This window comes from Lampetra planeri, chromosome 4, assembly GCF_965212315.1.
Source record: "Lampetra planeri chromosome 4, kcLamPlan1.2.h2, whole genome shotgun sequence".
Lineage (NCBI taxonomy): Eukaryota > Metazoa > Chordata > Hyperoartia > Petromyzontiformes > Petromyzontidae > Lampetra > Lampetra planeri.
In genome coordinates this window covers 20,603,548-20,675,636 of record NC_136110.1, presented here as the reverse complement: position 1 = coordinate 20,675,636, position 72,089 = coordinate 20,603,548, and the positions used below count along the sequence as shown (strand labels likewise).

Genomic DNA, 72,089 nt, shown 5'->3' with positions numbered 1-72,089 from the left:
TCATGAAAGTCACAAAACTCCGGGCCAGGGGGCACGCTGTTGTACTTTGATTCCGTGATTGCAGAGTCCCCCAAAGCGTGCCATCTTACCCCCGATTTTATTTTCTGTGCTAAACTGTTCAAAGTCAGTCAGTGCCTGAGTCGATTGGTTTTATATGGCTCTAGCGGTTAAACATGAGTGGCTGAAAACCTAGACTCGAACACAGGTTCTTAGCGGTGTCGGGGGTCAGTGTTCTGACATGGTGTTAGCCCTCTCAGCTAGCTCGACGTACGTTTGGTAATCAGATCGCAGTAACTCATTATATAATTTAAGAATAGTGTTGCCCCTTTCTGGCAATTAAACGGGAGGTGGTAAGATGTTCAAACACCAAATGTATACCTTCTACAAGGGATCAAGTCTGCATTAACCACACATGCTTGTGGCAAAACATGCAAACAAACATGCTCTGATAATATAAACAAACACGCTCTGATAATTTGATGCCTTCCAAAAAGTATATAATTGGTGTGTTGTGAGCATTGTAACACCTGTTTTATTGCAAGAAAGGGCAAAAAGATACCATTGACAAATGATGGATTCAGCCCAGCAGAGGGCGATGTGATGAAGTGAAATTGTGAACAGCATTTGAAGGAGAGGCGCAGGGTGGCTCAGTGGGTTCACCACGGCCAAGTGGGAGGCACGCTGAGCCAGCACTGCTTCAAGTCTGAATTTCAGTCGGCTGTGATTAAACTGGGTTCAGTGTCACTCACCAATAATTTGCATAGAAACAACCAAATTTGCTTTTTTTTGTTCATTTGAATTTAATTGGATCCAGCTGATCTTTGGGAGCTTGTTCAGTAAATAGGCGCGTAAATCAATGACCTTTTTGGAGGCGGCAATTAAAGTCTTGGAGCTGTGCAAGGCGAGCGTCTGAATGGTATTTTGTTGGCTGAAAGAAAAAGGGTCGTGCGTGTTGAATGAGTCATTCTGCAGCGTCACAGGGGCCGTCCATAAATGACGTCACGCACCTAGGGGGGGGGGGGTAAGACATTTGTGACGATGTGTGACGAGGGGGAGGGAGTTTGAGAAATGTGGCGTCACATCAAAATGTACAACTTTAAATAAATATAGACAACACATTCTACTTCATTAAATAGACTTTTAAATAAATGTTTTCTCCTACAACATCAGAGTGCAGCGCCACATTAAATACGCACTACTATGACAATAGTTTAAAGCGATTTGAAGCATGTTTTATTTTTTGGGGGGGGGCAGGGCTTTGTGACGTCATATTTGAGGGCGTTCTGACTTTCTGTGACGCCGTGTGACGAGGGGGCGGGGGGGGGTAAAAAAATCGTCCAAAATAGCGTGACGTCATTTATGGACGGCCCCACACGCAAATGCCAGATTCAATTATGGGGTGGCCAAAACCATGATTTAAACCCCTGTTGTTTATAGTCGCTGGCTCCGTGCTCTGACACGGCCATCATGAGCCCCAATCGAAACACCGGGCCGCTGTACATTGTTGGCGAAGGTAAAAACAAAACAACAACCGTGATGATTTGGTTCTTGGCATGCCCTCCCGACGTGCAAACAGGTGCAACAGCCATCGCCAGAAGTTACTTTCTCATGAATATTGCGTGTATTTCTGCGCGAAGATGAGGGATGAAAAGGATTAAGGCGCAGCCCTGCAATTGCTTGCTTCAGGCGGATGCTGCTGGCAGGAGAGCCTCCCAATAGAATGACGAGCTCCAGAAAGTCCCTCTAGACGAAACGTTGGAACTCCTCTTCCACGCTGTCCATGTGTATTGGAAGAAGTGGGATCACCCACATTTAACCGCACCACGCATGACCTGGCGATCGACTGTTAGTGTACCTAGAATCGCACTGCTGGGTGGACGGAGGAGAGGTGGAGGGGCCATTGAAGAAGCTTCCTCCATTATTTCAACTGCCCATAGGACGAGATCCAACCGGCGACCTCTGGACTGGCACACTAACAATCGCACTAAGGCAGCATCCCCGGATAAAGAATAACGCGGAGAAAATCCCCGGACTATGGGCGCAGGAAGATGCGCTGGAATCCGGGCTTGTTTTAATAGGCGGAGAAGGAGAGAAAAACCTGCCTAGTCTCATTTCATAAACACCGTGAGATGAACCTCCCGTCGTAGGCGGTCATTCTGATGCATCGCTCTTGTGTTTTTTCATGCCCTAATTACATTCCTGGGAATGTGAACTGAAGAGCTCTCCTGGCACCCTCCCCTCCTGCACCGCGAGTGGAGGAGTGCGAGCGTGGATAGGGCGCGTGGCTGTCAGCGATTCTCACGCTGGTCTGCAAATCCCACAGCTGGGTTCAATTCTTGGGACGAGGCCCACGGTGATACCGCTGGCAATGGGACAGAGTCTGAACCTTGGCTTGGGGCCTCGCCAATGGTAAATTGCTTTGCGTCTGCCACTGCTGGCCTCTGCGAGAGATTACCTCTGCGGCAGCGGTTCTCAACCCCGGGGGGTATGCGGACCCCCTTGGGGGTAACGTGGCAACGACCCAGGGGGGTAAGTGAGACGATTTATGAATGAGCCAAATTAGACTGTACATGACAGTCATTGGTAAATAATCATGTATGGATCTGCCAATATAAAATATGTACGCTAAAATGTAACTACATATGGTAACCTAGAACAATATAAACGACCTTTGTAAACTCATTGTAACGTAAAATAAATAAGTGGTCCCAGCGAGCGCGAACAAATTAAGTCGCGCGTGCAGAGCGTCCGTTGAATTTTGTTTTACTCACTCGCGGTTACCTAACATACTCGACAATTGGTTAATATATTGATGTTCATTTTCCATACATTATATCTCAGAACCATGCCGGGCCAGGCAAGGGGGGAGAAACTCGGTTGAAACCAAATTCAACAAGGGGTAGAGTAGCAGCTAAACAAAGGTTGAGAGCTACTGCTCGAGAGAGGCCCTCTCTAGCCCTCTCTAGAGGACATTTGGCCTACCCTTTCACGTTAGCCAGACATTTTGTAAGAGGGGAGGGGGGTACCCACGGTTTACCCCACCACACGCTACCTGCCGATCAACAACTGTGCTGTACACATTTATACTGCTGGGTGGTGGACAGAGGCTGTGGGGGGATGTTGTGAAACTCGCAAACGTCGCAAACCAGGGGATTGAACCTGCGGCCTCTAGATTGCAGGTTCAGAGCGCCGCGGTGGCGAGATGTTAGCGTGGGTTCGATCCTGACGTCTGTATATTTAAAGTGTGCGTGCATGTTTCTCTCTCCCCGTGGTCGAATTGATGTTTTTTCCGGGTCCTCCGGGTTTTCCCTCCACATTTAGAAACACGCGTTTCCAGTATTTGGCTTCTATATTCTAGATTTAAAGTTTTCGTGACTGCAAGGATCCATACTCTTTGGTTCTTTCGGTAAAGTCACGTAGATGAAAAATAATAATAAAAAATAATAAAATGAAAATAACTAAATTAAATCACGATGTATTGGAGGCAACACAGGCCTCCGTCATCAGGTGGAACAGTAATTTTGCTGTGGCTGTTCCACCTGATGACGGAGGCTTGTGTTGCCTCCGAAACGTCGTGATTTAATTTAGTTATTTAAATTTTTTTCCTTTCTATTTTGATCTACGTGACTTTACCGAAAGAACCAAAGAGTATGGCTTCTATATATTTAAGCCACCTCGTTTGGCTATCGTATGTGGTCAGGTCGCTTCTGAAAAAGAGCTACATAGCTCAGTGAGCCTTAGCTGGTAAAATCAAAAGTTTAGTTTTGGTTAAGTCCGGTGTGGTGAACATTGCACTGCGGCAGCACAACGTTCCGATTCAACATTAACCTTCGTTGATTAAGTAGCCTTGTGTGTAGATATCAGGTAGACAAAGGTGGCTGGTTGTGCTTTTGGTCTCCCACTAACATGTGTGCCACATTGCTCTTAACAGGAGCTTGCTTGCTCACGCAACTTTAACGCCTACACCAGCGTTTAAGACTATCCGTGATACACTTGTCTTTGGCTATTCGTACAAACTAATCGGCAATGTAGGGATGTTTCCTGTGGAAATTCCCAGGCACCTGTAGTGGGAGTCGAACCGTTACTTCTGTACTAAACTGGCTCAGGGTTGAGTGATGTACTGTAACCACTGGGGCAGGTGATCACTCACGCACCACGTTCTCCATCACGCTTGTGGAACACGGTGACAGTTGAGTGCCTTGTTAAACAGCAAACAGTTAATAATTACCTTGATTTGTAAACATACGTTGCTCCTCCGTTATCTGTGGGTGTTGTGTTTATAATGTACGTGAAACAACAAAGCGTGTCCCGCATATGAGCGTCTCTTTTGGCTGCCCTAAGCAACATTTCACATTCAAGAGATGAAAGCCTTTCGATTCATCTCCAACATCAGCCACAATTGATCCACTGCCGGATAAGGCCTCCCAAAGTCATCACATATTCTATCCATATATGGTACTATATAAGCCCATGACCTCATCACCCGAAATGTGTCTGATGTCACCAGATCTCATAAAGCAAAGCACTCACAGCTTTTCAGTATCCTTGGCCCTCTACATCGGTTTAAATACCCCTTGACGTGTTCCCAATGCGTTTTTTTACAAATCCAGACACGCCGCCTGGCTGTTCGCTAAAATGTGCATAAATTAATGAATGTAAAACGGTACATGCGGAGTCGAAACACATTTAGACACGCAAAGCATCGTGGGAGAACCCACAATACTTTGCTCGTACTATGCTGGTGTGCATCTGCAAAGCAGCCGAATACTAAATATTAAAAGCGATGTGTTTTTCTATTTCCAATGTTGCAACTTATTCGTTTCCTGCTCCCACGTATGTACGTATGCTGAACTTATTTCGTAACGCAACGTAGCCAGCCGTGCTGATCGGAGGTGCGATTAGCACGGAGCGAGAGGCATCGCTCGTCATGCTTGCAGCCCTGAGTCAGAAGTGCAATACGCATCTTGCTATGGCAGGGGGGGAGTTTTGCCATCCCCTAGGACAGGGGTCGGCAACCAAAATAACAAGAAGAGCCATTTCTTTCCAATTCGGTACAAAATTCAGTATTTCAAGAGCCGCAATGCATCTGAGTACATACTGTACATACGTACATATCGTCAAGAAGCAGCCCGTAAAGAGCCGCATGCGGCTCCGGAGCCGTAGGTTGCCGACCCCTGCCCTAGGACAACTAACGGCTGACTATCCAGAGTGGAGCTCATTTGATCGACCCTGAATGGACAAAGAGCTGCTTAGACGACCCTCGACTGGGATTTGAACTCACGACCCTGCGAGTCGCGCGTTGGCGTGACTTCTTCTCCCGGTCGATTTCGTGTTTGTACTGCTACAATGCTGCATTCTAAGCCGCTAACCCGCGCAGTACTTTCCAATCCTTTGTAACTCGCGTCGACATCACACCTTTACCAAGCTCACTCTTGCAAATGAGACCTATCCTGGCCTCTTGAGTTCTCGCCTGATGAAATTAAATACACTTCACTTGAATCCTGAGATTGGGGCTGGCGACCTTCTGTTTGCGAGCCGCTGTGCCAGTCCCCTAGGCTATTCGATTTTGGGAACATGGGAATGTGTACGGGTCTCAAATGTATGAGGAACCATTAATAGAGAACTTACTTCCGATTTACCGAACCTCCGATGAACACGGTTGGCTACTGTAGCCGGTCCGTCCTTGTCCCTCTCATCCCGTGAATTCTAACGAGGGGGGGGGTCGCCTAAATAGACAACAGCAATAAATAATAATAATAATAAAGTTCGGAGACAATGGGTATAGACATTTCCGCGTTGTGTTGTGTCCTCCGGTGAAGTGGGCGACTCCACAACACGCAACTTTATTCAAATTGTTCTTCTGAAGGGCATTCGCGTACAGGCAGGGGTGTGTGTCTTTGTGTGTGTGCCTGTGTGTGCAATAGAATAATATATATAACATTCAATAGAGGTGGGGTCTTACCATCAGTCCCACCAAAATTAAGCACCTGCCATGGGTATTTGGTGCCATCAAACTCTCCACCCCTTCAGCTCCCCATTGGTGATAGAGCAGTTGTGGAGAGAGTGGAGAGTTTCCCATACCTGAGCAGTGTGCTTATGACCGGCTCCGGTTTGACAGCAGAGGTCTCACTCCGAATCAGTCGGGCGGCATAAACTTTTCGTCGACTGCGCAATGATGTGTGGAAGCTACCTGGTCTGTCGCTCCGTAAAAAGCTTCGGGTCTTCTCGGCTACATTCATGCCCCCCCTTCTCTATGCTTGTGAAACGTGGACCCCTCTAAGGGAAAACCTGCGCCGGTTAGAAACATTCAGGCTGGCATGCCTACGATCCATCCTGGGTTTAACCAGGTTGGATTGTGTGAGGAGCTCACAAATCCTTGAAAGATCTGCACACATTCCCATCAGTGAGCTCCGCTGGCAGGCAAGGCTGGGTTAGTTGGGTCATTTAGCCCGCATACCTAGCCACCACATGCCCAAGCAGCTTCTGTTTGGCCGGATAGAGGGGGCTAAACGGGCACGACATGGGCTGGAGAAGAGATGGACTGATGCGGAGCTGAGTGGACTTGCCGACGACTGGTACCAGCGGTGTCAAGATCGGCCTCTATGGAGGAGGCTCATGAAGGACGCTACTGGGCCGATAGAGGCAGTCGCCCTCCAACAACAACGGAGGACAGAGGAGCGACGCTCACAACAATGAGCGGAGCGCCGGGTGGCTAGAATGCAGCAAGTTGCCACAGCAGGGGGTACAGCTGGTGCATCTACCAGTCATCTCAGTAAGCCAACCCATGGCACCACCTGGGTCTGTCTCGAGACCTCCTGTCAGCGAGCCTTCGACACTTCACGTGCATCGGGCCTGGCACAGTCGCCGTGGTGACGCCACCGTCACTGAGTGGCGAATGGCGGGTATTGGTATTGGTCTGTGTGTGCGCGCGAGCCCCGTGTGTGTGTGCAATTGTGGCGACTCATTACCCCCCCCCCCTTCTGACTTCAAGCTAGCATAAGGACTCAAGCTAAGTGGAAACGGATTTTTTTAAAATATGTGTTACTTTTTTTATGTTGTATTTACTATACAGTATTTTTTTTTTAATTATGAGTGTAACAATGCGTCCCTTTTGTGTTGAACCGTAACACATTTCATAACAATGGCCGTATGGACATTTAAATGCGGTGCATTGTCGTGTGCCGATGAACAGGCCTGAATGAACTAATTAGAATTCAAAATAATTAAATACAATGTTTATTGCAGTGAGACGATCACCTCGCTGTACATGAGAAGGCCGTTTTAATCACAGGCGACTGAAACCTGGATTTGAAGCCTGGATTTTAGTGGTGCTGGCTTAGACGCCTGATCCAGTATCAGCCCCGGGAGTTAATTGTACATATTGGGAAGGATGCTAAACATCCAGCTGTGTCAGAGGTCAGATAACTGAGCCGGCACCACAGAAATACTGGGCTTGAATATGGGCAGCTCCACTTGATGACAATGGTTTCTCAAGTGTAGTCCGGTCACCAATAACACAACAGAAGTAAACAATTACGTACAATATTGGTATTTTTTTTCAGTTCATCTAATTTATTTGCAAATGTGAAAATCATTTCAGCTTCACACGCGAAGCAGAGTAAAATATCTTCGATGTTGGTGTCTTCAAGAGCTATCTCTGCCGCCGCGCGTAAAAGCCACGCTCTCCCAAAACGGCTCTCTGTGCCAAACGGTTCGTTTCTCTCAGACTCACACGAGGGTATTATAAATGACCTTTGAAAATATTAAATATAACAGTCCCTGGCCGACAAGTTTGGTAATAATCATCTGACAGCTCAGATATTAAAAAGGCAAAATGATAAGCAAACACATTTAAGGCTTCATCTAAAGTCTTTGCCTCTCAAATTATTCACACTGAGCTCCTTCCTCCGGCTGATGTACAGCTATAGAATAATAAATGATTATTACACAACAATAATAACAATATAAATATACATCCCTTTGTAAATCCTCTGTTGGATTGCAGGCCTCCCCCATGCTGTGCTAGTCACGGGGTTTATTGTACCATACTTGTTAATTTCCTGCTCATACGTATTGCATGTATGTTAAGTATTTGCCTGCTGCTATAAATTTCCCCGTGATAAGCCACTTCGTTGAGCTATCATTTGTGATAACCAGGTCGCTTCTGAAAAACAGAGCTGTATAACTCAATGGGCTTTACCTGGTAACATAACATTTGTTTTAATTTTATGTGTATAATTAATAATTCACCATTGTGATTGGCACGGGTTGGTTGCAAGGTTTGGAGGCCGGTGACCGATTCACATGCTTCTGATGTCAGATGTGGCACAAACCGCCGCAGAAACACCACCACCTCCACCCCCACCAGAGCCCCAAGCCGCCCCCATCAGGGCTGTAAATCTCCCGTTGCTGTTTTTCTTAATAACTCCACTTGCATTGGGGTTGAATGGTGCCCGAATTTATTAAGTGATCTAATCCCTTGCACATTACTCATCCCAAGCTCATTTATTTTGGAATGTAAAGGCAGTGTCTCTATGAGCGGAGGCATACTGTTAATGCGTGGTGTGGACACAGGCGACAAAATATGTGAAAGTTTAGGTTACCGACTCACACTACTGCTGTGTTTGTATATGGGCACGAATGTGTACATATGTGTACATGTACGGTAGGTGTACACGTCTGTGTACATGCAGAGTGTGTGCACATGTTGCACTGCTGACTCGACCACACCACAAGTGGTTGGAGAGCGCAGCTCGTGGTCGGAAGGTTGTGAGTTCAAATCCCGGTGAGGGGTCGTTGGAGCCGTTCGTCCTTCCAGGGTCAATACAAATATGTACCGCTTTGTGGAAAGTCGAGAGTAATGGTGCTGTGGATAAACTCAACCCTGCCATAGGAATGTGGAATTTCCACCACTGGTTTTGGGCTGTAAACTGGAAACAATGTTAATGTATTGATAGTGATTTTTTTCGGTTTTGCCCACTGATAATTATTTGCTCAGTCTTTCGACGAACAGGCCTTCAAAAAAGGCAGTCCGTAGTAACAGGGCCCTGTCGTTCAGATGGAGTGCCCTTCCTAATGATATCTGGTGATGCAGTAGCATTTGTTAAACACGCCTGTCGACTGATAATACCTCGGAGGTTGATTGATACCGGTACAGAATTTGCTTGCTTAAACAAATGCCAATCAGTGGACCTTACCTGGTAAGCTATATAGCTTTTCCCGAAGCGATCTGCCCACAAATGACAGCTCAACAAAGTGACTTATATTATGGAAATCGAAAGCCACCAAATACTCTAAGCACTTGTTTCTAAGTGTGGAGCGAAACACCGGAGGACCTGGAGAAAATCCACGCGACCACGGGGGGAACATACACATTCCAAATATACACGCATCAGGGTCGGGATCGAACCCACGGCCTCCTGCAAACCAGGCGATGTAGTTAACATCTCGTCACCGCGGCGCCCATTTTGCAATGAACACATTCCTGCGGAGGGAGCTGGTAGGAACGTTTGGTTGCTCGGTCAATGGCCAGGGCGGGCACAAGCCGGCGTGAGTAGTTTAAACGTTGAGTTTTATAAGGGCACCACGGGGTGACCAGCCCCTCCCCACCCAGCCCCTCCCTCCCCACCCAGCCCCTCCCTGCACGACGGACGGACACAATAATCCCCTGTGGGCTGGTGGAACCAGTGGGTTCCTAGCAGTATAAGCGGTTCATGTCCCTGCTATACATTTCCAAGGGAAGGCTGAAATGCTATGATGGGTCCTCATGCTGCAAGGACTGCCAAGGAGGGTGAGCAGCATAATTTGCCGAGCTCACCACAGCTACAACATCGGGCTCCTGAAAGTTGCATCCACAGTTATTGTAATGCGCAGTTTCTCTGCAGCTCGTGACCCTCGGCGTCACATGCTGGTGTAACACGAGTCTGCAGAATTTCTGAACTGGATGTCGTCTCTGAAAAGTGATCAGGATGTTGATAGGCATTGTTGATCAGTAATTGTTGATCAGGCATTGCTGATCCAGCATTGTTGACCAGGCATTGTTGGTGTCGGTGTTGGCTGCCTTCCCGCTTGTCTGTGGTCACCAGCAATCGCTGAGTCGTGAGCAAAGCGGTGTGGTGTGTTCCAGATGGTCCACTGTGATAGTTACATTGAGAGGGGATTGTCTGGATCATGCGTTCAGGATGGAGCAGGTCCGGTTACCGAGATGCACATTGGAGTGGCACCCAGTGGTCGAGCAGAAGGCCCAAAGCCAGAGAGATGTTTTGACATCCATATTCTTGGTTCTTTCGGTAAAGTCACGTAGAAGGGAAATAATAAAATAATAAAAATTAAACATAATAAAATAAAATTATCACGACGTTTCGGCCACAACGCAAGCAGCCGTCCTCAGGTGAAGAAACAGAGCTGTCGGAAAGACAGCGTCCGGCAGCTCTGTTTCTTCACCTGAGGACGGCTGCTTGCGCTGTGGCCGAAACGTCGTGAGAATTGTTTTTTCTTATTATATTTTCTTTTTATTATTGTATTATACGTGACATTACCGAAAGAACCAAGAATATGAATCCCTGCAGTCACGAAAGCTTTAAATCGAAATGTTTTGAGATGTTGTAGTTTGTCCGATTATTAAGCTGGTGGTGGTGGGTGGGTGGAGTGCATTATTATGTTTGCAGCAATATCTTACAAGCCAGAAGTATTTTCGTAAAATATGTTCCTCCCCTGCTGATTACAGATTAATTAAGGATCTTCGTTTAATTGAAATACAATGGGAATTCCATAATTATGCATGCACTCGCATTGAAATACAATGGGGGTCTGAACACGTAATGTGCTATTAATGCTTTATGAGATGGCTGCTTTTGTGTGTTTTTATATACTTCAAAAACACTTAACTCGAAATATATTTGTATTTATTTTGATAATTAAATTTCGATGTGTATTACATTAGCTGGTTTTACTGGGAAATATCAGGCGTGATGTTAAGAAACAGATGGGGGAGGGGAATTATGGAAAATGTATTGAAGATGAATTACACTCCCACGTTGATTAATTAAATAATTTGCATAAATAAGTCCACATCATTTAACTTAATGGCTTATTTTTTTAAATCGGTGCTCATGCATGCTGGAGTCGGTCCAGCTTTATTGTAGAGATCGGCAAGGGCTGAACTGTCATCTGGAATCCCAATGCGAAGATCCGACGGCGTTCGTCCAGTCCTCGCTGAGTTCCATTGGCTTCCGGTTGCCGAACGAATACATTTGAAGGTCGCACTCATTTACACCCAAATCGCTCACCACAAATGAACCACAATACATTGCTGATCTCGTTAAGGAACATAAACCATCATCACGCGAACTCACCCTCGCAGCAGTTTCTGGATAGTCATAGAACAAAGACGGTCATCGCATCGGGCGCTTTCAGATGCGCTTCTGCGGCCATCTGGTACGCTCTTCCTTTCGATATTAGGAAGCCACTGGAGCTATGCACTTTTAAACCTCCGTTTTGTGTTAAATTTGTTGTCCTTCCCCCCGCACCTTCCATTAGCTACGTACGGTGCGAAAGAAGTTCAACATACATGCTTAGAACACAGTGGTTTCTCCTCTGGTTGGAGTTCCCCCCCCTCAAGGAATGTGGAATTTCCTCTGTTGCGCTCAGGACTCAACAACGGAGGTGTGAGCAATGCCCCCGTGCTCCGCTGAGTAGGGGACACGCAGGTTGAGTCAGACGGCACTCAAACGGCGCTTTTATTTAAACCAGATAAGAGTTCACTGAGAGATCGTGGGGGCTAAGTCGAGTGTTGGACGAAAGGCAGAATCCACGAGGTAAGTAATGATCACCAGGAGTTTTCCCCTTGGCTAGATTGCAGCAGGAGCGTTGGATTGATTGAGTACGACATGTGATATCTCTGCTCGTCCCCGAGATATAAATGCTCTGAGACTCGCATTGTTTTCGTACTGTTTGCCTTTTGGCGTTCTCTGACCTGACACTGGCGGTGAGACAAGGCCATGAAGGAGACCGTCACTAGTGTAGACCAATCAATTTCAAGGACAATGCATATATCATCAGAGCATGTTTGTCTGGATGTTTTGCCACATGTATGTGTGGTTAATTCAGACTTGATGCCTTGCAAAATATTTATATTTTGGTGTTTGAACATCTACCTATTCTTATTTTTCATCATAAGAGATGTGATGTCAAGTGATTTGAGCTTCAAGGTCGTTTAAGTGAGCGCTCCGTAAATGCAAATCCCGATCCTGAACAAAGCTGCAATTCTCATGTCCATAATGCACGAATGGAATTGTGGATGTGACTATCGTTTATGATTCATTACAATTATTGTACGTGAATATGACATGATAATGTTATGATAATTATACATTTAGGCTAACAAAAATGTGCAAAAACCTCCAAACGAAACATAAATATAATTGGACACATTACAATAACACATTACCCAGTAAACGTAAGACAAAAATACGTATTGTTTTGATTGAATAACAACCCCAAATCATGCCAAGCCATCATATCCTTTGGGGCGAATCGGTGATCTCATTAATTTTGGCTAAAATGGCTCAAATGCCTCTACTGAACCCAGAAAGGAAAGTGTGTAAAATTAAACAGCCAAAGATTAGTGTAAACCCAGAGGGGGGAGCGTCTGTATGAGTTTCAATCCACCAATGAGTGCCCATATATGAAACACCGCGTCTATGGGCACCGCGGCACTCATTCTGACTCCCCACCCAACCCATGCCCTCGCTTCGATACAGCTGTCTGATGATCCCTCCCCACGTGCCGTGCGTGCTATCCTCCATCCCAGAAAGTCGCGATTCAACCAGGCTGAGATGCGCCGCGCCCTCACGTCTCTCCCCTGTTTAGAGCGGCGTCTAAACAGAGGAGAGACGGCTCACGAGGCACCGGCTCTGCGTTTACGGCATCGGCACGGACGGCAAACAGAATCTTGGCGCTTCAATTCCCGGGGCGGCGGAATGTAAATGAGCAAAACGCTCCTCCGCTCGCTGCCCCCCCCCCACCATTGCCCCCCCTCCTAAAACGTGGAGCGGAATTCTGCATTTCGCATCGCGAATTCCCGCGGGCGAGCGCGTGGGACTGCCGGCGAATTAATGCGGCCGGTGATGCATTTGCATTGCCGGGCTCGAGCAAAGTCAGCGGGTTTATATTTTTTTGTGGTTCTCTTCCCGGAGAACCGTGCCCATGGAAATCCCACGCTTGAAGTGAAGCCATTGGGTGGGCGAACGCTTCAACACGTTCGGGACGGCGGCGCGAGCCCCGCGATTGCTGCACGCGGTGGGTGCCTGGGGGTGGCTGGAGGAACGTCACAAAGCGTGGCAAAGCAACGCTGGAGCTTCGGGTTTCGCGCAGCTCTCAACTCCACTCGGGAGGGCCCATTCGTGGTCGCCGTCGTTGAAGAGTATCTGGTGTCGAGCCGGGGGGATTTGTGGGGAGATTTTTTGAGCCACAACGTCTCGGCTGAATGCCATCATTGCTTCACGTGGGCCGATTTTGCTGCCGTTCGGGATGATGCCATCCCCCCCACCTCCACGTGTGTGGCGTAGGAGCCGGTCAATGAACTTCACTCGTTCAGTCCTTCGCCCACGCTGAGGAGTCGCTCGTGCCAGGCCGACTGAGTTGTCTCAATCCACATCGCCCGCGTTCAACCACCGCACCGCACGGCATAAACACTTCGCTCTCTGTTTCTATCCTCACTGTGCTCGACTTTGGAATTCCCTCCCAATGTGTGTTGTTGTTGTTCTATCAAACTCTTACGATAACCTTGCTCATTTTAAGAGCGTGTTAACTCTGATCTATTCACACCGTAATGGTGCTGTCCGTTGCTGTGGTCGCTTGGCTTTTTTGGACAATTGGGCTGTGCTCAGCAACTGTGATTTTAAAAGAACAACAAACTCGATTAAATCCCACAGTCTTGAGATTTCACCAAATCCCACACTCGGCGTGCGTCGCTGGGAGCTCACAGCGCGGCCGGTACAGCTGCACTCCCATCACTCGCCAAAATATTGTCCGTCCGGTAGCGCTGCGTCGAGCAAAGTGGCGCTATCCCCTGCCAGCTGTAATCTCTCCGTGAACTTGTAACATCGTACGGGATGCAGTGGGGGTTTGCTGGTGGTGGCGGTGTTGGTTCGCTTCCCATGCTTGGCAATGGCGATGGCCGTAGACTTGGGCCAGATCCTGAGGAATGTGTGTGTTGGAGGAAAAAAGTGGTGCTAAGGCAGTTCCGTGGCTGGGTCCTGTGGCTTTGCCTGCGTTTATTAATGAGAGGCCCCGTGTTTAATCTTGTCAACAGTGGATCTCGTTAAGTGGCTGACATCACCGCATCGCGTGCTTTTTAAGGTGCGCTTCTACGTCCGTCTGGAACGCTCTTCCCTCCGATATTAAGGACGCCGTTGGAGCTATGCACGTTTAAATCGTCTCGATTGAAAACTAATTTCGTTAGAACTGCTTTTTTTTTGTTTAGTTTGTTGTCCTTCCCCCGCACCTCCGATTAGCGCGGTTGGCTACGTACGGCGCGAAAGAAGTCCAACATACATACCAGACGAGGTACTTAATATCTCGCCACAGTGGTGCAGCCGCCATAGAACATGACCGCTGCTGCTGATGAACACGATGATACGCTGCACATACTAACATTTGTGAGCAAGCTTAGGCAGGACGATAAAGCAAAGGCAACAACAGTGGCTGGTCTGTGAAGACACTGGCACCTGTCAGAGGAATGTGGTATTCCCACTATTGACTCAAGACTAGGAGTTGAGTACAGCAACTGCTAAAATCTCGTTGTGTACAAAACTCGTGTTGCGTGTAAAATTGAGCGAAACCATATACAGCATAACCAGAACCCTCCTGTTTTGTGTCTCCACATATATGCATACAAATAATGCTTTGAGGTCATTGGCCGAATCGCTTTCCAAGCCAATATTATTAATCATAATCTGTTTAGGCCAGCATACTTAAGGTTGAAACCGGTCCAGAGTTGGCTTACTTAAACGAATGCCGCTGGATAAATATTGTCCTGGGAAGCCAATAGGCTGATGGACTTTCAAAAACAAATTCTCATTTGATCAGCAAGACACTTGTACCGTTGAGACATTTTTTTAGGGTTAACCTGATCGAGGTCCCCCTTGTCTGCTGGGTGTAAACAGTGGCAGCAATTCAGAATCAGTGTTTATCCTGGAGGAATCCGATGAGCTATGAAGCTTTTTTCACAGATGTCCATTAGGAGCAGCTCAGACGCGAATAGCTTAGTGGGCTTTACCTGCTTAGATAACAAAAACCTTGTTTAGTTGTATTTGTATATTGTTCAAGTGATTTGTTTACCTCTTCGTATACTTTGCACTCCTATCGTGTTTTTTTTTGTGTTGTCTGTTGTTTGTGACGTTCTTACCCGCCCCTACTGGACGTCTGTGATCAAGAGCCTCAAAGCTCATCGGATTCCTCCAGTCTTAAATAAACATTCTGAGTCTGAAAAACACGATGGGAATGCAAACAAAGCGCGGTATAGGGAAGACTTAGGAGAGGGTGGCAGGTGGGGACCGTGAGGCACACTCCAGGAGAGGGTTTGAGATCGGGTTCGGGGGAGAAGGGGGGGTCTGGGGCGGCTGGGGCGAAAAGCGGGGAGAGATTCGGGGGGCTGGGGGAGAAGGGGGGGGGGACTGGGGGGGGGGGGGCTGGGGGAGAAGAGGGGAATGGGGGGGCTGGAGGGGTTCGGGGGAGAAGGGGGGGGGGGGTCTGGGGCGGCTGGGGCGAGAAGCGGGGAGAGATTCGGGGGGCTGGGGGAGAAGGGGGGGGGGAACTGGGGGGGGGGCTGGGGGAGAAGAGGGGAATGGGGGGGCTGGAGGGGTTCGGGGGAGAAGGGGGGGTCTGGGGGGGGGCTGATGGTGAAGGGGGGGACTTGGGGGGGTGCTGGGGGAGAAGGGGGGGACTGCGGGGGGGGGGGGTGCTGGGGGAGACTACTGGAGGGTGCTGGGGGAGAAGGGGAGGACGGGGGGATTAGGGGGGGGTGCTGGGGGAGAAGGGGGGGACTGGGAGAAGGGGGCTCAGACAGAGCAATGCAGTACAGTATGTACAGTGCAAACAGCAGCTCGAAATAGAAACTCCAGACCCCCCCACCAATCCACACAAATTGCCGTGGGATTAAAGTTAACCAGATTCGGATAAACCCGCTTACGTGCCGGCGATTTTAGACACTCATCTCGTCTGCTGTAGGGAAGACAACGTGTGTTTGTGAAGAGTCGTAGAAGCAGTAGCTGGCATGCTCGTGGTGCCGAATCAAAGGGGTTATCTCGAGATCTTGAAGTATTTGGGGGAACTTAAAAGTTTTTTTCCCCATTTCATATTTGCTTTTGTTGTTTTTGTTACCCATCTGGAAGTGACTATTGCGACAGTGGCTTGCCTGTTTGTTCGGCTGGCGCATTCAGTGGGGATCAGTCTATGAAATTGGTCTGTGACCAGTTTGGATTTTTTGTTGACCAATAAACCCACATGCGGGTTTTCTCCCACATGAGCTTCTGTGGGATGTGTAAGATTCATTATCCCAGTTTTCTCAGCGAGGCCCTCTGTGCTGGTTACTTAAGCAGAGTGGTATTTACGATCAACAATTGCCCGCGGTCGTACAACCGAATAATCGAACTCGCCAAATCTCCGAAGCAGCATTGAGCCGAGTCCGCGCTTGGACATGTGACCGCGAGAGATTGCCAGTCTTGTCGACGTAGATTTGTAAAGGTGTGGCGGGGAATGGCACTAAGGTCCCCTCGAATTGCATGGCTTTTTCTCTGGGTTGCTCAAGCGTCCTCCCACACGAAGTCACAGAACATCCCGAGCATTCCAAGCGATTGGCTGTGTACGGTGCGAAGGAGGTGCAACGCAACGTACATACCCATACCGTTAAAAGTTAACTGTTGAAATCTTGAGCATGCTGTCATCATATTTTGACTGTATATGCTTTAACTAATTCTCAAAGATGACCTTTATTACTGGAGAAGATTTAAGTCTCGAGATGTGGCAACAAAGACACAGCTTCCTCGTATAGCCTTAACAGACTGTTGGGGCAAATGTTGTTAGCGAGCACCTATGAAGGTCTACACAGCACGCGAGTGGGTGGGTGGGTGGCCAACACCACGCCCGGCCGCCTTTGTCTCCCCAGTGGCAATATTTACTCACCGCACCAGATACCGATTTGAGGCTGGGTCGACCTAGGGGAGGCAGGCCAGGTCCAAGACCGATTCAGATAATCGTCACTGGTGTTGCTGGCCATTAGCGGGAATCGAACTCGGATGGCCGGGTTCGCAGTGTAGCTACACTACTGCTGAAGCACACACACTCACACGCATAGCGCGCTAATCTCGGTGTCACAGTGCCCGTGTGTGTGTAGATGCAATGGAATGCAATCCCACAGCCACTCCTGCGGCCGAGGCCCCTCGGAGACCGCTGAGCGGGGACAGCTTGGGAAAAGGCCGGCTGATGATGCGATTGCAAAGTGAATGAGGCGTGCATTACTGTGCCGCGATGTACGGGATTATTAACTCGCTCCTTTTAGTCGAATGCCTCCCGCGGGCTCCAAAGTCCTCCGTGTCACGTGATTACCAAGACTTGTTGTTAATCGGCGAGCTGCGCGTATGCGTGCACGTTGCGTGCCGCTCTCGTTGACGCGGAGGTGCACGCGGTGCAAATGCTCTGCAGCGGCGGACTGGTTCGTACAGAGAGTCTCGGGGCCAATTTCGCTGACTACGCATTAACAAGTCGAGCCAAAGAGAGCCTCTGCTCGAATGGGCTGGGGTGGCATTCGTGTCTGCGGGTGGTCTTGAGCCAAGTGGTAGAAATGTTACAAATTCAAGATTCTCATGGAAAGAATCAGACTCAGAATATGTATTTACACGGAGGAACCCGATGAGCGATGAAGATCTTTTTCACAAATGTCCAGTAGGGGCAGGTCAGAGCCTGTCCTCTCCATGGGACAACCATTTGGTGGCGTCCCCACAGGCCGGAGGGGCCCAAGGCGCCGGACTATGAAGAATTGGACAGGGGGCCCATACATTCCTTCGACCAGGGCCCATGCCAACCACTCTGCGCTGCTGCCACCACTGTTGACTACTCATGAAGTGGTGCTTTTGCATTGACCCCTGAGGGATGGCAGGTTGCGTCGACCCCCATAAATGGGATTTGAACTTACGACCCTTTCACTGCCATTCAGGAAGTCTAAGTACAGCGCCACCCCACCCGAATGTCATGTCTACAAATGGGATGTATAAAAAAATGGGTTGGATGTAGAATTTGTAAGCAGTTTTGGGAAAAACAATTATTCAATTACTCATGGTCGAGATGTATACAGGGGCACGGGGATGTTGCATTCATAATCAACCACAGCTCAACAAATCTTAGTTAAACACAATCTTTATTAATTAGATAATGTCAGTGACAAATGTATAATATATTATATGTTTACACTGTTATTTGGATTTATAAAGCATCGTAATTCAACTTCATCTCCAGTCATTGGATACAGCCTCGCAAAATGTCCAGGTAGACATTGGCAGTGAAATTTCAGTAGATTCCCACTGGAGCAGCTAGCCACTTCTTTGATCCAGTGCTCTCGAGGCCGGGTTGGTGGATGATACAGAGATCATTATGTGCTGTGAGAACTAAAAGCTGCTGACCTATTAAGTGGCCGGTATATAGCAGCAGAAGCTTTGTTTTCATCATCAGAATATGTATTTATACTGGAGGAATCTGATAAGCTATAAAGCTATTTTTCAGAGATGTCCAGTAGGGGCGGGTCAGAACCTTATAACAACTGTTTAAAATGAATAATAATTACATCCCTATTCTAAATTCACAGCAGGATGAAGGCCTCCCCAATTGTGTGCTAGTCATAGCGAGTTGTTTAACCATACTTCACCACGCGATTCAGTGTGGCTTAGTGAAAGAGAGGGGGGGGATCCAGATAGCTCCGACATCACCACTCACGTTCGCAATGGCCATCAATCTGGCTAAGGTCGCCGGGTTCATAGCGTGGCATTCTAACCACTGCGCCCTTTACGAACTCTGCATATATCGATCGATAAAAATTTGTTCCACTTCGTGGGCAGTCAACATTGGTTCCCTCCGCAGAGACGACTCCTTGCCAAAGAAGTGTTAATGTTCCATTGGTGTAGGGACAGACAACAAATATGAGCATGGAGGGCACATTCTTTTTATTTTATAAAAAAAACAAATTGGCACTAACACAAACAGGAGTGTTTGCATGGTGTTACAAAAGCCCCACTTGCAAGTAGATTTTTCTACTACACCACCGATTTATAATATAGCACTGTACATTAATTTTGCTCAGAACCGGCACTGCGGACACTGCTGAAAATGGCCTGGGGACGTATATATATAAACTCACTTTGATTCGGTTATAACGAACACCCCATTTATTCAGGATGTATTGTTGAACTCGCGCGTAGAAAATGTAAAGCGTAATGTGGCTGCGAATGGAATCGGTGACTTACTAGAGCCCCGAGGTTGTGACCATGAGGGCATGAGTTAAAGCACAGCCAGGAACAACTAACTGAGCCGGTCAACAGCACCCATACGGGGTGGATAAAATAAACATCACCTGAGAAGGCTGCACCACTTGGTCTGAAGTCAATAGCGATGCTCCGCTCCATTGATCGCCCTGAATCAGTGATTGAAATTCCACACTCCATGGTTTGGGCGAGTCTCTAAATCCTACCAAATTATACTAATTTGTCTCTATCCTGGAATCATTATGGGCAGATTCCACACCGGACTGGGGATTCAAACTGGTAACCTAACGGCAAGCAGAGTGCTCTACCACATTAACACTCGGCTGGATTATCAAGGGCATAGTGACACAACGGAATAGTTTTTTTTGTCCAAAGAGGGAGGGGGGAGATCATTTTGTACATGCAAATGAATGCGCAGCGAAGACCTTGTAAGCATTGTTATGCTGAGCGCCTTAAGCACATGACCACATTTTGTAAACACACAAAACCTTGCTTGTGTTCCTTCTGCTCGACTCTCGTCCTTCAGCCAGCTGTATACATGGCTTTAATAGCCCCTGATACATTACAGTCTCAGTATTGAGTTTGGAAATAATTATTCCAGGAATGCATACTGTACAATAATTGATTTTACTTTCAATGTGTAAACCGCTTGGTTTAAGGCTGGAGGTCATGTGATTAAGTGCGGTTATTAACAGGTTTGTTTATTTTATGCATATTCCCGTGTTCAGTGAGTGCTTAATATAAATCAGCCCGGGATAGGTGGCGGTGCGGTTAGAGCAATCGACTCGGGTGGCCCCCAGGCTGTGGGATTTACTTCCACTGGACATTCGCTCCACTGGCTCCCTCGTTTTTTTCAAATCGGGCCTTAAGTACCTATTTTTAAGGGCTTTTTTCTATTTCTGGAATCCTTTGCTGTGGGGTTGGATCTGATTGTTGTGAGCCTGCGTGTGTGTGTTTTGTGGGGAATGGTAGTGTCGCGGTTAGTGCGCCGCGCTCTGAACCCGGCGACCCGAAATCGATTTCGCTCACGGCCAACACCGGTGAATATCTGCGCTAGTCCTGGTCCTCCCCAAGGTCGACTCAGCCTCAAAATGAATTTCCTAGTGCGGTGTGTAAACATCGCCACTCGAGAGACAAAGGCGGCCGGGCGTGGTACTGGCCACCAACCCCCTCGTGTGCTGTCCCGGCCTTCAAAGTTGCTCGCTAACAGCACTTGACCCAACAGTCTGTTAAGGCTATACGGGGATGTTTGTTTTTGTTTTGTATAGTGCCTTGTAATCTCTGGTTGAAAGGCGCTTTAGAAGTGTAAATTATTATACAATGTCACAAGTTTAAATGAGAATGTTAAACTCTGGTGGGTCTTCCCAGTATCCTTCTGGGGCCGTTAAACAAATTACAACTTTGTGGGGATTCAACAATGGTTGTCAAATACAGTGGCTGGTCTAGAGGAATGTGGAATTTCCACTACTGGTTCATGCCATTGGAGATGAGCGCCAACCACTCCGTGCGTTTTCCCGCGAGGAAAAAATATAATGCACGGTGTCTGGATTTCCATAATGTTATCAGCGAGACAAATCTCAAATTAAAATCTTTGAAATGTTTTCCCCAAAGGTGGTTTTTAATGAAAATTTCAAAGCTGTCTCTTCCGTTCATCAGTAATCTGATGTTGCAACCACGGGAGCGGCGTTCTACTCGCCAAACATGGTCGCTGTCAGAGAATTTTTATAAAACTATCCGAGTTCTTTCCATTTAAACTTGCTTATTCATGCCTCCCGCCACTTGCAGCCCCCATGTTTAATTCCTCTGAATTGAATTCCGTGAGGGGTATAAACAGTCTCTGGCCACCCAGCAGTGTAAACGGGTATGTTTTGGCGAAATACCAGTGACATTGTGTGTGTGTTTTAGCTCCGGGAGGAAACTCGAGGAAACCCATTCAGAACAAGGAGGGGGAGGGGGGAGGGGGGACAGACTCCTTCTTGCTGTGAGGCACGAAAACTAGAAACTATTTTATTTTACCAGGTAAAGCCCACTAGTGTTACAATGTGCCACCCTGCCGGTGAATTAAACATTTTAACATAAACATTGAAAAGGAAAGCCAGCCGTTTGCGCTTGTGCACAAACTTATCCCATTCTTTTTAAAGGATCAATACAATTAATGCAACTCTGATAAAATTATAAAATTGTATAACACATTTTTTTTTGTTCCTGGGTACTAAGTGTTATTTCCTAATTGCTTATGCCTCAAAAGTACAGAAAATGGCTATTATTCCCCATAAACTTTACTTTTGTGACCAGGACATTGATATTTTGAAATGTATCTATTTTACAGAAGATTCCAGATGAATCTTGACTTAAAGCTTTCGTGACTGCAGGAATTCATATTCTTTGAGTCTTTTGGTAAAGTCACGTAGATAGGTTCAAAGAAAATAACAAAAATAACAAAAAACTACGACGTTTCGATCGCAACGCAAGCGGTCGTCATCAGGCTGAAAAAAGAGAGGAAAGCTGCTGAGGCAGGCTGTTTTAAAGGTTTTAAATGGGTGTAGCCCAAGGGACATAAACAAAGTGGTGGTCGGCTATTGATGTTAATGTGAGAAATTGGCATGTTAATGTAAGATCGGAGGGCGACCTCCACACCAGGAAGCTACCAAGGACGGTATCACGATAACATGATGGGAGACTACATTTGAGGGCTGATTCGTGAAAGTGATTTACAGTATAATCGTAAATCTCGAAAAACTACTCACTTCTAAATCTTGTGTAGTCATTGTTGTATTACTTTAATATAAATACATGTACATTTTCATTCATATGTGAACGAAAAGACACATATCCGCCCGTTTTCTCATTGAAAATAGGTAAATTTCAAAATATCACTGTCCTGGTCACAAAAGCAAAGTTTGTGGGGAATAATAGCCATTTTATATACTTTTTAGGCATAAGCAATTACGAAATAACACTTACTACCCAGGAACAAACATTGTGTTACATAGTGTAATTGGAGTTGCACAGATATAACCACAGATTAATAATTATTAATCTGTGGTTATCTTAGACTCCTCACCACCAAGCATGGAAACGTGTAATTTGTAACCGCTGGCGCATAGCTGCATGTGGCAATACTCAGGGAGATACTTTTGACTTGCATTGGTCCTGATTATGGCATCGCTCCTGTTATTGGTGTTCTTTATACAGTATTCATATTACATCTGTACTGTCGCGAGATGCCCATGAAATAGACCCTAACAGCGTGTTGGGCCCTTCCTGCTGAAAAACATACAATCTAAAAAAAACTATATTCTCCACGAAGACGCTGATGATCAATTTAAGGTACGGAATTGTATAATTTTGTATATCAAAGAGAGGGGTCCTTACCAGTAATATCTGGCAATTCGCTAGCATTGATTCGGATAAATCCTGGGCTCAGATTGTTTTGCTTATTTTTGCATCAATCTTGCTGGAATTATGCACTCTCAGAAGGCCGTGGGCGCCGGATGGGTTTGTGTAAGAAATATTATTTGATTTTATTTTGGATGGACGTACAATGCTGAGAGAGACGTCGTCCGCTTTACCCCATTGCGTTATCCACAGTGGCTCATTACTTAGAGAGCCCCACGTGGTCACGGGGGGAGGAGGAGGGAGCGCGTGGGCAAGGGGTGGGGCTGCCGTGTGCACACAGCACCCCCCCCGCCCCCACTCACTCAAAATCCGCGCGCTCCCATTGGTCATCGCTCAGGATTGGCGGTCACGTGCGCACTCGCGTCCCAGCCAATGGGCTCTCGAGCACAGGGGTCACCGAGTGGTGGTGGTGGGGAGTGGGCCCCCCTCTCATGTTGCCAGATCGGAGGTTTTCCCCTCTGCGCTCACCACCAATTCCCTCCCCCCACAGAAGCTGGTGGGGGTAAAGTTTTAATTTTCGATTTAAAGCTTTCGTGACTGCAGGGATTCACATTCTTGGTTCATTCGGTTATTGTTTTATTTTTATTATTTCCCTTCTACGTGACTTTACCGAAATAACTAAGAATACAAAGGTTTAATGTTAAAACGGATGAGCAATCTATTTTAGTTACTCGTCCGTCTCTCCACGTTATGACATCAATAAAAGAGGCATTCTTTCTTACGCCCACACTAACCCCCCCTCCTCCTCCCTGGCTCTTTCAGCAGCATTGATTCAGTGCAAGCAACACTCTTCATAGGGCCGGTCTCGGCACTGAGTGTCTCATCAGCAGTCAGCCGGGTTACTTTGAATCAATTGCTGGTGACCTGCCAGACGTCAATAGGCAACGCAACATTATGTAATTCTTAACACGCATTCATTATAATAAGCGTAGAGAATGTAAACTACAGGTTTTTTTTTTAACCACCAGGTTTAAGGGTCTAATTCACTTTGGGTGGAGCATGTCAATGATTGCCAAACGTGTGGTTAAACTGTGCGGCTGGGTTTACAATTACAAGTAGAAATCACTCAACTCCACCCAAATATATTTTGCGCAATGTATTATTTAGATTTTTATTGCCCTTCAAAGATATCATTTTTCAATCGGGTGTACACTATCCCACGAGGTATGAATTACTTATCCACCCGGTGACTTTACAAACCTGTTTTACTCGAATGAACGGCACTTTATTCACCAAACAAGCGGATTTAAAAAGAAAAACCCAACTAAAACATCCAGAATGTGACAAAGGCAACACAGCCCTCTACGCCTGTTTCGCCAAGACGTGGCACACATTGCGCTCACTTATCTAGAGTACAACTAAGCTCTTCTTTTTTCCCATTCTTCTTCTTCGCTAATAAAACCTTGGAAGTTTGTTTTGCTTTAGTTCCAAGGATTTAATTTTCCGAGAACTCTGCCCATCAAACGTTGGAGTGGAGTGGGGCAAATCCCCTACCCCCCCCTCCTCCCCCCACCCCCCCCCCTCCACCCCCCACCTCCCCTCACCCTCCCACCTCCCCTCCCCCCCTCCTCCGCCCCCCACCTCCCCTCCCCCCTCCTCCGCCCCCCACCTCCCCTCCCCCCTCCTCCGCCCCCCACCTCCCTCCCCCCACCTCGCCCCACCCCCACCCCCCCACCTCCTCTCCCCCCACTCCCCCTCGCTTGCCAATGCGCTCTGGGAAATGCAAAGGGGTTGGCGCCAGCAAGAAGCAGTCACCCCCACGCCCATCTTTTTCGCGTCTCCTTCATCCCTTCCTCATCCCTCCTCCTTCGCTCTTCTTCTTCCTCGTATCCCCCACCCCATCACGCGGGCTCCTGGTCTATCTCTCTCTCAGTGTTCTTCCTAGTGGTTGCAGTAGCAGCAGCACGTAGAAACGATATCGGCAGGCGTAGTTAGGACCTTCGTTTTGGTTGTTAACCTCTCGGCGTTGCGTTGCTCAGGACAAGCTGTGTCCTCGTCAACTCCACAGCACTCGCCGGACGATTAAGTTGGGTACTCGCTCGGTACATGGATTTTTGCACACGTGCAAGCCTGTAAAGATAGCTTACTCGCTGCACGTATCATCATCACCCCCACCCACCCCAGCCGATGATTGCATCAATGCTTCAAGCGATGTACTTATTCAACGATGGCCCAAGAGTTGCTCGACACTTATCTGACAAATCCACCGCAGGACATTATTGGCTGCTGCTGCTTCTTCTCTCTCGCTGTCGCTACCACCGCCGCCGCTTCTTCTGCTGCTGCTGGTGGTAGTGGTGAGACTCAAGTCTGCGAAGTGGGCAAAGCGTAATCATGTTAAAGAGGCAAGTAAGTGAGAGGGGGGTGGTGGTGGTAGGGGGTGGTGGTAGTGACGGGGGGTGGTGGTAGGGGTGGTAACACCCCTCTGGGCAGCCCGCTGAGAGAGGAGAGGTCACGGCAAAGACAAAGAGGAATGGCGTCCGGCAAGCTGAGCCGCCACCACCACCACCCCCACTAACCCCGGCCGGCGACGAGACGGAAAGCAGCAAGGACATCTCGACATCACGTACTCCAACACCACCACCACCACCACGCCACCATTCACCAACACTTTGACCACTCGCGATCTCCATCGTCCCCGCCGCAGTCGGTGACTTCACATTCTCGTGTGTCCCTCCCACGCACTTTGCTCGTCCCGCTCGTTCCGTCATTGCCATCCGCCACACGATTTGCCACTCGCTACACTATTTGTGATGCGATCGCAATCCGGCACCGTTATTAACACGTGTGTGTGTGTCCACGTTGCTAACACTCGCCCACCTTCACCCAGCACACTCACGAACCAGCCCAAACAACGAAGCCAAAAGCTACGTTAATGCCACACCACATAACCTTCATCTCAACCACTCATCATCATCCACTGTCCAGACATCCTCGACGTTCCCCTTCACCACCACCACGACCACCACCACCATCATCATTTCCTTGGTGTCCACACACCGACCACATGGATGGGACACGCCGATGTATCATGTCAATGTGAAGAGGGGCTACTTTGTGGTTGGCGGTGTTGGTTGCTGCTGCCCTCTGACCGTCGTGGTGAGTTGCGTTGAGTTGACGAATTGTTTATTGTTGTTTGTTGCTCTGTCGACATGTACTCTTGAACTTCTTTCGTGCCGTACGTAATCCACCCGTGCTAATCGGAGGCTCTCTTCCTCGTGTGTTTTAGAGAAGTTGGTCGTCGTTCTTGGGATTGCGACTTGCGAGGCTTGTGTCACCGATGTTGTTGCTGCTGCTGCTACTTCGTGTCCCATGTTCTGTTGCATCTACTGAATTGTTTATTTGTTGTGCCATGGGTATTGTGGTGGGTTGTTTGCGACTGCTGTTGTGATTATGATAGTTTGTAAGCAAGCAAGCAAGTCATAAAATTTGTTATTGCGTACTCTTGTGAGTTAAGTCCATCAGGAAATGCGTATTGATCACACATTGAAGTAAGACTCTCTGGAACAACACAAGTTGTGTTGTGTGACTGCTGATGAACAGCGATTGCATCGAGTCCCGGTGTTTTTGTGACTGCTGTATGGCAGGAATTGCGTTGAGAGAGAGTCGTACGATAGAGATGATGTCAAATGTTCTCCTATTCAAGATGCCTGTCGTTACCTTGACTGCTGCGTTGAAAGAGCTTCGTGCCCTCGTTGTGTGTTGGTCCAGGTGGACCGCGGATGTCATGGCAGAAATTGCGTGGTCACATCGTGTAATTTGTTATTGTATTGACTTGTGTTGTGGTATTAATGGTGACCTGTGTGGTGGGTGAGTGGGTTGTGCGCTTCTGTGATAGTGATTGTGTAGTCTTGTTTTGTTTCTACTTCTGACGGCGATTGTCTTGGCTTTGTTGTGTTAAGCGTTGTGTCGATGTGACGATAGCACAGAAGTGTGTAACCCATTGAGGATTGTAACGAGTGTTATATGCTGTAAATCAAGACTTAAGAACCGGGGCCCCCCTTCCCCTCCGGCTTACTAAAACCATGTAAGAGATGTCCCATATCCACGCTTTCTGGCCAACGATGTGTTAGCGAGGCTTCTGTTGTACGTTGTGTCAACTTGTGTCGTGTCTTTACGTAACTTTTGTCGCCGAAACGTGGCGCTGACGTTCGCATGCACGGTGTCCATGCCGCATGCTCCGTCCTTTTCGCAAAAGCTTCGTGCCCTGCGGGTTGAGAGAATCCAGAGTTGTGTGTGTGTCGAGTGTTAAATGTCGTGTTGTGACTTGTTTAGTGCTCCAATGCCCTTGTAACTCAGTTTTATAAAATATTGTATTGTAATGTTAACGTTCTTTTGACGTTGACTCTTTTTGGTGTTTCCACATTCATATGACGGGGACCAGGCTATCCTTAATACGACAACCAAACATCAGTTTACTCCGCCAATATCTTATTAGTTATCGATATATACAGTTACACATAGGGTATTATAACTTCCAAATGCAAAGACAAGTTTTCCCGTAAAACGAGCCTTGGGGTTGGTGCTCATAATACATTTAATCGGATCGACTGGTGAAAATTCCACATTCCTTTGCCGAGAACAAGTCATATTACAAGAAAGTAAGTGTTGTACTCTAGTGTCAGTTTAAAAATATATATGAATTAAGTTTCGGCACGGATAAACGCCCTTCCCGAGCCCTGTAAGTCGTCAAACCCCCCTCTTTCCCGCCAACTCTGAGTCGTGCCGCGACCCTGATTTGCGGCCTTCCCTGCCCTGCGGGGAAATCCGCCACGCCTTGGGTAGGGAGTCTAGGCAAGGGCGGTGTGCAGGCTGGAGACCGAGGCCCACGAAGCCGAGCTTTTGGCACGATCTCGACTCACGGGTGACTTGAGAGAGTGACCGAGTCACTGACCGAGTTTGTCAATGACCGAGTTAGTTAATGATGAGGGAATTCACTTACTAGAGGGAAACTCGTACGGGGGACGCCCTTTGTGTGGGGCCCTGGGCTTGTGACCTCTGTGCGCAACCTTGGGCAATTTCAATTCATTTGTCTCGATTGTGTTTTTTTATTATCTTCTACCGTGATGAACAATGCGCAATGGCATGCATAGCGTTAATGTGTTCTTGTGTTTAACCTCGTAACGTATTAATTGCTGCCGCCTGAATGACCTCGGCACTGGGTCCGCTTGCAGGTAGAATTTTTTTTTACTTTTTGAGTTTTAACCTTGGCGCTTTAACTTTTTATTTTATTTAAATACTCCACTGGCAACAACACTACACTATAATAATTATAATAGTTGCCAATGTTCATTATCCCACGGCCGGCTAAAACAGCTGTCACATTGCCTTGCCCTTGGGTTTTGGCAATTCCCATGACTAAGAATATAGTACAGCATAAAGCGTTGAGTGTAATTAACGCTTTTGTTAATCCGCAAATGCTTCTGAACATTCACGTTTCGCCCACTATTTGTGTATTTGTTGTGACACATAACAGCGCAGTCTCGGACACGTCTGGCAACATCACAGGTTGATGTTTAAAAATCATCCTATTTTTACGGTAATGTAATTACTGTACCGTACTTACAGGGTGTACAATTTTAAAGGCACGTTTACATAGTTTAATGAAAATATTAACCGTATTTATAGAATAAGTCAATGGGTTGACACGGCCACAAACTTAATGCACCATCGTCCCAGCGTGGACTTATATACAATACTGTACAATTGATATTTACTGTATTGTCTAATTGCAGCAACGGCTTGCAGTTTTCCAGAGTTAAGAGACGATCACAACATTTATGTATTAACTACATCCCTATGGGTTGAATACTATGCCCAAGTAAAAAGCCACTTCGTTATTATACCAATGTTTACGCGATCTAACCCAAACAAAAACAAACCTCTGTTTATCCACATTTAAAATGTGTGAAATCTACACGACTAGTATGTCCAACATTGTGGAACTGCTCCACAACTACCGTGGCTTTGTCTTTATGTGCAGGAGAAGACGCTGTCGTTATGCATGGTGCATCCTGTACAAGTTGGGTCACAACGGTGGTGATGATGGTGGGTGAGTATAAAGCAGAAGTGGTGCTGGGTTTCTTATCCCAGCTAATTATAAGTTTGAATATTCACTGAATTGTGACGTTAAGTAGCCGTGCATTGATGGTGTGTCTCTAGGCGTGATGTGGATGTTCAACTTTGACATTGAATGTGTGCTCCAGTAATTAAACGCCACAACGTTGAGTCGGTGTGTTAGGTCCCTGGGTTTCCAAATAACTTGTTTTGCTTGAATAAGTGCTGCGTGTTGGTAAACATATTTGGAAATATGTATTACTATAGTAATAGCTAACCTCTTTGAATATATCCCATTTAATACCAGGATAAGTATGTATACAGTACCTTATTTTTTTAAACCTAATGCATTTAGAATACAGTACTGTACAGTAGACTACATGTTTGGTAGCAGAGGGCAGTGGTGCAAATTCCATTGTTGCAATTTGTTCCTATGCTCCCACATCTATGCTACCCATGTGAACTGGCCTGCACAGACGAGCTTGGTTAACTACGGTCAAATAACCTGCATGGTGGGGGTGGCCCTCATTCAGCAGTGGATATATAGAGGGCTGCACATGTGCAGTAGAGAATGAGAAATTGAGTTGTGTTTATATAGGGTGGTGCAAAAGTCAGGACACACAGGGTTCTTTCATTTATTTTAACGCTGGCATTAAATCATTTTAATTGTTTGTTCTTTAAGTTAATATTTGATCTGTTATTGTTAATATCTATTTTTATTCTTCATGTGGGGGTCACCTCAAAGCTGTTGACACAATTCTACCAAGAACCCTGAATAAATGGAGACGAAACATAATTATGAATGTTCTAATATTTCACCTGTAAACTTAAAAAAAATCATAAATTTAAAAAGAGAATGAATGCATGCGTTAATGTTAATGTATGTCGTTTTGAACATTTGTTAAAATTAACGAAAGAACCCTATGTGATTGGCTAAAATAAATATAACCGGACGTGTCCTAAATTTTGGGCCACCCTGTATTAGTGAACATTTCTCCTGCCTCAAATTGATAGCAGTTTATGACCCATGTGTTTTGCAACAACTTTAAAAACGTGTAATGTCGACAGTGTTGTTGGAATTTGTTGAGGACACGTGGGTTTTACAGTGTTTGACAAATTCAACGTCTGTTTATATGCAACTCGTAGAGAAAGATACAAACGTTATATGTATGTTTCATCACCCAAATGTAATGTTTAGGTCTATGAACAAATTAGGTTGGTTTTAAAGGAAGACTAAACCCAAAAACATAATACTTAAGCTGTGCTTTGACAGCTTTCCAATTGACTTGATTTTCATTGTTGAACAAAAGAAGTTAAATATTTGATTAATGAAGAAACCCAACTGGCATCACTGACTAATCCAATTCATTGTAAGTGTTAATTCTCTGGTGTAAATACACGATAGCACTGAAGAAGAACCTGACCATACTTTTTAATGTTTTTTGTCTGATCTACAAAGGGTCAAACTCATGTCAAACAGCCTGGTACACACAGCCTAGATCGGCTGTTCATAAGATGTTATCTTTGTTTAAACAACTTTGGCTTTATCTTCTGGCGTTATCTTCATTTAAACAATCTCAAACCAGTTTTCACTTCTCTGTCGTAAATGGTACTGCTGAAATGTTCATGCAGTTACAGTAGTTATTGAACACTGTCTTGTACAATGTATAGTTATTCAATACGTTCTCTGTAATTTAAAAAAAAATTCTGCCTTGCCCTTTGCTATTTCATTGGTTTGATTAGGCCACAGGTTTCTTGTCGAGTGTAAGTGAGCTGTTTTATTTAAGCTCGAATAGTGGTTTTGAGGTAGACTCTTTTGGCGTATCTTAGTCCATACTTCAGTGTATTAATGGTATATAATAAAGACACTTAAAATGTACAATTCTTCTAAAACATGGAAGAAACATAGTTTATACAAATTGAGTTTTTAGAATGAGTTGTGCCACATGTAAATATTGCAATTAAGCTAGTCGGAAAAATATCTGCTTACAGAAATAATTAATTAGCCCAAAAAACTTTTATTTGTAGAAACGAACATGCTTAGCGTCTTGTTGGGACCAACATGAATGCACTATTTTGATAATGAGAAAAATGCTTAAGTATTTAGAAGGTGGGCTCTAGTGAAGTTACTGCGGTATGTCTGCTGTAATTTTAAATACTCCAGAGTGCTCTGAAAGTCACTTGTGTCTGTTTTCTCATTAACTCCTGTTGGGCAGCCAGTTACAGCCTAGATGTGTAGCTAAAAGATAGGCGATATTTGTTTTGTGGGCTGCCTCTTTAACCTCAGAAATGAAATCTTTAAAACAAATATTTACACAGAAAACCTACACCTGAGTGTTTTAAGACTTTCAGAAGGCTCTTTTTTGGGATGTTAGGCAAACATTGAAAATGTGAAGGCTGGTGTTAATGAAAAGTTGCAATGCAGTTCAATTTCGCTTGCAGCGAAGTGTGCTTAATGTAGCGTCAGGATGGCAAGATCCTGGGGGAGTGACTTAACAGCTGTGTTTTGCATTTTTTAAATTCTTCACGAGACAGATTGCCCTCTGGGGCTAAAGATCTGTCTGTAATCAGTAGGTATTTTTTTGCTGGAGACACAATCAGGGAATCTTTGTGCCAACATGTGTGCTTCAAAGCTCTCACTTTATTTTTTAGAAAAAAAGTCAACATCAGCTAGTATGTGAATTGGAGAAGGAATTGCTATTGTTACATGTGTTGTAGAGCAGTTAAAACAGAACTGCGGCAACTGATATGTCTAAAAAAACGTTGGTTATACAGCAGATGGGTGACCTAATGGTAAGTGGTATCAACACTGTCAATTTGCGAATTGATTCTTGTCACAAAGTTGATTTTCAGGATTTGTCCAAGTCCTCTGCTGCATTGTGGACGTTGTAAAAATAATTTTCCATCATAATTTCCTTCCTGTATCATAGTCAAACTTATTTTCTTCATATGTAACATAACTCTTGTAAAACAAACTAACTGCAATTCCTCCTCAAGTAATGGTCACTCTCGTCTTCTGATAAAGGGAATGAAACTCAGTGGCGTGATACAGTTCTCCCAAATTTGGGACGTTGAATCAGATTGTCGTGGAACATATATTTTGTTTTCTATTTACATGTTTATTTATGAAGTGCTCATTTTAGGCTGGCATGGGAAGAGAGGAGACAATGTTCCCATGGCCACGAGGCAGCACTGAAAAGTTTGTGTCTCATGTCTGAGGAGTAGAGGCCGCTGGCAGGGATGGTGTGCGAGCTTCTGTGTGGAGAGCGGGTGTCCAGCTTGCCTTGGCGGGGCGAGCAACTGTAAACATCCTCGACTGAAAGCTGTGCTCCGCTGCTGTGAAAGGGCTTTCAGTCAGATGTTTGCGTTTGCCGCGTGTCAAAAATCGTCTCATCGGTGACCACCCTTGCGCTGCGTTTAATTGCTGTCTCGTCTTCTGCCGATGGCGAGATGTGGGATGATCGAACGTACAGTCATAACGAAAAACATTGCTTCCTGGTAGAGGGGAAAACATATACTGATGTTCCGTTTTCATTCTCTGTCTCCTTGTCAATTGCATACATTTCCTGTTGATGCCATCTATTGATGGTATCTGCTGCTGACGGATTTAAAGCAAGCATCTCAGATTGCATGCTTGCAATGCAACACCATGCCATGCTTGGCTGGAGTTATTTGTGGTGTACTCTGTGTTCCGGCCTTTCAGTATACAGTTGCCGCTTTCTCGAGGAATAGTGTGTCCTCTGTGGCCTGTACTTTTTAAAAGTATGCTTACTGATGTGGGGGTACATTTTTCTGGGCAAACTAACTTGTGTTATCGTGTATGTTGTGTTTGGAAACTAATTTCCGTCTCCATGTTTACTTAGTGTTTTTTTTTTAAGAATGTATGTTGGAACATTCAACGCAAGTGACCACTCCTACAATCTGTTATCCTTGGAAATTATCCACTTAATGTTGGTGTATTTGCAATTTTGGTCCCTTCAAGAAATGTAACATTCACTGGGAGCGTAGCTTTCACTTGCATGCTATCTCTGTGTGTTCTAACCGAAATAAAATGCCTTGGGCCACCCATATAGCAGCACATGTTCAACTTTGGCATGAAGGCATTGCGTAACGTTGAGTAATGTTACATGATGTTACCCAGTAAGTCGAAGAGCAGCGCCATGATAGTTAATTATGTTGTGTTTGCAATGCCAACACAACATTCCTGAGGCCTTGCTGGGAGGGACTGGCATCTCTGTTAACAATTTTACATTTCTAAGTACTAAGTTTATATAAACAGACCTCCAGTGTTAAAATTTACGTGGGAAAGGCGTGCACTCAATGTTCAATCAGCTTCCATACCGTGCAAGTTTGTGTTAGTGTCTTGTCTTGTGCGTTCAGAAAAACAAGTTTAGGTTAGCGTATTTCAGTTTTGCTATCACAGTGGTTACATTAGAGAGTGCATAAAGTTTCTACAAGTTAAATGCAAGCTACTATATATATGGAGGTTGCTTCCCCCTCGCTTACAGGGTGCTTGTGTTATAGCATTTTGTTGTTGGAGTTTGACTGGAACGCAAAGATCAGCCAAACACACAAAGCTCGAGCTCCTACAGATTCAGGGCCACCTTCCAACATACATTTAAGCCAAACATTCACACTGCTCAGATGGCTTTATTTTAATAAGGTGGGCAAGCCTGCTAAAGTTGGCGTGCTAAAGTAGTACCAGCTTGGCACCGAGCACAACAAAGATAATGTTGGATAAACTTAACCATGGTTTCCTATTGTCTTTACTGCAAATATGGAAAAAAATGCAAATATTGCTTGGAAGTACTGTCGTTCAGTTGGCAAAGCAGAAAGGCTGTCAGGATTGAATCAACCTCATCATCATTATTCCCCTGGGTTTGGTAAAAATGTTAAGGCTGCACCATTTGGTAAAATAAAAATAAGTGATTTTTCCTTCGGAAAGTCTGGTCCCCACCTGAAAATTTTAGAATTGTATTGCTTATGGACTGCTGGTGCAGATTGGCGTTACCAAAAGTTAGTCGACTAAAGGTATGACCTTTTTTTACTGGAAATCTCTGCCAATGTGAGAATTGCGTGTGCAATACATTAGTTTGAACATGATGGGTCCAGCCCACAGTTTAATTGCTTACAAATTGTAGCATGTTACTTGCCCGTGAAAGATTGCGGAAGTCGGTAATTGATTCGGCCCTCGGACATGCTCATGCCTGCTCCCACGTTTGACGTGCTGTGTACTGGGTGTGTGTATAAGGAGATGCTGGCACAGGAGTGGATTTTTGACGTTCTGCGATCATTCTTCACACCTGTGATCTCAAGTAGGAAATTACATTTAATTGAGACGCGGCGTCTGGCCAGGCGGCTCTGGTTCCAACTTCCGACTACAAATAAAAGTTCAATTTTCGGGCAGTTGTTGAAACGAACCATTCTCTTAACATTTGATAAAATGCATACCACTGTGTGGGAGTCAGGAGTGGTTGTCCTATGGAGAGACCGGTTCTCATCATGGGAATTTGTAAATTCCACCACTTGATGGAGATGAACGCACAAATTCGATAACTTGTTGAGGGAGACAAGTTGACCTTTGAATGCAGTAGTGGCATTAGCTTTTACAGTAGAGTGGGTATAGCAATCCCCACCGTGTGTGTGACTTGTTTAAGATGACCAAAGAATATTGAATTGGTGACGTGCATTAAGGCAGTTTGTGTCCATGGTCGCCACAGTTTCATACGTGCCCAAGAGGCTACGTACGGTGCAAAATAAGTTCACCATGCATTAATTTTTTCAATCAATGCATTCTTGTGGTTTCATGAGATAAATGAAATCGTACACTTCCTACTCTAAACCATAAACAATTAAGACTGTTCCCACCTTAACTGTGATTGTCGAGGTCTTTGGTGACCGTTTCACATACAAATACTTTGCTGTGATATTTTATTTAAGCATAAAGGACCTCGACTGAGTGTATGCTTTTTTGGGACAGTTATGCTCAAAAAGGGTGTTTTTAAGTGCACTCGTGCATCCAAAAAGAAAAATGTCAACAATCTACTCGATGTACTTCCATTCGCAGACCATCTCACATCTCATGAAATGACTGCCAACCTCGCCTCAAACGTGCTGGATTTCAGGCATGTGCCACCACGCCTTGGTTACATTAAGAACAATGCATCGAGGTTTCTCAGCTTGGCATCCACGTTAAAGCTATAGCGTTGACGTTAATATCACGTTTAAAATGTGCAGTGGAGAGTTTATATTTGTATGGCCGCTTTGAAAACACATTGGTTACAAAATTTGACCGCTTGGGGGAGATGGGGGAAGCGTGTTGTATTGGCACACTTGCGAACCCATATCGTTGTCCGGTCTTTTCAAGAGTGTCGTGGGGCCTCGTTAGGGCCGCACTCGAGCAGACAAGGGAGCGAGCCGAATGCCTCCTCTGAGAATCACGTGCTCTTGACTTGCTGCTGAGGGCCGGTACGAAGGTTCGAAGCGGTGAACCTTGTATAACCAGCGTTTTATGGGCCCTCCAGGAATGAGCTTAAAGATTTTTGGACAAAGGCAGTTGTTCGGAACTGCTCAGAAGCTGCCATCAATTACATTGTGCTGCTGAGTACATAATTGAAAGCCTCCTTGTTTGAAAAGATTGGAATGGGCATTTCCTGTGCTGCCTTGTTTGGGCAACTGGGCCAACTGGCCCCATTTGCAAGCAAAATATCAAAGTGAATATCTGGGCGTGCCAGGGAATTTATATTATCTTAATGAGCCTGGGGATGTCCCACAAGGAAACAGCTTTAAATATACTTGAAGCATTCGCAAACAAACAGAATTACAATTCCTCTCGATTGTAGTTTTCACTGGTCATTTCGCCGAATAACCTGCATAAAAACGATGCTTTAACATCACGAGCAAATTTATGGATTTGCTAAATAGCGTTGAGTGTGGTTTTTATGCCGAGGGTGCGGAGGACTTTTTTTGTGTCTTTTTTTCTTCTCCCAATTATATTTCAGTTGGCTTATTGGCATTATGTTGTGAGATTTGCCTGTTGCATTTGTATCAGGGAATGACTGCAGGATGAATTCACGGAACTGTCGAAGTCACTTAGATGTCTTATCCAAGGTTTTGCACCATTGTGCTCTGAAAAAATAATGGTAAAAGGGGGGGGGGGGCGGGAGTTAAACCATACATTTTTCATTGTCAGAGCTAGAATATGCTAAATCAAGTGACAACCAAATTAAAAATTATTGTGTAGTCATTGGTGACCAGGCTGAGAACATGGACTCTGCTACACTTGAGAACCCGTCTTCATCACGGTTGGTGAAACTTTGACTCAAACCCGGGAATCTCAGCGGTGCATGCTCAGTGCCTGAACACAGTATATTAGACCCCCATCCTGAGCGGTCCAGCCACCTCCAGTATGCACACATCTTGATCGCACCTGTGCCTCTTCACTTAGCCCAAGTGAGGGCGACGTGAAAGCTGCAGTGTGGCGTGCTGTATTGGTCGCTGCAGGTGTAAATTCTGGCCAGATGCCACGGCCTAAATTTCCTCTCCCTTCTAGGCCTTGGGGCCGAAATGGAAGCTGCTGTTGAGCCATGTTAATTCAGCGTAGTGTTAATAATATCTCGTTACTTAACCGCCCGCTTTCCAGTGTGGTGTCTATTCGTGGAGTGTATTTATAGCCCGAGGTGCAATAATCCATGCAGTCATTAAGCCGGTTGGGCTGGGCGGGGAAGAACTCGCCTTGTCTCCCCATCCTCTGTAATTGAAGCTGTGAATGCTCAAGGTTCTTTTCATGTTTGCTGCAGACCCTTTTGGAGATGGCCGTGTGGTTCTGGGGGCTAATGTTGTGTCAGAGCGGTGCTGACCTGGCAGCTTTGAGATTCGGGGGTTTGCATTTGTGATTCAGTCGTTCTTGATTATACATGATGTTCTCAGTTTGGTCACCAATGACTGGCATCTTGAGGATTAAACATGTCAGCTAACCATAAGAAAAATACACTGTCAGAACTATTAAAGGTGTGTCCTGAGTGTGTATAAAGAAGCATCTCGAAGTGATTTCATTAGTAAGTTTTGTGACGCCATCTTCTGGGGGTCATTCTCCCCCCCCTCCCCCCTGGCCTTCGACATGATTGGCTCACAAGTGAGGACACCACATTCATCCCTCTATTTAGGACCGAAGCAGGAGGATTTTTCCACAACTCTGGCTGTCTGCCTGATGATGCTAGTTGTATTTGCCTGCGAAACGTCGTACTCAAAATTGTAAATGTTGTTGGTTTTACTCTCCAACACACGGGTGTGCTGAACTAGTAACGAATTGGCATTTTTTGTTTATGTGACAAACCTTACTTATTGGCTGTGTTGGGTGGTGGTGGGTTTAACGACATTTATATTTATGCGTTCTAACACAAAAAACTTATATTATGGACAAGATGGTGCACTGCCCAATTTTCAGATGTCCCCGTTTAAATGCATTTAGCTCAAAACATTGCTCCAATATGAAAAGTGAAATATAATTTTGGGAAAAAATAATTAAAAGTTCCCCATTTTCACCATGGAATATTTGAAGTGATTAATCTATTGGGCTGGTTTTTCACGGTTCTTGAACGGGGTCCGCTTGGTCCTTGGCAGCAAGGGGAATAATTGTACTGTAGCCACTTTGCTTGAGCTAATTCACTGACGTCATCAGTAGTTCTCATCTCGCTTATGAACTAATGCACTGCCTGCTGAAAAAATCTGTTTATATTTACAAATGCGAAGATGAAGGCTGCAAAGTAAATACCTGTACAGTAGTCCCTCGGTTAAGGTTTTTAATCCGTTCCACGAAAACTACCAGTAACCGAAATAACTTATTCGAATATAGGAATTACATGTTAAAAGCATTAACAACAAAGCCAGTCGGGGTCTAAACGCTCAGAAATGGGCATCGCTGATTGGATAACGTAAACATACCGGTAATCTAAATTTTAATGTGAGTTGAAACTATGGGGTCCTATGGGAGGCGAAGCGTTTACCGAAAACCATTAACCAATGTCACTGTTAACTGAGGGACGACTCTATTGGTAATTGTGTTCCATTTAGGCACGTGTTATGTGGCCCCGTGGTGCTGGGCTCGCTGGCAGAGTTCAAATCCCACTCAAATATTAACTCAGCCCTTCCGTCGTTCCTCTACGTTAAAAAATGTATTGACAACCGCGTTGTAGGAATTCCAAGCCATCTTACAGGGAGATTGTCCCCCCAACGATGGGAATGAAGAAATTTCACCACTGGCCCGTTGTTGTCAGTGGAGATGAGCATTATCCGATGTGCGTTTGAGCAGGGAGACACCGACTAGAACTCATTTGCAAGTGGCTAGCTGTTGCTGAAACTGCTGCTGTACTCGCTGTACATTGACCATTATACGGACTGCCACCATAACTGTCTTGTGACTGCTATTGGTTCTTTTGAACCTGAAACTCAAAAGGAAGTGGAAATATGCAGGGACAGATTCTAAAGCAATGGACTTGACTTGCAGTGCACTTGCTGGCCTCACTGAAATTTGGATTAAATACAGTATTTAAAAGATCTGCTCATGCATGTGTATTGACAGTGCTTTGTTGCTTTTTCGAGATTGACCACTCTACCGGCAATAACAACTTTATTGTGTAACCCTTTGCGAGAAAAACCTGGAAAACCAGATACGCATGGACATGTCATTTATTTAAAATACCCCAAAAATAGTTGCAGATATTTCAAAAGAGGAATCGCTTGCATGATAACAATAAAAATATAATTTATCTAGAAAGTGTCGCCGAGTCTCAAGACTTCTTTTTAGAGAGCCCAGCATTACTCTCGATGGCTTATTCGTGTTGGCTTATTCGTGTTTAAGGGGGGGGGGGGGGGTTAATGGTAAAGTGAAATTTTGTGACAAGTCGTGTGTATTCGTAGGGAGCTGTGGGTTAGTGGTGAGGTCTAGGTTCATGACAACCTTATGTTGAAGCCACTCCCTAAGGCATTGAGACAGTTGCCTGCTCTTGTGAATTTATCTACAGCATGCTTAAAATCTATTTTACAAAATGCTGTGCACTTAGGTGATTTTGGGGGATGTCTGTGCACAAAGATCTGCTTAATACACCAACTCAATATTCAAAGCACTGGGTCACAGACGTGTACCACCACCACCATCATCACACCCTTCTTCATAGTCTCCATCGTCCAATATAATATATAAAGTTTGAACATCTGTCATTACTGCCACTGTAAGACCAATATCCATACACAGTGTTTTCACCCACTCTCAATCACTGCCATACAAAGACATATGAAGTGTCGCGCTCAACTGAAACAGATGATGAATGACACTGCTAAATTAGTCCCCGGCATTGCGATGGGACTTCCATGCAGCCCGTACTCAGTGCGTGTGTGACCCTTTCACTTCCTTGGACTATTGATGGCGTTCTACTCTCTCTGTGCAAGTGTGGCTGCACTTAACTGTGCCCTCTGGAAAGCCCATGTTGAGAGTCGAATCCTTGATAGGACGCACTGTGATGTGTGCGTGCGTGTGTTTTCTTGCTGTGTGCGGTCAATGTGCCTCTATTCCTGTCTTGCTGAGCATGCCTGTCGTTCGATTTGCTATCAATCCTGGGGCTCGGTTACTGAGTGAGCCACAGAGTGCTGAATGTGTATGTGGTTTCTTTACTTCTTATAATGTCATGAACGGGCATTAAATGTTAACAATTACAGTTTGACATTCGCTCACCTACCTCGCTCGCAACAAAGTAAAAATACTGGTTAACTAGTGACCTTATTTTTTTCCATTTTATTTTATATTCTTGCTCACTCCATTCGCCCGAATGTAACATTTGTATATAATTTGTATAAATTTTGCATCAACCATAAATACATTGAAATTTCACCTGTCTACTCTCCTATTGTCGACGCTTATTAGCCGACGTTATTATCTGCGCGGGATGTTTTTTTGAATGTGTGAATAACATGAATGCTCCTTGAAGACGGGGGTTTACCACACCCAGACGTGGCCCTGGTGCTAGGAAGTGCGAACCAATAATCTACGCTAGGTTTATGCGGCCTCTCGACTCGGCTCTCCCATTTTGTTTAGTCTTTGTTCGCAATGCAATCATTGATCGTATTAACGCATCGGCTGATCCATCCTCGCCGTACAGTGCAGTGTTCCCAACCTTTAATTCTGTTACTCGTTCATCCCCCCGCGCGGCTGCATTAAAACTGCAGCCCGTTGTGTGGCCGCTCTCAGCTGTTAACATGTCTCACTGAAGCAGGGAGCTGAGTTGATACATTTTTCATGCGCGTGCGAGCGGTGAGGGGGATCTTCGATTAAGTTTTGGTCTTGTTTCAAGCAAACACGAAATATTACGCTCAGTTGGAAAGTGTGGAAGTAAGCGTCTGTAATTTTCTGTGGCTCATTAAAACGGCTGCAACGATCGCAGAAGTATTTTTTTTTACATTTTAATGTTGATTCCTATAATAATTAGATCAGTAGTGTCGTGTTTATTGTGGATATCTTTTGGAGCGTTATATTTTACATTGCTTTACTTCTTGACATTTATTCATAGTGCATTTAGGATAAAAATAAGTCAAGTCTTTGTCCGTTTGTGTTCAAACAAGCCTTGGGGGAGGTGGCCTTGATCCAGTGGTGGAAATTCCTATTTACTATTGCAGGTACTAGTCTCTTCTAGAAGTCATCAAGATAGGCTCCAGAGGCTTGGCGGCCGATGGAAGGCCTAGAGCCACGATACTAAAGATCAGCTGTGGGCTGCGCAACAGTTTCCGGAATCTAGCAGCAGGGAGGAAGAGATGGCGATGTGTGGTGGAAACAGCGGTAATGCCTGTGGTCGTCTTCTGAACTTTGGGTGACTACTATTGACCTCTTACAATGGTGTAGGCTAAATTATGTACATCAAATCTGCATACTTATTTCCCTTGGGTTTTTTTAATACTGATTTTGATTTACACAAATTTGTTCCACCGACAAATCGTATTGTTTCTTTAAGCTCACCTGTATTGTGTTACACCCACGTCTTTCTAGATTGAGATGTGCCGTCTCAATGGGCTCTCACACCTGGTTTTCACAAAAAGCCTTTGTTTAACTGATGGACCGAATGATGGGCAAAGTGGCTGGAGTGCAGTGCCCTTTTTGACTGTGAGGCTCAGTCAATGTAAACACCCTACACTCTCAGCTGTGCGCCATTGGTTAGCTGGGAGTGGGGTGTTTATGTTGACTGCCTTAAACAAGCTGCACAAACTGCAATGCTCCTGGCGAGGGGGAGGGATGAGCAAGCAGCCCACACAGTCGCTCACAGTGGTGAGGTACGGGACCTGTTTAATCAGAACCTACTGATGCCCATTGTTTATGCTGGTTGATTCGGTAAGTTGCTTGTTTACTTGTAGGTTGATTGGTGGTCAGAGAAGAAGTTGCTTCATTTCAATAGCTCTTATATTTTCTGCGTTGAAAATTAATACGTACGCCTTGTGTTAAGGGCTGCCCGGGACAAAGTTTGAAGCATCACGTGTGGAAAAAAAAGCATTTAAAGTCACGGTCAGCAGAGATGTAGTGATGTCGTTGCAGTGTTGTATTTGATTTTACATAGTGGCACAGCACTGATGTTACCAGCGCACTCCTGGTTAACCTTAAATGCCTCTTATCTCAGGAAGAATAGCTTCAAAACGTGTGTTTCACAGCCTTAGCCGCAGCCTAGGGGTGTAACTACAAGGCAGGAGCTGTTTGTTTTTGGTTGTGTCTTTGTACATTTTTCTGTGTATTCCAAGATTGTGTATATAAATACATAACCTGCTCAGTGTCTGGATATGTTATGCTTTTTTAACAGTGTTCAGCACTGAAATTGTGTTGATCCTCAAAACAGTTTATAAATACGCATATTTTAAAAAAGAATACCGCAAAAAAGTCTGGCTGGCTTGTACAGTGATTTGAGATCACACTAAAAACACTGGAAAATGTGAATAAAGTTGACGGGTTTAAAATGTTGACCGATATAAACAGGTTAAAATAAACAGTAGTTTTTCATTACCAGATATTGTGTAGGAAACAGACCTTTAAACAGCCAAAATGGACATGTATACCATATTAGGATAACAAACCAGTCCCTGTTGATACTATATGTGTGGACCCAGCAGATGACAATGCAGCGTGTATCTTGAAAGTATTTTTAAATGATTCAATCAGCTTCTTACCTTGGCATGTTTACTTCTTTTTTTAGTAGTAGTCTTCCATCACGGAGTCTCTACAGCATTGAAATACAGCAGGGCTGAAAAACACAAGGTACGTATGTATGTGTGTGTGGTGTGTGAGGTGTTTGTGTGAATGTTTCAACAAAAAGCTGGCCAAAAGCTGATAAGGCTTTCAATATGTGCGTGGGACGCACTGGCCAACAAAATTCTTGCCATGCCTCAACCCTCACCAACTTGTCAATCGGACATGGGACCCACCTGACATTTGTTCTACCCCCACACCCGGTGCTTGGCCATGGGCTCATTTTGACTTACATTTTTTAAGTTTTATTGCTTGCAGAACAATGCATTTCACACAATGCATGTCGTGTCCATAATCTGACGCATACAGAACTTTTGCGGTCAGCCGCGGATGGTCAAGGCACAAAGGGGTGCGATCAGCTAACTGTACCTCAATACATTTTGGACGAATCGTCACATCCGCAATGAGAACTTGCGAAGTTTGGGTGGACCTCTAGCAGTTTGTGAACATCGTTTGCTTTGGTGTCTTAACAGGCAACCACAAAACCAATGTTCCCAACAGTTTGTAAGATTATACAGTAATAAGGGGGTCGCAGGTTGATGTAAATAACGATTGTGGTTACATTTCTAGGATTTATTATTGTCGAAATTTTAAAACTGGTACAAAATGCGGAAAATGACACGACATTTATTTTTAAATGTACACCACCAACATTAAACCATATAATCCATTGTTACTAAAATTATTCTAACAAGTAGAAAATTTAGTCTGGTAATTCTATTAATGGTCATGTTTCATGTGAAAATTGTCTTGAGGTTCAATAATAGCAGCACACGTTCACAGTAAGTGTTTAATTAGCAGCTTCAATATGCCGTCTTACTAGGCTTTACTTAAAAATCAGGCTCCATTGCACGTGTTTAAAATGAACAAAATTTTGCACAATTGACACCTTAATTTCCCATGAGACGGAAATCAAAATTGTTGAAAGCCATCCACAAAAACAACAAATACTGCCACGATGGTGTGTAACGGTCAGTACACTCGGCTTGCAATTCAGACGTTACCAGTTCGATCCACCCGGCGCTGCAGTCGAAACAACGATGCAAGTTTCCAAATTCTCTGTCCACCCATCGAGTGGTAGAGATAGGTGCACCGCCATTAGTCGACCACTGGCAGGTCACGTGTTGTGGTGGGGTAAAGTGTGAGGAACTCCCCATCTCATCCAAGACGTCTGGCCAGCGTGGAAGAGTAGACCAAATTCAGGGACTCTCCAGAGCTGCCTCGAGTGGGGAGGCACTTCAGTGAGCAAGCAATTTCAGGGCTGCACCTTTGCCTTTTTAAATTACAAGTAAGTATGGAGATTGTTAAATTATTCTGTAATAAACACCCCTGTAGTTGCAGTGTTAAGTTTTGAGACTGTCACTTGGAGCACGGCAATGTGAACCTCGCACTGAGTATGTGGACCTGCACAAACTTGTTAGTGTTACTTGCCGGATGGTGTGGTCAGCACAGCGTATGGCCCGCAATCAGGAAGGTTTTGTGTTGAAATCCCATGAAGGGGGTTGACCTAAATGTACATAAAATGAGTACCACTTTCTAGGAATTCAACAGAGGTCGCCCGCTCCTGTGGAATAACTTTTCTCTGTCATGTGAATGTGGAATTTTCATCAACGGTGCAGAACTATGAGCATTAAATGAGTACTGCCGCATCTATTTGAGCACAAATCTACTGACATTTATTTTCCACGTCCTTTTCCAAAGGCAATGCCAATGCAAAGTCATTTGCAATGCATTGTCCTATGTCTTACTTCACAAAAGTGCAATGTGTTCCCTGTAGCGCTTGGCATCTGGTACTTGTCACATTTTTACAGTGCGTATGAACTTATCTTAGAATTATTAATTGCATAGAAATAAAGTTTTGCTTTTAAGGGCTGTTAAGTTAAATGCGGAGTGTAATAAATTAGAAATCTTTAACAATGGGCATTTCCTTTTGGGCTTCCAATATTTAAAAGTGGGAAAACTGTAACCTAGCTTGTTTCCAAGTTTTAAGCTTTAATGTTTACGTTTAGCCTTATAAATCCCTGTAATCGCTTTCTGCTGTCGGGCTGAAGCTGTTGTATGGAAGAATAATGTGTCGATGTTAACTGTTGGGCTGGGAGTAAGGGTGAATTATTAGGCTGGCAAATTAATCTCTGTGGACAGGCTAACAATGTGCAGAGGAACAGAGCAAACTTTGGCATGGACTTTTTTCCCTTTTGTGGTATTCAACAATGTAACAGGGTCTTTTGTGTATACATGTCTACACGTGTGTGTGCATGGTTCGCTCATTACGATTTCCCTGATTATTGTAGCTGCTACGATTGTACCGGACTTTTATTCCTGCAACCTGGGTTCAATATTTTGGCAACGGTTCACTTAACCAGTGCAAATTGGAATGTGAATCCGACCCGTTGACTGAACCTAAAATTATTATGACCTGTTTCAGAAATGTGCTAATATCAGCAATGAGACAAAGGCAACTGGGAATTGGCGACGTCGGTCACTCTAGGCGTGTATAAACTCTTGAAGTTGGGGTTGCAAGTAGCCATGGGGGCCATGTAGAGTAGCCAAGGCAGTTGTAAAGGCTATTGAGGGGGGCTCAACATGTGGGTTTGGTCGTCCCCCCCCGTCTTTAAAGGAGTTAAAGTTGAGAGAAGCAACGTCTTTTTCTTCCCTCTTTGTCTCCAAACCCATAGGCCTTAACCTCCTTCTCACTGTGTGCCATGCTGGCCTCAATAGATGCTGCTCGCTAAGAGCCCTTCCTCCGATAGTCATCGAGGCTAAAATGGGACATCTTTGTATTGGAGATAGCTTTCCACTTTGGTTCGGAATGCCGTCTGTCCCTCTATCAGTTCTTTTGTTTGGGCATTTGAGGCATGCTTCTGTGCTGGGGAATTCTTCTTCAGGCGATGATTGAAGAGGCTTGGCCACGCCTTCGGCTGAAAGACATCCGTGGAAGCAAGCACCCTCCTCTGTGTAACGTTACTGAGCTGTGCTGCACAGCAACAACACGTGTTATCAGCACACTGTCCCGCATGGCAACACTATAAGTTTGAGCGGTGGAGTTGATGCGTCACGCAACGCAACCCCTTCTCTGTTGATGCGTTTAGCCATTCCACACATGCCACTTTTCCTGCAACACTCCGACCCTGTGAAATTCCAATATCGCACTTTAAACAAACATTATTTTTTTAATACCTGGCATTACTTGGCCCGCTTTTTCTGCATTACATGTCGGCAGTTATGAAGCCACAAAAAAGCTTGTCTCTGTCTCTAGCTCTTAGAAACTTTCTGGCCTTTGAATTCAGGTGAATGTGGGAGATGCTAGTGAATGTCACATGGCAGGAGAGGGTAAGTGACTTGTACGTTTGGAATAGAATGTCAAAAAATGGACGCTTTATCGGGAGGATGAGGTTGCCATGGGTGGGACACGTACAGGATGGAGGAGGGCTGGCTTTTTTATTTTAACAAAGTTGCTGAGCACCGGCCCAAAATGTCAAGCAGCCAGCAACAAATGACGGTTGTAATAGATAAGGATTAACGCGTTTTTTTTTATTTAGCAAGGAAAAGAGAATATGGGAGGGAAATCCCAAGTCAAGCAGTGTGATGAAAGAAGCAGAAGAAGTGTTTTGATTTGCAGGATGGTTGAACGCGGTATGGAGGAGACAAAACAGTCGGTCCTGGAGGAATCAAATAGTGAAGTTCGCGGGAACAGTAACCATGCGAGTAGTAAAACAATAGCGACAAGGAGAAGGCATGGAGTGGCACCCAGAGGATTGGTGACTGAGGGGAAGAGCTCGTGCCAGATGGTGCTGATGAAGCATGCTTACGATGAAGCCAGTGCAAGAAGAGTGCCCTGTACGTGGCGGTTGTCAGCTGTCTAACGACTGAGGGGTCGAGTCGAAGGAAGCAATGGTGAGCTGTGTCAACGGCAGCATTGGTTGCGATGATAACTTAACTCGATGTTTTCAGATTCAAGGAAGCTGCAGCCCAAAAAAATCTAATGATCTATTTTTTATTGTCGGCATTTACCTAATGATCTATTTTTTTATTGTCGGCATTTACCTCGTCTGTGCAGCTTTATTAGTGAGAGTAATTAATCTAAAGTCACTGCCAGGCACCCTACCACAGCACTTAACGTTGCTGAGATAATGACATTAAAGGGTACAGCAGTGACATTGCTCTGTCATGGCACACTTAAAAGTAATGTAAAAACTATTTTTGTCTCAATGAAGCTTAAAACTTTTGTTGGACAATCCCAGGATGGTCAGCTTAGGTACATGTCTACAGAATAAGTGCCGTGTACAGTACTTGTATTGGAATGGATTGCATGATGAAAGTATAGGTTTAAATTGTCACAGGTAAAACCTATTGGGCAATAAACGCTTATGTTCAACGTGGACTCTGTTCCACCATATATAAACGTGGTTACAGCAGCAACAACACAACAACAACAAACCCATGAGCGGCCATGAGTGGCGAGGAGCATTCAGGGGCTTGTTGCAACCCTCAGAGGTGGATGGAAAAGCATCTAAATACCACTCGACATTTTTTCAGGTTCCATCTCGTTGGCCCTTATCCCATCATGTGGGAGGAGGAGCTCTTTCACTCTTCCTGAGCAAGAAGAGAGGCTTTCATCAACATAAACTTGGAGCGGGTTTTTTGGGTCACGTCCGCGAAGAATGTGGCTGCTACCGCCGCTGCGTGCGTTGTGCGTTGCGACGGTGCATGTCGTGTGCGGTAATTACGGGCAGACACTTCACCGCTTTCTCGGTGTACATCTCCTTTCTCATCTGAACACATGGCTTTCACACGTTTGTGTTTCAGAGAGATGCAGGGTGAGGCTGTACAATGTCAAATCTGTCTTGTATGAAATATATGAATAAAGCTTAGGCAACTAACTTAGTCAAATAATAATTGCATATTCCACGTAAGTTTAGAGTCATCTTGTGTCAATATTGTTGTGTTCATGCTGTTTTTCTACCACTACTTAATGCTGTTAAATGCATTTCATTGTTGTGCCTAAATTGCGTAGCTGCACAGCAAATCCTAGCGCATTTGGTTTTCAACATTATAAATAGGGCTAAGTGCGTTGCCATCCTTAAGTGCCGAGGAATGAGTGCGCATCGATATACTATGCTGCATAGTAAACGCCTGTTTGCATAACCGGGCCCTGAGCACTGGTCGCATTAGAGGAATGAAACATGAACGTGCGATAGGACTGCAGGCTATCGTGGAGAGGTGCGACGTCAAGCAGATACCAATAGCCTTCCTCATATTGTGTGAACTTTCATGGAACAGTGCAGGACGTAGTGTAGGTGTATGCAGCACGACAGGGTTATATCAGCAAAAGTATCTCTTAAGTGGGGGAATGGTGGCGCAATGGTTAGCACACTGCAATATTTAACCCAGCGACCCGAGCTTGATTGCCAACCATGGCTACCATCGAGTTACATTTGTACCGGTCCGAGCCTCCCTCTTCACCAACTGACACTGACCAGCGTATGGTCAAACAACCCCCTTCGACCAACACGACATGTGGGGGGGGGGGCTTCATCGAGCAGTAGATGGACGGAGCTGTAGAATTATTTTATTTATTAAGTGTGACTGCGTGAAATCCGATTTACCTGTGCATTCCTAAGCGGAGACGCAATCCAAAAACAAGCAGCCATTACTCTTTGGTTCTTTCGGTAAGTAACGTAGAAATAAAATAAAAAAATAGAATACGACGTTTCGATTGCAACACAAGCAGCCGTCATCAGGTGTGTGTTTATCTCTCTGTGTGTTTCTCTGTGTATGTGTCTCCGTGCCTGTGTTTGTCTCTCTGTATATGTGTCTCTCCGAGCTTGCAGTCACACCTGCTTGTGTTGCAATCGAAACGTCGTATTCTGTTATTTATTTTCTTTTCTTTCTATGTGACTTTACCGAAAGAACCAAAGAGTAATTCCTGCAGTCATGCAAGCTTAACATCAAGCAGCCATTGTGGAAGTGTTACCTGAGCAGCGTGCCCTGGACTCTGACACAAGCTTGTGCTTCTTTGTCGAGGAAAAATACTTTTAAAGTTGCAGTTAAGTGTGCCGACATCGCTGGCGTGTACTATGGTACCGCATTGTTGGAAAAATGCATGAGTGACATCACTAGAGTGCTATAATGGCATGCCGAACTGTTAACGTTGAGTAAATGTCATTAATTTATTCAGAAAAGCCTTAATGAGTCTCGGCGCTTCTCATCTGGCGCGTACCCCTGCGTCGGAGTGTTTTGTTCCTTTTCGTTTCGATCGTTGCTTTGCATGCGTGAGGAATCCGGAGCACCCTGGAACAAAATGTATCCATATGCAGGCAGGTCCATTAAGGCAGGTCAGCAACCCACTTGCTCTACTGCTACCTCCTGCTCAGCTGGCATTCCCAGCGGGTTTGGGATTCTCAGAGCACGGGATTTTAGTCCGCACGGTTCACCTACCCTGCCTGCAAGAGGGCTGGGCTATAGGCGTGCGTTACAACGACCAGCTGCAATGGTTTACAATGGTTTTATGTTGACATGGCGCTGCTAGCTGTAACTGGGAATGCCTCTTTGTTGTGATGTCTCTATTGCAGCTTGGGTTCCATGCTGTCAGACAAGGCTGAAGTGATACTGATGAAGACTGCAAGACAGGAGGAAGACCCCATAGGAGGCACTGCGCCTTCAGGTTCAACCCTGGCGTGAATTGGAGAGAGTAACATAGGCTGTTGCAACTCGTGGCTAATTATTATTATAGCCACCTCGAGCTCGGAGTCTTATGGTGAATGAATAAGTTTTGTACGCATACTTTAAGGATGCGGTATTTTTTGAGCTTATGAAAGAGCAGAATTTTGCCAACGCTGAGCCAAACTATACCACCACAGTGAAATAAGCTTAAAATGTTAAACAAAATATACTGAAACACATTAGCTGGTTTAAATGCTGACGGGAAATAACTGGTTTTGTCACCTACCGTTAGATTCCAGAATTTCCACCACTGGCTCCGTGCTGCAGTGGAGATGATGAGCATTGTCCTGCCCTCGTGTGACTAGGGAGACATGTTTACTAACCCATAGACCTGCATGGTGCAGCATAACCCAGTGGCATTTACTTATCGGGTAATGACTAACTGAAGTTAAAACAGATCTAATTTGCCCTTAAAATTAAAAGTGTTCTTGTGATATGTTATTCCAGAAAACACGATCATGAAAATAAATGCTACTTTATTTTGGTTACTGATCATACACCTGTTTATTCGTGAAAAAAAGTTGGCTTTCTGCGGGCTACATGGCTTCAGCTGATAGCTCTAACGGTATCTTCACTGCCAACTGCGTTCTTTTGTACGGAAATTCGAGTCGCCTAAAATTTTATCGTCGGATTAAACTCGTCACCTCGGTGGTTTGTAAAGAGATTGGGCTCAACCTTAGGAACGTTACAGTTCCACCACTGGCTCATGCTGCGCAGTGCTCGTGAAATCACTTTGACTTAGAATCAATGGAAACTTTACCAATTGTTGCTAGCTCTGGATTTGATTTTGTAAAATTTAACGCGATGCTATAATATTGCACTGAGGTAGCATATGTCACGCGAGATTCTTTTTTTTTATCAGTCGCTGTTTTCCATAACACTGGATTATTTTCCAAATGATTCTTAATTTTGGGACATTTTGTACGGCGCTTTAGTTTGTAAGGCCGGCTTGGCTCTGAACATGGCACTTAGCGAAGCTTAATCTTTGCCTGCCTTACCTGGTTCCCTTGCATAAGTATAATTTGCAAGAAGCAAAACTTGAAAACCTGTTCGTGTACACGCGGTGCCTGGGTATTGGCTCGTGTTGTGATGCACAAGCGCGCTTGTGTGTGTGTGTGCGCGCGCGCGCGTGTGTGTTTGCGCGAGCGTGAGAATAAATAGCAATGTGCTTGCTCTGCAGCGAGCGCATTGACGCATGCGTTGCCAGCTGTGCTCTGCGGAAAAATCCATATGCGCACATCTACTGGCACAGAAGGGAAGTGAAATTGTTATGCTAATTGTGATGCGATAATAACATCAAATTGGACGATGCCGAAACGTGCAACCCCCCCCGTACACTCAAATAAATCTCTTGCGCGGTGTAAAAAAAATAATTTTAGCGGGTAAAACCGTGGAACAGATGACACTGATGTCTTGACCATATTGCGGTGGCAGTTGGTGTGAGTGAGACTTCGCGGAGTGTGGGAAGTGCATATTGGCAAGTCGATGCGCACAGAAGTAGGGTCATTGACAGTTGCGCTGCAATAGAACATGCATGAGCTCTAGCTGCTTGTGGTTATCAAACTAATCATTGGGTCTCGTCAACATTCTTGCTTTGACCTTTTTGGTCATTCCAAGCGTGCACATACCGCACGAGAATTTATTTCATTGATGCATAAGTGGACTGGTGGTGGAGTCTGCTCACGGAGTTTACGAATCACGTGTACAGTAATGTCTTTATAAATCTGTTGTGACCTTATCAGGTCTGTCCTTTTGTATGACATTTTGAAAGCCATTGGACCGCATTTGTGATGATAATGAAGAGTATGGGTTTCCTTTGGTGCAAAAATGACAACGGAAAAAATGTTTACTTGCCCGATAAACCAAAGGGTACATGTTGGAGTTTGCAGCTGTGGTGCAAATTGTATTGACAAGGATGTATCATCCGTCATTATTTGTAATAATAAAATAATGACCGCCTGGAAGCTTGCGTCGTCTCGTGCGCTTGTGTGGTGCTTAATGTGGCTTCTGAAGGGACAGGATTTCACTTCGCTAATGACAACAACAAAAGCTGTTGTCGGTGTGTAATTATCAGAGTGGTTCGAAAGGAGCATTGCTGCCCTTATGCTGTGGCTCAGCCACGTTAAAATCGTACACACTATACTGTTGTACATTGACAACCCGTGGTGTTCATTTTAATAAAGGCAGTTGGATCTTTAACAGTGTGAATGTTACGCAAAAGCGATTTGATCTGGTCATAATGCGACGATTTACCGTGCATTTTGATTGAATCGCCTCCAAAAATCCGAATTGACGTTCGGATTCCGATGCACACAATAACAGTGCATTTGACCATTCCCATTGAAGATTGGAATAACAACGTGCGTGTGATGTTTTTTAGGGGAGAGAAAAAAAATGCATTGTCAAGCTGTTTAATTTACTTCGTGTGAACACGTGGTTTAATCCGATGCTGCAATGGAACAAATTGCAACATACCTCGAGACATGTATTGATTCAATTCCAGCATGAGTCAATTCAAAATTACATTTGTTCAACCCTAGCGGGTGCCTGATTAATCTAGAGTGGAAGTAGTACGGTTCCCAGGAACCAATCACAAACAGCATACAAAAACAGTCGATGACACGTGCGATGTGATATGCATCTCGTGAGCGTCGGGCTGATTTTTTAATTCAATGAATCGTAACATCCCTCATTAATAATGATGCACAGGCAGTAGACAATTTACTGTTTAATTCGCAAGAGTTGCTGATGCGACGTGAACTCACAGACGCGCGTTATTTCCATCCGGGGATTACACTGAGGCCTTGGAAAGGACTGAACGGGCTAAAGGAACAAGGCAGCTTTTATAAAACATGGAAAAACGTATCTGTACTGGGTGAAACTACAGTCTCATTGACTTAAAGATTTCGTGACTGCAGGAATTTATATTCTTGGGTCTTTCGGTAAAGTCACGCAGATAGATTTCTTTGAACCTATCTACGTGACTTTACCGAAAGCTTTAAGCTTTACCGAAAGACCCAAGAATACAGTCTAATTTTTCAGGAGGGTCCTGCTTGAAATGTTTGGCCGATCCCTAATTGAAACCTTCGTTTGTGGAAAAGAACAAGCGAATAGGAACCCGGCGGCCCGAGTTTGATTCCCACTCACGACCAACACCAATGACGATTATCGGAACCGGTCCTGGGCTTATCCTAGGTCAACTCGGCCTCAATATGAGTACCTCGTGTGGTGTGTAAACATCGCCACTCGGGAGACAAAGGCGGCCGGGCGTGCTGCTGGCCGCCCACCCCGTCGTGTGCTGTGCCGGCCTTCATTGGTGCTCGCTAACAGCACTTGCCCGAGCAATCTGTTAAGGCTATACGGAAGATCTTTATCTTTTAGTGTGCAGGATGGAGGAGGACCAATTGACGAGACAGACATTGGGGTGGTCTCCACAGGTATAGCGATCGTCAGTAACACTGCTAAAGCTTAAAAGTCAACGTGTATATAATAGGTGACGCTTTGGGAAATCGCCCCTGGTCGTACGTTAAGAAGTGCATTAATAAGGGCCATAGCCCGAAACGTCACCTAACATACTTTTCATTTTGAGGCAGTGTTGATGTATGCGTTGAATAGTTTTTTTTAAAATGATATTTGTGCTTGTGCACCTCTGCCAACGCAGCATCGCCGACGCATATTTATTGTCGGAGTAGGCATGTATGTTGAACTTTTTTCGCACCGTACCTGACCAACCGTGCACAAAAGCAGTTCTAAAGAAATGAGTTTTCAATCTAGGTCATATTAAGATGCATAGTTCCAGTAGCTTCCTAATATCGTAAGGAAGAGCGTTCCAGATGGCCACAGAAGCGCATCTGAAATAGCGCGATGCAGTGACCGTCATTGTTCGACGGATAGCCAAACGCCGCTGCTGCGAGGATGACCCGAGTTCGCGTGATGGTTTCTGCTCCTTGACAAGATCAGCAAGGTTACCGTACTGTGGTTCATTTGTGGCAAGCATGTGCTGTCCCCTAGCGGATGTCTCTCAGGATGCGTGTGTACCGGCACACTGCGGTTCCAACGGGAAATGCGCGTGCTTGGAATGCTTGCTGGTTCGTGTTGGAATGCTGTACAATACGCGGCTCCGTATCGTTCCTAGAAAGGGGGATTTGGTTTGAGCCCCCGAGGGCGTGTTTTCTTGCGCACAGCCTCCACATCTCACAAAGCTGATATTCGGGCAGAGCCTCAAGGGCAAGAGGTTTGTCATCTTGAATGTTCATTTTCATGATTTGTTTTGTTGCAAAAAACTAACTAACTGATGTCTAAATTTACCGAAGAGAGGACAAATTGCCAAGGAGATGTGTTTAAAGTGTTTGGGCCCAGAGTGTTACCATGCTCCAACTAGCCATGGGGCAGTTGAACATTCTCATGACAGGAGACAGAATATGCATGTAGGGTAATCGCCGTTCATTGGCTTCCCACGAAGCTGAGTCGACCCCAACTTGCATTTAAATTCATGGCATTATGTATTGTGAAACAACATTTGTGAGCCACGTCGATAAAACTCGAAAGTGAAGTTGAAATGACCGTAAGGAAACCGTGCGCTGCTTTCACTTGTATTATGGACCGTGAATTCAGTCGCCCAGGCGTGCTTCTGCCATAATGATGCCTATCGCTGACAAAGAGCGTTACGTCCTGAATGAAACCGTGGGGCCTTTGTGCAAATGCAAATTTGAGCATTCTTACAATGCCATTATCTTGAAGGAAATATAAAATTACACGAGCCGCATTTTAAACGACACGAGGTAAAATACCACACAGCACCGTAGGGAGAAAAACCACAATGCCTTGGAGTGTCCCGCGAGTGAACATGAAGTTACGTGTGGGTGGAGCAGTCGTGCAAAGGTTTGCACATTGCACATGCCAAACTCAGTTCGATTTCTGGCCCTGGCTAACATGATGAGTAAATACCTCAACAACTACTGATTCCCCGTCTCACCACCAACCTGCAATGACCAGCATGGGAAGCTTTGGTCTGACTGGCAAGCGAGACATCTAATATATGATTCACACTCTGCTCAAGAGACGTCGACATCGGGCATAAAATCAGACGTGGAAACGAGCCCATTGTCCTCCACGGACATATCCCACGTGTCCAATGAGAGCGGTCTCCGACGTGAATTCAAATCTGTTCAAGAGGAGAAAACCCATCATGACGGAAAACATTACTGCAGGCTGGAAGAAAATGTACAGCATCGCATGTGAATGATTTATTGTATTGTTATTCAATGCTTTGCTGATCTTATACTATGCTGTGTTGATCTCGTCAAGGAGCATAAACCATCACGCAAACTTCTGTCATCCTCGCAGCAGCTTTTGGCTCTCCATCGGTCACCGCATCGTCACGCTTTCAGGTGTGCTTCTGCGGTCGTCTGGAACGCTCTTCCTTAGGAAGACACTGGAGCTATGCACTTTAAAATCACCTCTATTGAAAACTACTTTCTTTAGAACTACTTGTGTTTAGTTTGTTGTCCTCCCCCCGCACTTCTGATGAGCACGATTGGCTACGTACGGTTGCGAAATATTTCAACATACATACATACATATGGGGCTCCCAGAGGATTATGGCAGCAAGCGAACATTAACGACTATGCTGTACTGATGAGTCCTAACGAGAATGAAACCGATCAACTGTTCTCACTTGGTTTCGCACCTCCAATTAGCACGGTTGGCTCCGTACGGTTGCGAAATAAGTTCAACATGCAGACATCCTGTACAGGGTGATCCAGATGTCTTGTGACCCCAATTAATTGACCCATAACACTTTTTTTTCTTTTGTTCAATTCATTTATGTTTTAAATACAAACTTACTCACAAAACAAATGTGAAGTTTTACATAATTCAATGCGGGTCACAAGACATATCTGGACCACCCTTGTACATCGATTTCACTGCTGCCTGTTGGGAACCTATTTGTACACGGTGAAGGCTGTACGCCGTGGTGCGCGTTGTGAAATCTGTCGCCTTCTAACACCGCAGAACTCCAGGGCTCCCAGGAGCGAGAATGTGGTGATTTGACAGCGATTCAAAATGTCATCCTGAGCGCGGAAAAACGGAGAAAATTTCGCGAACGCAGAGAAATTGGTTGACGAACGACAAACAGGATGGTCGAACGCTAACGTGGAACCTTTGCGGCCACGAGGTGGCGACAGGACACCAACCACATCCGGCCCCTCTCAAGCGAGAACGCTGCCTCTGAATGTACCACGCGTTTGGCTGTCGTTCTCCGGCCTTCCTTCATTTTACCACAACTCAAAACAATCGCTTGCGTCATTGTGGAGAATGTCCATAAATAAACAAACACTTAAGCGTATCTCATACCTGTCAACCCCTTAAGAGTGCCTCCCTTATTCTTTGGTTACTTCGGTAAAGTCACGTAGATAGAAAAAATATATATAATAACAAATAAAGTGAATAAAAATAATAAAATTAATAAAATAAAATAAAAACACTAATGTAGACTGTAGCCTGGTTCTTAATCGGAGTGAGTGTACTGGCAATCTATAATGTAGACTGTAGCCTGGTTATTAAGTTTGGTGAGTGTACTGGTAGTCTATAATGTAGACTGTAGCAATGGGTATTAAGCTGGGTGAATGGACTGGCAGTCTATAATGTAGACTGTAACCTGGTTCTTAACCTCGGTGAGCGTACTGGTAGTCTATAATGTAGACTGTAGCCTGGTTCTTAACCTCGGTGAGCGTACTGGCAGTCTATAATGTAGACTGTAGCCTGGTTTTTAAGCTGGTGAGCGTATTGGCAGTCTGTAATGTTGACTGTAGCAATGGTTATTAAACTGAGTGAGCGTACTGTCAGTCTATAATGTAGACTGTAGCCTGGTTCTTAACCTGAGTGAGCGTACTGACAGTCTATAATGTAGACGTATTATTAGTTCTTTCAGTAATAAAAATAAAATAAAAAAATAAAAACCACGACGTTTCGATCGCAACACAAGCGGTCGTCATCAGGAAAATAAATAACCAAAGAATATTAATTCCTGCAGTCACGAAAGTTTTAAGTAAAAAAATTAGTGCCTTCCTTATTATAGACCAATTCAGACCTTATTGGTCACCCCGTGCCATTATACATCTCAACGTTCATCCTACAAAGTCCAATCACACGGAAGAAACACAAATAGATAAAACATTTTATTTTGTCCGTTTTGAAATGGTTGTACGCCGTTTGGACCTGAAAACTAAATTTCCCTGTACAGGAATACGGGATACACCGTATGGGTTGACAGCCATGGTATCTGTCTCGCCACATGAACAAGTATTTCGAGACAACTCGTCAACCGCCCGGCATTCTGTGAGTGCATCAATTGAGAAGCATTGTGCTCAAACACACTCTGTGCCGGGTCTACAACACGCAGTGTCTCATCGGCGCAGTGAGGCTTGCTTGAATCGCTGATAGTGCCAATGCTCTACTTCACCAAGCGAGACCCGCGTTATGTCCAATTCGCATCCAGCGTTATATATATATGAAAAAAAAGCGTTACCGAATATATTCCTCGCGTTATATCCAATTCGCGTCATGGAATACAGCACACGGCGTTACAGGAGAACAGCACTGCACTGCGTAATAACCTTCGTTGCCGTTACACACACCGGTTGCCTATCTCGGCAACGCGTCGCCGCATGAAGGAGAGAGAAAAACAATTTTTTGCTACCCGTAAGCGCAACACCGCCGCTTCGATTTGTGGGATTTTCTCGAATGAATCGACAACCCTTCTCCCCCCCCCCCACCCGCCGTTGCTCCCCGTGTACGTTTGGGGCAACGCCGACGCTCACTGAGCCTCGGTCACAGCCTCGCCAAATCGGTCTTCAACCTGAACACCGCAGGGGTCGAGAACTTTCCACCCTGCCGATAGCGCCTGGGTTGATGCATCCGACGGGACAGAGCAGTATTCCGTGCCGCCAGGGGTGGCGAGTATTTAACAATACTAGTTTCTGTCTGTGGATAATAAAAGTGGATGATATACTGATAACGCATTTAGTAAATTAGGATCATTGCATCGTTCACTTTTATTTGATCGATGTAAAGATGTTGGTACAACTCAAGTTTTGAAGTCTCAGGTGGTACCAATGAGTCAATTATAGTTGATCTATTTATTATGTGAGAGCCCACCTTCACAAAGGTAAGTCAAATACATATTTACTGTCGTTAACTTGTTCACATGACTCTGTTTCTTTTTGCTTCCTTGAGTTGCTCTGTTGGAATAATGTTTATAATTCCTCTCACTTCAATCAGCTTGGGTGAAAACTTCGTGCAAATACCTACAATATCTTATACAGTATCTTGTGATTTGAGGAAGATGTTTTGGAAGTGGAGGCAGGCGGTCAGACAACACATCTTCGGCCTTCTTTGAAGGTACAACCTTGCCTTTGAATGCTTCATTTCGCTTGTTTTCTTCATCGTACAAAAATATTTCAGTTGTTGTTTCCTGTCCCACATTGTTGAACATTTTTGTTCATCATTGTGAAATAGGGTACAATTGTTTTGAACAACTTTAAATGTAAATCAAAACTACAGTCCTTGTATCACCAAAATCAGTCACGTTCTATTCACTGCAGGATGGAGGAGGCTCCCAAAATGCTCACCATCTCGCTCCTGCTTACGAGCCGATCTTAACACTCAACCTCCGTGGTGGTGGTGGTGATGTGGTGGTGGGTGCATTGGTATGCGTGTTCACCGCTCTGTAATGAAGGCTATGAAGAAGTTAACTTTAGCAGCGAAGGCCTGATGAGATGTTGGCTTCTTCTGGGGGTTCAGCGTCTTTCGGAGGCGTATGCTGTTGTTGGCACGTATGCAGCTCAAAGCCCTCCAGCTCACGCAGCCCCAGCTATGATGACGCATCGGCACTCGCATATGGGCCCATTAAAAATAACCTAATAAAGGCAATATGGATTACCATCATGTAGAAATGTATAGCAAACACAGACTCTAAACGCATGTTGATTCTAAATGTGGAGGGAAAAACCGGAGGACCCGGAGAAAAATCCACGCGACCACGGGGAGAGAGACACGCAAACTCCAAATATACAGCAGGCGTCTGGGCCGGGATCGAACTTACGGCCCCTGTATACCAGGCGAGGTAGTTAACATCTCGCCACCGTGGCCCACACTTTACTATGGCGGGGACAATTATATCCATAGGACAACACACTGGTGACTTCCCTGTGGCATGTGGTACGAATTTGACCAACCCTGGATGGATGATGACGATGGCGACAAAGCCTCTCCGTTAACCCTGGCTGCAATTTTAATCATCACAACCTTGTAGTTCATTATTACGTCAGAGAATCATCACAATGCAAGGATCATGAGAGGCGACGGAGACTTGGGGAGGTCTTCATCCAGCAGTGGATTGACCATGGCTGACGATAAACATTACGATCAAGAGTCGTGCAGCCAACTGAGCTACCCCCTCAGCCAGCATTTTCTGAGAGCTTTGTTGATTTGAGCCATAATAGCAATGCGTATCTGCTCAAACGAGTGTCGTGGTGATCGCTACCATCTGTGGCCTTGAGCCAGTGCGGGTGATCCCACATTTCTCTCGTGCCAGCCCCTACGTAACACGTTGTTACTGAAATGATGAATTTGGTGTTCGTTGATTTGACTTTTCTTCCAAAGGCTTTGATTTTTTTTTTCACCTTTGATGTTCAAGTCTATCTGAAAAGGTTTATATGAATGCAAACACATACCACTGGACGGGCTCTGGTTTTAAAGTCACAATGCCTCCCATTCTCAGTTGCTCATGGTGGGACATCTAAACCACCGGTGGAAACTCCACATTTCAATGCAGTGCGCGCGCGCATGAGTTTACCCATATGCCAGCAACCACTGTTTACATCTCACAAAGTGGTACTAACTTTACCAACCCGCATAGTGCGATGGCGAGCTGAGCTGTCCCCCCCCCCCCGATCTGGGAGTTTTCACGGCCTTCGATGTTGAGTTGAGTCATGGAACCGGAGCAGCAGCAGCAGCAGCAGCCAGCAGGAGCTCACTCTTGAGATGTGAAGAAGTGACTCGCAGAAGAGACTTCACGCGGCTTTTCCAAAAGTCCATACCTGTCACAAAATGTCAAGGAATGTTTGTGGCATTGCAGTGGTGCCTGGAAATGTGGTCAACATCTCCTTGGGGAAATCGCCCCAACATTCTGCTGTTGGTTGAAACTTTTAAAGCTTACTTTTAGCGACATCTGCACTTTGCCTTGCCTCGCCCAGAGTGAAGTTTAAAGATGTTGAGAATTGTTCCATCCACGCGTGAAATCCCGGGGTGCGAGTAAACAGTGTGAGGTATGCGAAAGCTTCGTGCTCCGCGTTAGCTCAAAAATAGGGAAGATTAAAGTTACCGCTTCATTTCGCGAAAAGAAAGACTCGCGCCGAGGAACAATCGGTGCTGGCCACGGAAGTCCAATTCTCTACCTGCTGATACCAATGATAAAATCAAAGAGACCCGGCAGTGCCATTGTCAGCTTGACAATCTCAAATTCCTAATGTGTTTTCGTTCTCAACAGTTGCACTTGAATACTAATCGTGCAGTGTCGTTTTTTGGTTTTTATTACTTTTAAGCCTTTGATGTGTTTAGCCTCTTGCAACCCTTTGATGTTGGAATATTTCTGCAAAAGTAAAAGTGCTCACACCGTGTCCCGCCTGCTCAGTTGCGTGTGGAGCAGTGGTCAGCTCTCTTTATAGCTGTGGCAGAAACTCTACATTCACATGGTGAGGATGGGTTTATTCCAGGGGACAACCGCTGCTGACTCCCATGAAGCGGCGATTATTTTATCCACCCTGGAGAAATCATAAGTCGACGATTCGACCGGGAAATGAACTTGCGTAATTTTGGATTGCGCTCTTTACTACGTTGTACAAATTAGTTGTCGAAATGGTTAAAATAGTACATGTGTAGGGGTGTTAGAGAGAGAGCCGTTATGCATGGCAGCTTATGGGAAGCAAACACAGTGGGCGGGGCTACGTGAGTGCACGGGGGGGGGTGCTCTCAACGACGTCCGCACCAGGCAGCCCGGGGCCCCACTTCTCAGCGGGGGTTGAGTATAAAGGGGGATGTGTCAGAGGGCTCGGGGCAGAATGTTAAAGCTAAACCAGTGAAGACCGAAGATCGTCTAGCTAGAGCCCTGGACTCCCCTGGGACGCCGCCCTTGTCAGGGCCGCGCAGGACCGAGCCAGCGGCGTGGTCCCGAGAACCAGAGCTAGTGCTCTGGGACTCCGGGTACCGTAGCCCAACTTACCAGTGTCGGGCCAGACAGCCTCCCCTAGCCCGTTAGTGGAGGACTAGGAGGTAGGTCAGAGATAGCTAGCAGTGTATTCCCAGCTAGCCGGGTGAGGGGGCTGATACCCCCTCCAGTATTGTATGTCCGCGGTTGTGACAACTGTTGCGGAATAAATACGTGTGCCTCAACCCCGGGTGTCCAAGAGTCCTCAACGGTATTACATCTGGTGTCAGAAGTAAAAATCTATGAACATGGACACGCGCCGGTCAGCTCGGGCCAGGATACCGGGGGCGGAGGACACCGCTGCAGTCGGAGAGCCCGGGACGGGTGAAGAGAGCACGGAGCAGTCGGGGCCAGATACGGCTACGCCGCAGCAACAGGAGGGTGGAGAGGTGTCGGCAGAGGGGCTGAGGCAGGCGCACGCCAAGCTGATGGAGCTGCTGCACGCCGCTGCCAGCATGCTGGACCACATCACTCAGCTGGGGGCTGCTGGACCGCCACGGGGCGACGAAAGCCAACGACCACAGCGCCTTCCCGCCATTTCGGCGGAACACCAATTTGAAAATCCCGCCATCACCGCAGCTGCAGTTGAGGGCGTGGCCGGCCTGAGCATCGCGTCCAACGGCGGGCATACAGTACCTGCCGCGTAATCGCCAACGGACGGGACGTCACCACGGGTGCGACCGGCGATGCCATCGGTCGTGCGCGCCGAAGCAGAGCTGGGTGAGGGGGACGAGGAAGGGCGACCTTCTGCGGCAGCCGCTGCGCTACATCAGCAACTGCCTCCACTCAAAGAATTTGTGGGCGAGGAAGGCGACTGGGGCGGCTTCCAGCAGCGCTTCCTCGCTCACCAGGAGATGGCGCAGTGGACGGACGCCGAGGCTCTCCGCGCGCTGCCAGCACTCCTCGACAGCGACGCCCTCGCCACTTTAACATCGGTCCACCGTCAGACTGTCGCCAACTCTTCTACGATCGCCAGCGGGGGGCAAAGGAGTCGCCTCTGGCATACCGCACAAGCCTCCTGGCACTGGCAAAGGCGGCCTTTCCACGGATGGACAACGAAGGTGTCGACGCCATGGTTACAGAGAAGATACTCCTGCTGGCGGACGACTTGGAGATCATCATCGTCGCACAGGACGACGCGGAGATGTGCTCCCTCCAAGCAGCACGACTCCTCCACGCAAACCTGCTCGCGCAACGACGCAAGGCCAGCAAGGCGGCGAGCGGGCGTACCGTGGCCGCAGCCACCCTCCCGGCGGAGGAGATCTGCGCCATCGACCATCAACGGCGGCAGGGAGCGGGAGTACGGGCGGACCGGGGCGGCTCGAGCCATCCCGATCATCCGTCGTCGTCACCAGCGCTCCCGCGCTGCTACAACTGCGGCATCTGGGGCCATGTCGCCTCGGGGTGCCGCTCTCCTCGGCAGCGCGGGACGACACCTCGACGGGACGCCGGCCCTCTTCCCAAGCTCCATCATCATAACCCGGCGAGTCACGGCACCTCACATGTTTGGCCCACGCACACACCCGCCACACACTCATACACCGCACCGATTGGGGGGCCAATATCGCGCACCATCGCACCAACACGCACCGCTCTGGGTACTCAGATTGAACCCAGCCAGTGGTCCGTGTTGGCCCATCGTGTTGTAGCCGCGTCGTCGGGGTCGTCGGCCGTTGTGGGGCACATCGACGGGGTCGAGGTGCGCATCCTGGTCGATACGGGAGCATCGGCGACAATTATTTCGGAGTTAATTTACAATATTCTCCCTGCCCAGAGCCGTCCTTTAATGCCTGTTAACGTGCCATTATTTGCTGCTAACGGGGGCTCACTTGGCATCATCGGACAGATTCGAGCCCTAATTTGTATCGGGGATATTAAATTGTCTGGGCCGATTTTTGTTTCCTCCTCGCTGGCGGTTCCGTGCCTGCTGGGGACGGACTTCCTGGCCAAAATGCCGATTAGGATATTAATCGACCAGGGATGCATTGAGCTCCCGTCGGGCCGACGCATGGCGTTTCTGCCATCCTCCGGTACGAGTCGGACGGCGTTCGCAACGGTGCCGGCGTTTGTAGATAGAACGGTGCGCGTTCCTCCGGGGGCACAAATGTTGGTTCCTTTGAAACTTCGGCGGCCCTTCGCTAAGGGCATTGGGGCCCAAGGGGTTCTGCTGAGGCCATCTAGGGCCGGGGTTAGTGGACCTCATTTACTTCCGGCCCAGACCATAGTAAGAGGGGACGGAGACCCCTTCATCGCGGTCCTCAATGTGGGCTCGCAGACGGTGGTGGTCCCGCAGGGGACCGTGCTTGCTCACGCGACGCCGGTGCCCTGTGAGGAACCCGTCGCGAATCACGTGAGTGCTGTCCCTGCGCCACGACCACATTCGGACAGAGATGAAGGGTGGCTCGAGGCGCTTTGTGCGGGATCGACGGACCTGTCAAATTCAGAGCGTCAACAGCTTAAAATGCTACTGCGGGAATTTTCCGACGTTTTCAGTCGGGACAAATACGATTTGGGTTGCACTCATCTGCTGCGTCACCATATTGATACGGGTGACAGCGCGCCAATACGCCAGAATCCGTTTCGGTTAAGTCCCGCCGAAAAGGACCATGTCAAATCGGCTATTGATGACATGTTAGCCGCCGACATCATTTCTCCTTCCACCAGCCCTTGGGGAGCGCCGATCGTCCTGGTTAAAAAGCAGGACGGCTCGTTGCGGTTTTGCGTTGATTTTCGGCGCCTTAACAAAATTTCGGTTGCCGACGCATACCCGCTCCCACGGATGGACGAATCGCTGGACGCCTTGGCGGGAGCGTGATTCTTCTCCACATTGGATTTACTTTCGGGATTCTGGCAGCTTCCTCTGGACGATGATTCAAAGCCTAAAACTGCTTTCCGTACACCGCACGGCTTGTTCCAATTCAACCGGTTGCCGATGGGACTCCACTCAGCGCCGGCAACTTTCCAGCGTTTGATGGAATTGGTTTTGGCTGAATTGCAATGGGATTCGTGCCTGATTTATTTGGATGACGTTATCGTCTTTAGTAAAACTTTTGACGAACATCTCCAGAGGTTGCGGGCGGTTTTCCTAAAGATGCGGGCTGCTAATTTGAAATTCAAACCCCAAAAATGTCATCTGTTACGCGATTCGGTGCGTTATTTGGGATACATCGTGGGGCGCTCAGGTATTGCTACCGATCCCGCCAAAACGCAGTGCGTCAGCTCCTGGCCGACTCCCACCTCGGTGGGAGAGGTCAGGAGTTTTATTGGCTTCGCGTCGTATTACCGACGTTTCGTCGCAGATTTTGCGACGATTGCGAAACCCCTACACGCTTTAACATCAAAAGGGGTTCGGTTCCACTGGGGTCAGGAGGAGGAGGCTGCTTTCTGCTCCCTTCGGGACGCCCTGGTAAAAGCTCCTCCCTTGAGTTACCCCGATTTTTCTAAGCCTTTTTTGCTCGACACCGATGCGAGCAACACAGGTATTGGGGGCGTGCTTTCCCAGGTGGTTGATGGCGTGGAACGGGTGGTTGCGTACGGCAGTCGGGTGTTGTCTCCGGCGGAGCAAAGATATTGTGTCACCCGTCGGGAACTGTTGGCAATTGTCTATTTCATCCAACAGTATCGCCCATATCTGTACGGTCGGCATTTCACCGTCCGCACAGATCATGCGGCACTGCAGTACGCCCTGCGAGTTCAACAGCCATCGGGACAATTGTCCCGATGGTTGGAGATCCTCCAGGATTTTGATTTTGAAACCACCTACTGTAAGGGCGTTCGCCACACAAATGCTGACGCTCTGTCGCGCATGCCAACCACCTCCGAATGTGCATGCCTCCTGGGGTCGGGACGTTGCAGGCCAGCAGGGGACATACTGGTTCTGGTCCTGGCGGCCGCCGGCCACGACGAAACATTGGTTCCAAATTCAATCGCACAACAGGGAAAAGATTCCCTTTTGGGGATGCCCGTCAATGAATGGGGGCGCCTCCAGATGGAGGATACCTCTCTCCTCGGGTTGCATCGTCGCGTCGGCTGTGCTGGGCAGGGCAGGGGTGATGCCGACGCATGGGAATTGGTGCATGGTCTGCTGATGCACTGGGACGGAAAATCCCATCGACATCGGCTGGTGGTCCCTTCGGGGTTGCGGGGCAAGGCGGTGTGGGCCGCACATGAGCGCCTCCTACACCTGGGGACCCAAAAGACCCTCGCCTTACTCCAACTCGATTATTTTTGGCCAGGCATGACGAAGGATGTCGGGGATTTACTGGGGTCATGCCCTCGGTGCGCGCAACGAAAACCGCCAGCACGTGTGTCTAACCCACCCTTGCAGTCAATCAAAGTGTCCAGAGTTAACGAACTCGTCGCGCTGGATATTTTGGGCCCATTCCCCGCCACACCCAGGGGCAATAGATATTTGTTAACTGGTGTGGAGTATTTTACACGCTGGCCTATGGCCTGGCCCCTTGCCAACCAGTCGGCAGCAGCCATCGTGGAGGCCTTTGTTCAGGGTTATGTCCTGGACAAAGGTGCTCCGGAGCGGCTGCTGACCGACCAGGGCAAAAAATGTTCCTGTAAATTGCTCAAAGAAGTCTGTGAGCTCCTGGGCATGAAGAAAATTCGTACCTCCCCGTATCACCCGCAGACTGACGGGATGGTCGAGCGTCTGCATCGGACCATCGCGTCAATGTTGTCACAGCAGGTGTCGGACTCACAGACCGATTGGGACTTGCAAATTCAAGGGGTATTGGCGGCGTACCGGATGGCCCCCCACGCAGCTACGGGATTTTCACCCTTCTACCTCATGTACGGCCGCGAACCTGACCCGCCTGTTCATGCCCAGCTGCAGATCCCCGCGCCTCAGGGAAAAACTAAATTGGCTGACCATGTAAAATTTAATTTGGCCAAATTGACAGAGGCACGGGATGCTGCCATGCAAAACTCTGACCTCCGTCAGGAAGCGAATGAGCGGCTCAGACTGGGTCGGGCGCACATGCTGCAGTGGAAGCCGGGGGACAAGGCATGGCTGCACTGTCCCCAGGTGCCACTCGCAACCTCCTCTAAGCTGGTGCGGCCGTGGCGGGGCCCTGTGGAGGTGGTCGAGGTTTTGCGACCGCAGTGCGTGCGCATCAAATGGGGGAAGCGGCGGTGGTTAGTCCACCCCTCTAGATTAAAACCCTTCGTTGCGGTACACATCCCCACTTCACACACGCATGGCCAAACATGTGGGGGGTCGGCCGACTCACTGGGTCCGTCTCCGTCGCGCTCACCTAATGCCTTGCCGGCTGTGCCACCTCCAGGTGCATCAGGAATGATGGGCTCACGCCCAATCACCCCTCCTGGGGATGCCAAGGGTCACGCGGCGTCGGATGAGGACTCACTCCGAGACGGACAGTTGCCACCTGACGGTCCACCACCCGGGGTTACCCCGTGTGAGGGGCCCGCTGCACGGACACGCGCTAAAATGATCAGACTGTTGTGAGGCCGGAAGATGTGTACATAGGTTGTGTTCATTGCGTGTTGTGTGTGTGGTGGGTTCCCTGCAAATTGTGTATAGACTGTTTTTACGGAATTCGTATATAATCGGGGGGGTGCGTCGGGTTGTTTTCTCTTCTTGCTGTTGCGTTCTTGTTGTGTTGTTCTTGTTATTGTTGAAAAATAGTGAGGCACACGCGCGGTCAGGGGGTAAATGCGCTTTTATTGTATGTTGACTCCCATGAAGCGGCGATTATTTTATCCACCCTGGAGAAATCATAAGTCGACGATTCGACCGGGAAATGAACTTGCGTAATTTTGGATTGCGCTCTTTACTACGTTGTACAAATTAGTTGTCGAAATGGTTAAAATAGTACATGTGTAGGGGTGTTAGAGAGAGAGCCGTTATGCATGGCAGCTTATGGGAAACAAACACAGTGGGCGGGGCTACGTGAGTGCACGGGGGGGGGTGCTCTCAACGACGTCCGCACCAGGCAGCCCGGGGCCCCACCCCTCAGCGGGGGTTGAGTATAAAGGGGGATGTGTCAGAGGGCTGGGGGCAGAATGTTAAAGCTAAACCAGTGAAGACCGAAGATCGTCAAGCTAGAGCCCTGGACTCCCCTGGGACGCCGCCCTTGTCAGGGCCGCGCAGGACCGAGCCAGCGGCGTGGTCCCGAGAACCAGAGCTAGTGCTCTGGGACTCCGGGTACCGTAGCCCGACTTACCAGTGTCGGGCCAGACAGCCTCCCCTAGCCCGTTAGTGGAGGACTAGGAGGTAGGTCAGAGATAGCTAGCAGTGTATTTCCAGCTAGCCGGGTGAGGGGGCCGATACCCCCTCCAGTATTGTATGTCCGCGGTTGTGACAACTGTTGCGGAATAAATACGTGTGCCTCAACCCCGGGTGTCCAAGAGTCCTCAACGGTATTACACATGTGTAGTAGAGTTCACGACTCTTGGACGCCGGAGTTGGAGGCACACGGGTTTATTTCACACAGCACGGTTGTGGCATACAACACTAGAGGGGGTATCGGCCCCCTCACCCGGCTAGCTGGGGATACACGCGCTAGCTACTCCTAGCCTGCCTCCTAGTCCTCCACTAACGGGCTAGGGGAGGCTATCTGGCCCGACACTGGTAAGTCGGGCCCGGTACCCTGAATCCCAGACCAGCTCTGACAGGAGCACCGGCTCTGGATCTCGGGACCACGCCGCTGGCTCGGTCCTGTTCGGCCCTGATAAGGACGGCGAACCAGGGGAGTCCAGGGCTCTAGCTAAGACGTCTTCAGTCTTCACTGGTTAGCTTAACATTCCCCTCGAGCCCTCCGACACATCCCCTTTTATACCCAACCCCCCCCTTGATGGGTGGGGCCCCGGGGGATCATTACTCCGAATCAGCCCCCCCGGGGTGCCTGGCGCGGACGTCGTAGAGAGCACCTCCCCGTGCACTCACGTAGCCCCGCCCACTGTGTTTGTTTGCCATAAGCTGCCATGCATAACGGGCTCTCTCTCTAACACCCCTACATCACCCCCCCCCCCCCCGCATAGCTTGCAGCCGTCCCGGCTGCCAACATACAAAAAAAATGACAATAAAAGCGCATTTACCCCCTGACCGCGCGTGTGCCTCACTATTTTTCAACAATAACAAGAACAAAAACAAGAACACAACAAGAACGCAACAGCGAGAAGAGATAACAACCCGACGCACCCCCCCCCGAATAAATACGAATTCCGTAAAAACAGCCTATATACAATTTGCAGGGAACCCACCACACACACAACACATGGCGAACCCAACATATGTACATCCAATGAGCAGGGAACACACCACCCACACAACACACAATGAACACAACCTATGTACACATCTTCCGGCCTCACAACAGTCTGCGCATTTTAGCGCGCGTCCTTGCAGCGGGCCCCTCACACGCGGTAACCCCGGGTGGCGGACCATCAGGTGGCAACTGTCCGTCTCGGAGTGAGTCCTCATCCGACGCCGCGTGACCCTTGGCATCCCCAGGAGGGGTGATCACGCGTGAGCCCGTCACTCCTGATGCACCTGGAGGTGGCACAGCCGGCAAGGCATTAGGTGAGAGTGACGGAGACGGACCCAGTGAGTCGGTCGACCCCCCACATGTTTGGCCACGCGTGTGTGAAGTGGGGATGTGTACCGCAACGAAGGGTTTTAATCTAGAGGGGTGCACGAACCACCGCCGCTTCCCCCATTTGATGCGCACGCACTGCGGTCGCAAAACCTCGACCACCTCCACAGGGCCCCACCACGGCCGCACCAGCTTAGAGGAGGTTGCAAGTGGCACCTGGGGACAGTGCAGCCATGCCTTGTCCCCCGGCTTCCACTGCAGCATGTGCGCCCGACCCAGTCTGAGCCGCTCATTCGCTTTCTGACGGAGGTCAGAGTTTTGCATGGCAGCATCCCGTGCCTCTGTCAATTTGGCCAGATTAAATTTTACATGGTCAGCCAATTTAGTTTTACCCTGCGGCGCGGGGATCTGCAGTTGGGCACGAACAGGCGGGTCAGGTTCGCGGCCGTACATGAGGTAGAAGGGGGAAAATCCCGTAGCTGCATGGGGGGCCATCCGGTATGCCGCCAAGACCCCTTGAATTTGCAGGTCCCAATCGGTCTGTGAGTCCGAAACCTGCTGTGACAACATTGACGTGATGGTTCGATGCAGACGCTCGACCATCCCGTCAGTTTGCGGGTGATACGGGGAGGTACGAATTTTTTTCGTGCCCAGGAGCTCACAGACTTGTTGGAGTAGTTTGCCGGAAAAATGTTTGCCCTGGTCGGTCAGCAGCCGCTCCGGAGCACCTTTGTCCAGGACGTATCCCTGAACAAAGGCCTCCACGATAGCTGCTGCTGACTGGTTGGCAAGGGGCCAGGCCATAGGCCAGCGCGTAAAATACTCCACACCAGTCAACAAATATCTATTGCCCCTGGGGGTGGCGGGGAATGGGCCCAAGATATCCAGCGCGACAAGCTCGTTTACTCTGGACACTTTGATTGATTGCAAGGGTGGGTTAGACTCCCGTGCTGGCGGTTTTCGTTGCGCGCACCGAGGGCATGACCCCAATAAATCCCCGACATCCCTCGTCATGCCTGGCCAAAAAAAATAAAGTTGGAGCAAGGCGAGGGTCTTTTGGGTCCCCAGGTGTAGGAGGCGCTCATGAGCGGCCCACACCACCTTGCCCCGCAACCCAGAAGGGACCACCAGCCGGTGTCGATGGGATTTCCCGTCCCAATGCATCAGCAGACCTTGCACCATCTCCCATGCGTCGGCATCACCCCTCCCCCGCGCAGCACCGCCGACGCGACGACGCCACCCGAGGAGGGAGGTATCATCCATCTGGAGGCGCCCCCATTCAGTGATGGGCAACCCCAACAGGGAATCTTTTCCCTGTTGTGCGATCGAATTAGTAATCAATCTTTTGTCGTCGTCGGCGTCCGCCAAGACCGGAACCGATATGTCCCCCGGAGGCCTGCAACGTCCAGACCCCAGGAGGCATGCACATTCGGAGGTGGTTGGCATGCGCGACAGAGCGTCCGCATTGGTGTGGCGAACGCCCTTACGGTAGGTGGTTTCAAAATCAAAGTCCTGGAGAATCTCCAACCATCGAGACAATTGTCCCGATGGTTGTTGAACTCGCAGGGCGTACTGGAGTGTCGCATGATCTGTGCGGACGGTGAAATGCCGACCGTACAGATATGGGCGATACTGTTGGATGAAATAGACAATTGCCAACAGTTCCCGATGGGTGACACAATATCTTTGCTCCGCAGGAGACAACACCCGACTACCGTACGCGACCACCCATTCCACGCCATCAACCACCTGGGAAAGCACGCCCCCAATACCCGTGTTGCTCGCATCGTCAAGCAAAAAGGGCTTAGAAAAATCGGGGTAAACCAAGGGAGGAGCTTTCACCAGAGCGTCCCCAAGGGAGCGGAAAGCAGCCTCCTCCTCCTGTCCCTAGTGGAACCGAACCCCTTTTGACGTTAAAGCGTGTAGGGGTTTCGCAATCGTCGCAAAATCTGCGACAAACCGTCGGTAATAGGACGCGAAGCCAATGAAACTCCTGACCTCTCCCACCGAGGTTGGAGTCGGCCAGGAGCTGACGCACTGCGTTTTGGCGGGATCGGTAGCAATACCTGAGCGTCCCACGATGTGTCCCAAATAACGCACCGATTCGCGTAACAGATGACATTTTTGGGGTTTGAATTTCAAATTAGCAGCCCGCATCTTTTGGAAAACCGCCCGCAACCTCTGGAGATGTTCGTCAAATGTTTTACTAAAGACGATAACGTCATCCAAATAAATCAAGCACGAGTCCCATTGCAATCCAGCCAAAACTAATTCCATCAAACGCTGGAAAGTTGCCGGCGCTGAGTGGAGTCCCATCGGCAACCGGTTGAATTGGAACAGGCCGTGCGGTGTACGGAAAGCAGTTTTAGGCTTTGAATCATCGTCCAGAGGAAGCTGCCAGAATCCCGAAAGTAAATCCAATGTGGAGAAGAATCGCGCTCCCGCCAAGGCGTCAAGCGATTCGTCCATCCGTGGGAGCGGGTATGCGTCGGCCACCGAAATTTTGTTAAGGCGCCGAAAATCAACGCAAAACCGCAACGAGCCGTCCTGTTTCTTAACTAGGACGATCGGCGCTCCCCAAGGGCTGTTGGAAGGAGAAATGATGTCGGCGGCTAACATGTCATCAACAGCCGATTTGACATGGTCCTTTTCGGCGGGACTTAACCGAAAAGCATTCTGGCGTATTGGCTCGCTGTCACCCGTTTCAATATGGTGATGCAGCAGATGAGTGCAGACCAAATCGTATTTGTCCCGACTGAAAACGTCGGAAAATTCCCGCAGTAGTGTTTTAAGCTGTTGATGCTCTGAATTTGACAGGTCCGTCGATCCCGCACAAAGCGCCTCGAGCCACCCTTCATCGCTGTCCGAATGTGGTCGCGGCGCAGGGACAGCGCTCATGCGATTCGCGACGGGTTCCTCACAGGGCACCGGCGTTGCGTGAGCAAGCACGGTCCCCTGTGGGACCACCACCGTCTGCGAGCCCACATTGAGGACCGCGATGAAGGGGTCTCCGTCCCCTCTTACTATGGTCTGGGCCGGAAGTAAATGAGGTCCACTAACCCCGGCCCTAGACGGCCCCAGCAGAACCCCCTGGGCCCCAATGCCCTTAGCGAAGGGCCGCCGAAGTTTCAAAGGAATCAACATTTGTGCCCCCGGAGGAACGCGCACCGTTCTATCTACGAACGCCGGCACCGTCGCGAACGCCGTCCGACTCGTAACGGGGGATGGTAGAAACGCCATGCGTCGGCCCGATGGGAACTCAATGCATCCCTGGTCGATTAATATCCTAATCGGCATATTGGCCAGGAAGTCCGTCCCCATCAGGCACGGAACCGCCAGCGAGGAGGAAACAAAAATCGGCCCAGACAATTTAATATCCCCGACACAAATTTGGGCTCGAATTTGTCCAATGATGCCAAGTGAGCCCCCATTAGCAGCATAGAATGGCACGTTAACAGGCATCAAAGGACGGCTCTGGACAGGGAGAATATTGTAAATTAATTCCGAAATAATGGTCGCTGATGCTCCCGTATCGACCAGGATGCGCACCTCAACCCCGTCGATGTGCCCCACAACGGCAGACGACCCCGACGATGCGGCTACAACGCGATGGGCCAACACGGACCACTGGCTGGGTTCGATATGAGTACCCAGAGTGGTGCATGTTGGTGCGATGGTGCGCGATATCGACCCCCCATTCGCCGCGGTGTTTGAGTGTGTGACGGGCGTGTGTGTGGGCCAAACATGAGGGGTGCCGCGACTCGCCGGGTTATGATGATGGAGCTTGGGAAGAGGGCTGGCGTCCCGTCGAGGTGTCGTCCCGCGCTGCCGAGGAAAGCGGCACCCCGAGGCGACATGGCCCCGGATGCCGCAGTTGTAACAGCGCGGGAGCGCTGGCAACGACGATGGAGGGTCGAGATGGCTCGAAGCGCCCCGGTCCGCCCGTACTCCTGCTCCCTGCTGCCGTTGATGGTCGATGGCGCAAATCTCTTCCGCCGGGAGGGTGGCTGCAGCCACGGCACGCCCGCTTGCCGCCTTGCTGGCCTTCCGTCGTTGCGAGAGCAGGTTTGCGTGGAGGAGTCGTGCCGCTTGGAGGGAGCACATCTCCGCGTCGTCCTGTGCGACGATGACGATATCCAAGTCGTCCGCCAGCAGGAGTATCTTCTCCGTAACCATGGCGTCGATACCTTCGTGGTCCATCCGTGGAAAGGCCGCCTTCACCAGTGCCAGGAGGCTTGTGCGGTACGCCAGGGGCGACTCCTTTGCCCCCC

At 47.4% G+C, this 72,089-nt stretch overlaps 1 long non-coding RNA gene across 4 annotated transcripts; it reads left to right on the top strand.

Moving 5' to 3' along the window:
• The first annotated feature begins 24,653 nt into the window (after positions 1 to 24,653).
• Positions 24,654 to 50,948, top strand: LOC144717810 (uncharacterized). 4 transcript variants are annotated; one of them, XR_013585150.1, is made up of 4 exons: positions 24,654 to 25,273; positions 28,912 to 28,980; positions 42,209 to 42,270; positions 48,834 to 50,948. It is a non-coding gene; the product is annotated as an uncharacterized LOC144717810 (long non-coding RNA). The 4 variants fall into 4 exon arrangements; XR_013585149.1 differs by lacking the exon at positions 24,654 to 25,273 and adding an exon at positions 25,296 to 26,027 and having other exon boundaries at positions 42,212 to 42,270; XR_013585148.1 differs by lacking the exon at positions 24,654 to 25,273 and adding an exon at positions 25,296 to 26,027.
• The last annotated feature ends 21,141 nt before the right edge of the window (positions 50,949 to 72,089 follow it).